Source organism: Blennius ocellaris (genome assembly GCF_963422515.1).
Source record: "Blennius ocellaris genome assembly, chromosome: 15".
In the NCBI taxonomy this organism is placed as follows: domain Eukaryota; kingdom Metazoa; phylum Chordata; class Actinopteri; order Blenniiformes; family Blenniidae; genus Blennius; species Blennius ocellaris.
Genome location: NC_137664.1, coordinates 24,167,112 through 24,239,200, shown reverse-complemented (window position 1 = coordinate 24,239,200; position 72,089 = coordinate 24,167,112).

Genomic DNA, 72,089 nt, shown 5'->3' with positions numbered 1-72,089 from the left:
CGTCCGGTCTCTTCAGCCGAAGAGGGAAGCGCCGTTGTCGTGTGGGATAGATGGTACCAGGTGTCCCCCTTTCCTTGGAGTCGGACTGCATGGGAGGTTCTTTCGGTGACAGCGAATGGTCCGGTCCAGCGAGGTTCAGACCACTTTCGTTTCAGGGATTTCAGGTACACCTGTCCTTTGGGCAGGGCTGGTTGTCCTGTGACGTCAGCGACTGCAGCCTCGTCTGGTTTCGGGTCACCTGGAAGATCAGAGAGTCTGCAGAATTGATTAGCAACTTCTCTCGCTTGTGCATTGATTTTTTCATTTGTGTACGTTACCAGTCGAGTCTGGGGACCTGGAAAAGGTCTACCCGTGCATGCCTCAAAAGGCGTCTGTGTCCTTGTCCCACTTAGGGACATTCTGACTGACATAAGTGCCAGTGGTAAAGCCTGCAGCCAGTTCATAGAGGTGGAGTGAACAATCTTTCCCAGTTTGTCCTTCAGAGTGCGGTTCATCCGTTCCACCAGTCCCTGAGACTGGGGATGATAAACCGATCCGAACCTATGTTTGAGTCCCAACATTTTCTCCACTAATTGAAGATGTTTGTTTTTGAAATGAGTTCCATTGTCTGATTGTATCACTCTGGGGAACCCGTGTTGCGGGATGTAATGGTTCACCAAACACTTAACCACTGTGCTGGCGTCTTCACGCCTGGCCGGATATGCCTCTGGCCACCCTGACCAGGCATCTGTTAGTACCAGAAGGTACCTTTGTCCATTAACTGGAATGAGCATGTCGGTGTAATCCATTACAACAAGTTGTCCTGGTTCTGTTACCTGGGTCTGAGCTCCTTTACCGGGCTCTGGTTTAGTCGTTGGTTTGGAATTGTACAGTGCACACGTCACACATTCAGACAACACATTTTGACATACTTGCAACATGTAGGGATGCCACCAACATTTTTCCAACCTCCTCCGAACTTCCTTCAGGTTTGAATGTGATGGACTGTGTGCTTCATGTATCAGTGTTATCAATGTGGATTGTGGGACTGCAATCTTTCCGTCTTTTCTCCATATGCCCTTCTCATCCTTTTTTGCACCTTTTGATATCCAGCCGGATAGTTCCTCCGGGGAAACCTGGTGCTGTTCCTGTTCAGGTTCTAATTCAGAAAGTGTTTCTGAGGTTCTTAGAACCATCTGGGTGTCAGCTGGTTGGTACCCGGCGGCCATTTTGGCTGCCTCATCAGCTGCACGGTTTCCTCGGGTAATGGGATCTATCCCATTTGTGTGTGCTTTACATTTAACAACAGCCACTTCTTTTGGTAGGTTTATCGCTCGTAGAAGTCGGTGTATGTCTGGGAGATGTCTCACCTGTTCACCTCCAGCTGTAACAAAATCATTTCTGATCCATTCTGTCAGGGTTACATGTATTATTGTACAAACGTAAGCTGAGTCTGTGAAAATATTTACAGTGCAACCTTCAGCTAGCTCCAATGCTTCGCACATTGCAACTACTTCTGCTCTTTGAGCCGATTGTTTCCCTTCAATCTTTTTGCTTACTTTTATGTACAAATAGCCAGTGTCTTGTTCCTGTTCTACCACTGCACATGCTGAAACTAGTTCGTTTACTGTAAGATCTCTGTGACAGCACCCGTCGGTGTAGAGTGTGAGGTCAGGGTTTGGGATGGGTGTCGTGTGCAGTCCGTCTCTGAGTTTGTTTTCTCGTAGAGTCAGTTCTGTACAGTTATGTGGTTTTCCTTCCAACACAGCGTCGGCCATATTGATTCCTTCATGTGTCCATGTGATGTGTGGTTGTGTCAGCGCTTTGTCAATGTCTGTTTGTCGTTTTGATGTCATTGTGAAAGCTTTGCTGTCCACTAACTGAACTAGCTCATGTGAGCAGTGTATAGTCAGTGGATGTTGCATAACAACATGAGCTGTTTTTTGTAGTAATCGAGTTGTTGCTGATGCCAGAGCTTCACACAGGGCGTGTCGTGCCTCATATTGTTCATATGGTGTGGAGATGTACATTAGGACCTTTCTCTCTCCCCCTTGCTTCTGGTGCAACACACCAGAAGCACTGTTTGTTTTTGCTGAAACATCAAGGTGAAAAGGAAGTGTATAGTCAGGGAGAGCAGCATCAGCAGCAGAAGAAAGAAGTTGTTTAAGCGAGACAAACGCTCGTTCAGTATGTATGTCCCAGTCCAGCTTAGCAGTAAGGTTTCTCATGCCTTTTTCGTTTACCAGGCGCCGCAAGATATGTGTGCGTTCCGCATAGTCTGGGACATGGAATCTGGAGAAGTTGCACAAACCCAAGAAAGAAAGCATTTGTTTGACATTTTCAGGTTTAGGATGGGAAAGAACAGCACAGCGGTGAGATGACAGCATGCCAGAGCCGTTACAGGAGACTTCTCGTCCAAGAAAAGTCACGCGTGTGCGAGCACATTGCAGTTTGTCACGGGAACATTTCAGACCTGAAACGTTAAGATGAAGTAGGAGATTGTGAGTTGCAGTTAGAGCAGATTCTTCAGTTGGTGCAGCCAGGAGGATGTCGTCCACATACTGGATGAGGAGGACACCCTCCGAGAGTGACAAAGGAGACAGAACCTTACGGAGAACCGCATTGAAAATGCCAGGAGACAGAACAAACCCTTGGGGCAGACGCGTGTAGGTGTACTGAACTCCCTCCCACGTGAATGCCACCATGGGCTGAACCTGCGAGGAGATAGGGACCGAAAAGAAAGCATTAGCAAGGTCAATGACAGTGAAAAATCTGTGTTCGGGGGTCAGTTGAGACAAGGCAGTAAATGGGTTAGGGGTTGGGAGAACAGGCGTGGTTACGTGCGCATTCACAGCTCGAAGGTCATGGACCATCCTGTACTTTCCTGGGCCTTTCTTTACTGGAAGCAATGGCGTGTTCCATGGAGAAGGCTCCGTCGTTGGTTGGAGTACGCCAGCCATCAAAAGGTTATCGATGGTACCTTGAATTGCTAACCTGGCTTCATTTGGGATCGGATACTGACGTTCCCACACCGGGGTGGGGTCGTGTTTCCAGGTCACCGGAGTAGTCTGGACATGTCCGACATCGTCTTTTCCTGTGGACCAAACAGATTCGGGCACGGAAGACAACAACGTTGCAGTGTGTTCGGAGTCAGTGGTTTCACGGCCATGTGATCGTGGGAGAAGATGATGTTCATAAATTACAGAGAATGTTGTGAGATGTGGGGGAACGGGGATGCGATAAGCCTGCAAGGATTTAGAATACATAAGGTCCAATCTGGTGGTTGTACACCAGTCTGTGGCCTTTTCACAGTCTGCTGCAAAAGGCCCTAGATCTTTGGCGGTGTGTTTGGGGCTAATTAGCAGTGTGACGTGTGGTGCACAGGGTACCATGGGTGGGGGTGGTGTCCGCATCATATACCACTCCCGTTGTTCTGTTGTGAGCGAGATGGATAAACATGCACCCGGCGGACCTACTACCAGGTAGGTCGGGGTCATGGAGTCCATCGAGTCTGCAAGAGATTTGTCAAATGCATCCAAATAACAAGTGTCATCACATCTGTCATAGTACATAGTGCAATGCAGAGGGTCAGGAGGAGGTCTCAGGGGAGAGAGAGTCATCATCCATGGCGTCCAGCTGTTGACAAAATCATTGACAGACCTCCAGTTTGGTGCGGTGATCTGCACAGCAGCCCAGTAGATGTCAGCAACTTGAGTCGAGTTACTGGTTTCCCACAACGGGAGCATAAGGGCAGCCACATCATCTGAGCAGTTCAATACAGTTCCATCAGGCAATGTCATTTGAATGCCAGCAGAATGGCATTTCAGCAAAGGTGTGAACACGGCCAGCAGGTCTCTTCCCAGGAGGTTTACTGGACACTGAGGAGCATATACAAAAGAACAGGAGTGTGTCTGTGCACCCAACTTTGTGAGGAGGGGTTTTGTGAATTTGCAGGAAGTTGATTGACCCTCAAAACCAGTGAGTTCAATAGATCTTTTGGAGAGAGCAGCCTGGCGTGGCAGTTCGTTCAGAGTGGATGTTCCAGCACCTGTGTCTACCATAAAAGAAAATTGTTGTTCACCGACTGTCATAAGAACTCTGGGTTCCTGCAACCCAGGTTCCAAAACTGGTTCCGGGCCCCGTCATTGTGGATAACTGCCTCCTCGCGGCGGTTGCTGTTGCTGCGGGGGCATGTGTTGTTGGGCAGGAGCCTCCCATGTGCCTGTCGGCCATGACGGTTGTGGTGGCATGAAATGAGGTTGCATCACCTGATTCTGACCAGCAGGTGGCGGCATCCGTGGAGGACCTCTCCAGCCAGATGCACGGCCTCTCCCCCTTTGCTGGTTGTTTTGCGGGCAGTTCCGGGAGATGTGGCCAACCTGACCACATACCCAGCAGACGGCGGTGCTGTAATCAACACCTCCAGGTGTCATCTGTCGTTGTGGCGCCGGATAACGACCTCCTCCCCGTCCACCAAAACCTCCGCGACCCTGAAACATCACACTAGACATCACAGGTATTATTGAAGCACTTGAATCGTCAATTTGGGTCGGAGGGGATTCTTTAGGCCTAACTGGAGCCTGTACTTTCTGTTCCTTTTTTAGCTGCATGTGAAGCAATTTTTTCTGAAGGATTTCAGTTTCCTTGCCTTCCTTGCGGTTTTGATCTACATATCTTTTTAAGTGATGTGTGACGTGCAGCTTCCATGTTTTCAACGGACGGGCGTTGTGTTCGGGGTCGTCTTGTAGCTTAGTAAGAACCTGTAACGGGAGTCCCTTCTCTACTCCTAGTTTATACATTAGTCCGGTGGTTGCATCCTTTGAGGGGTGTGAACCTGTTTTACTAATAAATTCACTCTCCGTTCGTTGTATAAACTCATCAGCAGACTCATTGTTTTTTAGTTCAAAAGTGAGATCCTCCACTGAACAGGGAGGAACAGGGAAGACGTCCTCGAGGGCTGCTGTAAGGGAAGTGAAGAATGTTGTGGTCAACTGAGTATCGAGAGACAGACTTCCTAAGCCTGAGCGGCTAACCACTGCTTCAAACTGTGTCTGAGTGCAAGCTCTGCCTATGGCTCCTTTCATGTCCCCCCATGCAAGTGTCATGCCGGTGCAATGTTTCAGTACCCCATTCAACCAGCGGAGGCCCCCCTCCGCGATGGGAGGCAGGGCATCCACTATGCCCTGTACTTCTAAGAAAGTCCAGGCCTTGTACGTGCTCACCTGACCATTGGGTCCCATTTTTGTGAACAGCGGAAATTGACTACCTTTGTCGCCTGCAGGTTGTTTTTTTCTGAGACTCATGTCATGTCGCCGTGGTGTGCGTGATGTAGATTGGGAATCGTCTCCCCATTCTGTGCTTTGTTCGTCATTGTCGCTATCTGCGTCAGTCTCCGGCTGCTTCATCCTAACCCGTCGTTGCCGCAATGACTGCTGTAATGAAGCAAGGAGTCCCTGTGAGTCTGGTCGATTACGTGGAGTCTCAGTCTGGGATTGTGATGGTGTGAGCGCTGGGGTCAGAGGTGGTTGTAGTCGGCGGGGGTTGTCAGAGGGAGTCAGGGGACGGGAGGAATGCGCGGGGAGGGGGCACGGGGGGAGGTCAGGAATGCTGTCAAAAGACGCTGTCGGGGCCAAAAAGTGGTCAAGAGGATAGGAGGTCTGGGGAGAAGTCAGGGTTGATGGTTTTCTGTCTCGTGTTTTGGGTTTGGCATCTGGGGTCGGTGCCAGTAGGTATGGGTAAATTGGATCGGCTGAAAGCTTTGATCTTGGCTGAACTGGTGGCTTTTCAATCACGTATCTACCCGTGGGAGCCCCTTTGTCATGAAGTTCTCCTTTTAACACTCCACTCGTAATTTCAAATGTGGGCATGCAGGTGGTTCGGAATGGATTGAACGGATTGGGTGGAATGTCTGACTGTGGTAATTCGTACTGAGGTGGAGGATCTATGTTGACGTGTGGTGCAGGTAATGTGGGGTACAGTCCAGAGGAGGAAGGCATTGCATCAACATTAAAAGCAGGAATCTCACTGAGACAGACAGCCGGCGCGCTGAGGGGACCCCCCCCTCCTTTCTCACTCCGTCTCTTTTCCTCTCCCCCTGAGTCTTCAATTTTTTTCACTTCTGCATCTGACTTTCTCTTATAATTTTTTTCACACACCAGTGCAGTCATGTATAAATTCCTCACAATGCCCTTCCACTCATTGATCTTACTATGCGATACTCTCCTTTTTCTCGCACCCCGAGAGAATCCGACCAGTCCCTTTTCTTCCAAAGATTTCAGCTTTTTCAAGTAACATTGTTCAGCTTTACCGCATATTCCCATCAAACATTTACTTGAACTCTTCCGAGATATCCAACCTCCTTTACCCATCTCCTCAAACCAATCTTCTGCATTTTTTCTAACCTTATCTCGTTCTCTCTTGGTATAATTACCCACATATATATTCACCGCATTCTTGAATTGTGTTTCAAGATTCTGTCCATTTTCGTTTTCTGCAACATCATATATGTCGAACCAGTCCTCTTCCCTGTCAAATTCACCTTCCATCTTATCTCTCTTTTTTTTTTTTTTTTTTTTACTTCACGAGACCCAGCCGTCACGTAACTTCAAGCCCAAATTTCTACACGAATACAATTATTTTGAGTCTGACCGTGACTCGCAACACGGATATCTTTTCCTGCCCTCCGCGTACGGGCCGGTCATACAATAATCTGGTCAAGATCTGCAGTTATTATTCCGCCCACTGCTGGGCGACCCATAATACAAATTATTTCACACAATAATCTGGTCAAGATCTACAGTAATTATTTCCTGCCCACTGCTGGGCGACCCATAATACAAATTATTTCCCAATTTCCCATTCAAACAGACAACAGTATTTTATCAAAATTACAGATTACTTATCTCAACACACTGGAAGAGGACCTTGAATTTTTGAAGGATAATACCTTCTTACCTTTTATTCAGGTGGCCGGCCCAAGATCGTCTATCAGTGTGAAGAAGATTTTCATCCGAAGTATTTACCTCTTCATCACGTCGGGGTCACCAAATTGTTGGAATTATCATCAATTCCGCGCGTCCGTTTGGTTATGAAGAAGAGTCAAACCGTTGTCTGGATGAATTGCAGGAGTCTTTATTGTACTGAATGCATTCAGGGCAACCATACATGCACTACAAGAGTACAGAATAGAAGCCTCGTACTTTGACGGAGCATAAGATTTATACAGTTGAACCTGACCTCTTGACCTCGGCGGACCCCTTATTTGGTCTCAGAAGGTATTTCATGCTTGTGATTGGTCACAGTCAGATAGTGGTCTCTACATGAGTCAATGCATACGTCATGGCAAAGGTAAAGTTTTTGGGGTAAACAAGAGCTGGTTTGAGCCGGTTCTTCAAACCGAAAGTACCTGAGGTGAATGTGAGGACAGAGGTTAATAAGAGGACAGGGCTCTGATTATAAGAGGTAATACTGTGTTATAACCCTTTCAAAATTCATGTCGGTGGAAGTTTTTGAAAGACCTTTCATGTTCGATAAGTGCTGCGTCATTCACACCGTGCACCGCCGACAAAGGCCGGGCCTCCTAGGCCCGGCACTCCACCAGGTCACTCAATCGTCCCACACTGACCGCTGTAGGAGGCTTGGCCTGAGGCCCTCATATGTATGTCGGTGGAAGTTTTTGAAAAACCTTTATTGTTCCATAAGTGCAGTGTCATTCACACTACAATTGAAGTAAGACCAGATTCAGGATCGGGGCCATCTGAGGAGTACCCAACAGACATTTTCAGGCAGCTCGGCTAGCTTGCGGCTTAGCATGCCTGTTAGCATGCGAGCAAGCATTGTCCGATTGAGCCGAAATTTGGTAGGTAGCCTAATGGGGGTGCTGCAATCACAAATCACTAGCTAATTAGCTGGTTTTGACGCCGTTTTTTCAAAATAAAAGTACAAATTTTTTTTTTTTTTTTTTTTGCTTAAATAATATTTTTTTTAATTAACCGTTCATAGCCACCCCCCCGACGGGCAATCTCGAGGTCCCGACCAATGCTGCTTGCAGCTTTAATTAGGGACCTCGCCAACGGCTGGGCCCTAGGCCCAGCCAACGGCAGGTCTCTTTTGGATTTCGTCGTCGCCAAAAGTGTGGGGCCTCCGCAGGAGGCCCCACACTCATCCAGGACACTCTCATGACCCTGTCAGAGTGGCCGGGGCCCCCGAAGGGGGTCCCGGCCACTCTGACGTGGTGGCGAAATTGTATATTGTTTTTCGAATGTTTTTAGGGACCTCGCCAACGGCTGGGCCCCTAGGCCCAGCCAACGGCAGGTCTCTTTTGGATTTCGTCGTCGCCAAAAGTGTGGGGCCTCCGCAGGAGGCCCCACACTCATCCAGAACTCTCCTGACCCCCTCAGAGTGGCCGCGCCCCCGAAGGGGGCGCGGCCACTACCTGGTGGCGAAATTATATATTGTATTTCGAATGTTTCTTCTTCTTATTAGGGACCTCGCCAACGGGTGGGCCCTAGGCCCAGCCAACGGCAGGTCTCTTTTGGATTTCGTCGTCGCCAAAAGTGCGGGCCCTCCGAAGGAGGGCCCGCACTCATCCGGTTACTCTCCTGACCCTCTCAGAGTGGCCGCGCCCCCTTCGGGGGCGCGGCCACTACCTGGTGGCGAAATTATATATTGTATTTCGAATGTTTTTTCTTTTTCTTATTATTTTTCCGCTTTCTTTTCCGTTGCGCTCATATTTGACCCCCTAAACACGCTCAAAAACTCACCGAATTTGGATGGCTCGTGAAAAATCGCATAGAGCCGGTGACCATGTCAAAACATTCCATGAAAATCCAAAAATGGCTCTCTAGCGCCACCTAGAAATTGCAATCGCCCGCCACGGTCCGTAGGAATGTCGTAGAGAAATATCGCGAATACGAAACTTCTTCGTCTACTCGAGCCCTACGACTCACGCGCTCTAACTTTTGACCTAACTCCAACAGGAAGCCGGCTATTTGCCTTTCAAAGTAAGGTGTTCGCCCAAAAAAGGGAGAAAAAGGCCGAAACGGAAAATCTAAACCATCATAGGGCGAAGGTCGTATCGGTTAAATTGAGATATACAAAAATAGAGGAGATTGTTTACTACAATAATTTAGAGGGAATTTTTCTTACCTAGTCCAGTTTAATTTTTATTAGCCGTCCAAGCTCCCCACCCCCTAATCGCCTTTTTGGCTCCTGTCATCCATTAACATGGGGAAACGGACAATTCTCGCCGAAAATCAACGATTTTAAACTCCCCGAACTACTCTTAACTGTTTGCAAACCGTGACTCTCAGCCACAAACCGAGGGCATCGCCACTACCGCGAGACCCTGCCGAACAAGAGGATGTAACATATGTGGGGAAAATTCCAAAACAAGTCCCCAGAATGACGAGTTAAAGCGACACAGTAACATTTTCTTCGTTCTACATTTTTACATTGAATCCTGATGGGAGATATCCGGCGTTGTCGCCAAACAGCGCACCCTGGTGTCCAAAGTTTACCTCCGACTGCTTCCAAACCCATACATTCTGAAAGAGGACAAAAATCCCTACAAAAGTATGGTATTTTTATCCACATACACCCCCGATAAGTATAGATTAAGAGCAGTTGTTCGCAAAATCTTTGAATATAATCCTCTCTGGCTCACTCTGCCGTCAGAGTGTCCGCGCTCGGCGCAGCTGTGAAATTCTCCACTGTGATTGGTCAGTGCATCACTCCATATATGGGCAGCTTCCTGTAGCTTCAGGCTCATCACTGCTGTGTGATTGACAGCCTGTCATGTCCTGCAGTTTGACCTGAGAGTGACCTCAGCAGTCATTCTCAGGTCAGGTTACTCTCATGTGACCTGACCTCACTCTCATGTCTCATGTTCTCCTGTCATGAGGACATGCAAAACCTGTATGAGACCTGGCCTGAGGCCCTCAAATTCATGTCGGTGGAAGTTTTTGAAAGACCTTTCATGTTCGATAAGTGCTGCGTCATTCACACCGTGCACCGCCGACAAAGGCCGGGCCTCCTAGGCCCGGCACTCCACCAGGTCACTCAATCGTCCCACACTGACCGCTGTAGGAGGCTTGGCCTGAGGCCCTCATATGTATGTCGGTGGAAGTTTTTGAAAAACCTTTATTGTTCCATAAGTGCAGTGTCATTCACACTACAATTGAAGTAAGACCAGATTCAGGATCGGGGCCATCTGAGGAGTACCCAACAGACATTTTCAGGCAGCTCGGCTAGCTTGCGGCTTAGCATGCCTGTTAGCATGCGAGCAAGCATTGTCCGATTGAGCCGAAATTTGGTAGGTAGCCTAATGGGGGTGCTGCAATCACAAATCACTAGCTAATTAGCTGGTTTTGACGCCGTTTTTTCAAAATAAAAGTACTAATTTTTTTTTTTTTTTTTTTTTTTGCTTAAATAATATTTTTTTTAATTAACTGTTCATAGCCACCCCCCCGACGGGCAATCTCGAGGTCCCGACCAATGCTGCTTGTTATATATTTAGGGACCTCGCCAACGGGTGGGCCCTAGGCCCAGCCAACGGCAGGTCTCTTTTGGATTTCGTCGTCGCCAAAAGTGCGGGCCCTCCGAACCCCCTAAACACGCTCAAAAACTCACCAAATTTGGGAGACTCGTCAAAAGTGTGGCACTCCACAATCTCACGTCAAAAAATTCCCCAAAAATCCAAAAATGGCTCTCTAGCGCCACCTAGAAAATTGCAATCACCCGCCACGGTCCGTAAGAATGTCGTAGAGAAAAACAGCGAATACGAAACTTCTTCGTCTACTCGACCCCTACGACTCACACGCTCTAACTTTTGACCTAACTCCAACAGGAAGCCGGCTATTTGCCTTTCAATGTAAGGTATTCGCCCAAAAAAGGGAAAAAAAGGCAGAAACGGAAAATTTAACTCCTCATAGGGCGAAGGTCGCATCGGTTAAATTGAGATATACAAAAATAGAGGAGATTGTTTACTACTGAACTCTAGAGGGAAATTTTCTTACCTAGTCCAGTTTAATTTTTATTAGCCGTCCAAGCTCCCCACCCCCTAATCGGCATTTTGGCTCCTGTCATCCATTAACATGGGGAAACGGAAAATTCTCGCCGAAAATCAACGATTTACAACTCCCCGAACTACTCTTAACTGTTTGCAAACCGTGACTCTCAGCCACAAACCGAGGGCATCGCCACGTACACGAGACCCTGCCGAACAAGAGGATGTAACATATGTGGGGAAAATTCCAAAACAAGTCCCCAGAATGACGAGTTAAAGCGACACAGTAACATTTTTTTCGTTCTACATTTTTACATTGAATCCTGATGGGAGATATCCGGCGTTGTCGCCAAACAGCGCACCCTGGTGTCCAAAGTTTACCTCCGACTGCTTCCAAACCCATACATTCTGAAAGAGGACAAAAATCCCTACAAAAGTATGGTATTTTTATCCACATACTCCCCCGATAAGTATAGATTAAGAGCAGTTGTTCGCAAAATCTTTGAATATAATCCTCTCTGGCTCACTCTGCCGTCAGAGTGTCCGCGCTCGGCGCAGCTGTGAAATTCTCCACTGTGATTGGTCAGTGCATCACTCCATATATGGGCAGCTTCCTGTAGCTTCAGGCTCATCACTGCTGTGTGATTGACAGCCTGTCATATCCTGCAGTTTGACCTGAGAGTGACCTCAGCAGTCATTCTCAGGTCAGGTTACTCTCATGTGACCTGACCTCACTCTCATGTCTCATGTTCTCCTGTCATGAGGACATGCAAAACCTGTACGAGGTCTGGCCTGAGACGTGTAATTCATGTCGGTGGAAGTTTGTGAAAAACCTTTATTGCATCATTCACACCTTCGCACACTGCCGACAAAGGCCGGGCCTCCTAGGCCCGGCACTCCACCAGGTCACTCTCATGTCACACACTGACCTCCGTAGGAGGCCTGGCCTGAGGCCATATAATTCATGTAGGTGGAAGTTTTTGAAAAACCTTTATTGTGCCATAAGTGCTGTGTCTTTTACACTAGAATTGAAGTAAGACCAGATTCAGGATCGGGGCCATCTGGGGAGCACCCAACAGACATTTTTAGGCAGCTCGGCTAGCTTGCGGCTTAGCATGCCTGTTAGCATGCAAGGAAACATTGTCTGATTGAGCCGAAATTTGGTAGGTAGCCTAATGGGCTTGCTGCGATCACAAATCACTAGCTAATTAGCTGGTTTTGATGCAGTTTTTTCAAAATAAAAGTCATACAAATTTTTTTTTTTTTTTTTTTAATATGTAAGCAAATATTCTGAACCGTTCATAGCCACCCCCCCGACGGGCAGTCTCGAGGTCCCGACCAATGCTGCTTGTTCTTATTAGGGACCTCGCCAACGGCTGGGCCCTAGGCCCAGCCAACGGCAGGTCTCTTTTGGATTTCGTCGTCGCCAAAAGTGCGGGCCCTCCGAAGGAGGGCCCGCACTCATCCAGGCCCTCTCCTGACCCTCCCAGAGTGGCCGGGGCCCCCGAAGGGGGTCCCGGCCACTCTGATGTGGTGGCGAAATTGTATATTGTATTTCGAATGTTTCTTATTATTAGGGACCTCGCCAACGGGTGGGCCCTAGGCCCAGCCAACGGCAGGTCTCTTTTGGATTTCGTCGTCGCCAAAAGTGTGGGGCCTCCGCAGGAGGCCCCACACTCATCCAGAACTCTCCTGACCCCCTCAGAGTGGCCGTGCCCCCGAAGGGGGCGCGGCCACTACCTGGTGGCGAAGTTCTATATTGTATTTCGAATGTTTTTTCTTATTCTTCTGCTTTTTTTACGCTTTCACTCATATTGGACCCCCTATCCACGCTCAAAAACTCACCAAATTTGGCAGGCTCGTGAAAAATCGCATAGAGCCGGTGACCATGTCAAAACATTCCATGAAAGTCTAGAAATGGCTCTCTAGCGCCACCTACAAAATTTAAATCGCCCGCCACGGTCCGTAGGAATGTCGTAGAGAAATGTCGCGAATACGAAACTTGTTCGTCTACTCGAGCCCTACGACTCACGCACTCTAACTTTTGACCTAACTCCAACAGGAAGCCGGCTATTTGCCTTTCAAAGTAAGGTGTTCGCCCAAAAAAGGCAAAAAAAGGCCGAAACGGAAAATCTAAACCATCATAGGGCGAAGGTCGTATCGGTTAAATTGAGATATACAAAAATAGAGGAGATTGTTTACTACAATAATTTAGAGGGAATTTTTCTTACCTAGTCCAGTTTAATTTTTATTAGCCGTCCAAGCTCCCCACCCCCTACTCGCCTTTTTGGCTCCTGTCATCCATTAACATGGGGAAACGGAAAATTCTCCCCCAAAATCAACGATTTTAAACTCCCCGAACTACTCTTAACTGTTTGCAAACCGTGACTCTCAGCCACAAACCGAGGGCATCGCCACGCGCACGAGACCCTGCCGAACAAGAGGATGTAACATATGTGGGGAAAATTCCAAAACAAGTCCCCAGAATGACGAGTTAAAGCGACAGAGTAACATTTTTTTCGTTCTACATTTTTACATTGAATCCTGATGGGAGATATCCGGCGTTGTCGCCAAACAGCGCACCCTGGTGTCCAAAGTTTACCTCTGACTGCTTCCAAACCCACACAGTATTAAAGACGACAAAAATTCCTACAAAAGTATGGTATTTTTATCCACATACTCCCCCGATAAGTATAGATTAAGAGCAGTTGTTCGCAAAATCTTCTAATATAATCCTCTCTGGCTCACTCTGACGTCAGAGTGTCCGCGCTCGGCGCAGCTGTGAAATTCTCCACTGTGATTGGTCAGTGCATCACTCCATATATGGGCAGCTTCCTATAGCTTCAGGCTCATCACTGCTGTGTGATTGACAGCCTGTCATATCCTGCAGTTTGACCTGAGAGTGACCTCAGCAGTCATTCTCAGGTCAGGTTACTCTCATGTGACCTGACCTCACTCTCATGTCTCATGTTCTCCTGTCATGAGGACATGCAAAACCTGTACGAGGTCTGGCCTGAGACATGTAATTCATGTCGGTGGAAGTTTGTGAAAAACCTTTATTGCATCATTCACACCTTCGCACACTGCCGACAAAGGCCGGGCCTCCTAGGCCCGGCACTCCACCAGGTCACTCTCATGTCACACACTGACCTCCGTAGGAGGCCTGGCCTGAGGCCATATAATTCATGTAGGTGGAAGTTTTTGAAAAACCTTTATGGCATCATTCACACCTTCGCACACCGCCGACAAAGGCCGGGCCTCCTAGGCCCGGCACTCCACCAGGTCACTCTCATGTCACACACTGACCTCCGTAGGAGGCCTGGCCTGAGGCCATATAATTCATGTCGGTGGAAGTTTTTGAAAAACCTTCATTGTGCCATAAGTGCTGTGTCTTTTACACTAGAATTGAAGTAAGACCACATTCAGGATCGGGGCCATCTGGGGAGTACCCAAGAGACATTTTCAGGCAGCTCGGCTAGCTTGCGGCTTAGCATGCCTGTTAGCATGCGAGCAAACATTGTCTGATTGAGCCGAAATTTGGTAGGTAGCCTAATGGGGTTGCTGCGATCACAAATCATTAGCTAATTAGCTGGTTTTGATGCAGTTTTTTCAAAATAAAAGTCATACAAATTTTTTTTTTTTTTTTTTTTATATTTAAGCAAATATTTTGAACCGTTCATAGCCACCCCCCCGACGGGCAGTCTCGAGGTCCCGACCAATGCTGCTTGCAGCTTTAATTATTCTTCCGCTTTTTTTTCACTTTCACTCATATTTGACCCCCTAAACACGCTCAAAAACTCACCAAATTTGGATGGCTCGTGAAAAGTTGCAGCCTTCAGAAGATCATGTCAAAACATTCCATGAATGTCCAAAAATGGCTCTCTAGCGCCACCTAGAAAATTTAAATCGCCCGCCACGGTCCGTAGGAATGTCGTACAGAAATGTCGCGAATACGAAATTTGTTCGTCTACTCGCGCCCTACGACTCACGCGCTCTAACTTTTCCCCTAGCTCCAACAGGAAGCCCGCTATTTGCCTTTCAAAGTAAGGTGTTCACCCAAAAAAGGCAAAAAAAGGCCGAAACGGAAAATCTAAACCATCATAGGGCGAAGGTCGTATCGGTTAAATTGAGATATACAAAAATAGAGGAGATTGTTTACTACAATAATTTAGAGGGAATTTTTCTTACCTAGTCCAGTTTAATTTTTATTAGCCGTCCAAGCTCCCCACCCCCTAATCGCCTTTTTGGCTCCTGTCATCCATTAACATGGGGAAACCGAAAATTCTCCCCCAAAATCCACGATTTTAAACTCCCCGAACTACTCTTAACTGTTTGCAAACCGTGACTCTCAGCCACAAACCGAGGGCATCGCCACTACCGCGAGACCCTGCCGAACAAGAGGATGTAACATATGTGGGGAAAATTCCACAACAAGTCCCCAGAATGATGAGTTAAAGCGACACAGTAACATTTTTTTCATTCTACATTTTTACATTGAATCCTGATGGGAGATATCCGGCGTTGTCGCCAAACAGCGCCCCCTGGTGTCCAAAGTTTACCTCCGACTGCTTCCAAGCGTACACCGTCTTAAAGAGGACAAAAATTCCTACAAAAGTATGGTATTTTTATCCACATACTACCCCGATAAGTATAGATTAAGAGCACTTGTTCGCAAAATCTTTGAATATAATCCTCCCTGTCTCACTCTGACGTCAGAGTGTCCGCGCTCGGTGCAGCTGTGAAATTCTCCACTGTGATTGGTCAGTGCATCACTCCATATATGGGCAGCTTCCTGTAGCTTCAGGCTCATCACTGCTGTGTGATTGACAGCCTGTCATGTCCTGCAGTTTGACCTGAGAGTGACCTCACCAGTCATTCTCAGGTCAGGTTACTCTCATGTGACCTGACCTCACTCTCATGTCTCATGTTCTCCTGTCATGAGGACATGCAAAACCTGTACGAGGTCTGGCCTGAGACATGTAATTCATGTCGGTGAGAGTTTGTGAAAAACCTTTATTGCTGGATCAATCACACCTTCGTTTACGCCGACAAAGGCCGGGCCTCCTAGGCCCGGCACTCCACCAGGTCACTCCATCGTCCCACATTGACCTCCGTAGGAGGCCTGGCCTGAGGCCATATAATTCATGTCGGTGGAAGTTTTTGAAAAACCTTTATTGTTCCATAAGTGCAGTGTCATTCACACTAGAATTGAAGTAAGACCAGATTCGGGATCGGGGCAACCTGGGGAGTACCACACTGAGCTTTTCAGGTGTATCCGCTAGCTTGCGGCATAGCATGCACATTAGCATGCTACCAAACATTGTCCGATTGAGCTGAAATTTGGTAGGTGGCCTAATGGGAGCGCTGCGGTCACAAACCACTAACTAATTACCTGGTTTTGACCCCGCATTTTCAAAATAAAAGTACTAATTTTTTTTTTTTTTTTTTTTTGCTTAAATAAAATTTTTTTTAATTAACCGTTCATAGCCACCCCCCCGACGGGCAATCTCGAGGTCCCGACCAATGCTGCTTGCAGCTTTAATTTTTTTCTTTTCCGTTGCGCTCATATTTGACCCCCTAGCCACGCTCAAAAACTCACCAAATTTGGAAGACTCGTAAAAAATCGCATAGAGCTGGTGACCATGTCAAAACATTCCAGGAAAGTCCAAAAATGGCTCTCTAGCGCCACCTAGAAAATTGCAATCGCCCACCACGGTCCGTAAGAATGTCGTAGAGAAATGTCGCGAATACGAAACTTCTTCGTCTACTCGAGCCCTACGACTCACGCGCTCTAACTTTTGACCTAACTCCAACAGGAAGCCGGCTATTTGCCTTTCAAAGTAAGGTGTTCGCCCAAAAAAGGCAAAAAAAGGCCGAAACGGAAAATCTAAACCATCATAGGGCGAAGGTCGTATCGGTTAAATTGAGATATACAAAAATAAAGGAGATTGTTTACTACAAATATTTAGAGGGAATTTTTCTTACCTAGTCCAGTTTAATTTTTATTAGCCGTCCAAGCTCCCCACCCCCTAAACGCCTTTTTGGCTCCTGTCATCCATTAACATGGGGAAACCGAAAATTCTCGCCGAAAATCAACGATTTTAAACTCCCCGAACTACTCTTAACTGTTTGCAAACCGTGACTCTCAGCCACAAACCGAGGGCATCGCCACGCCAACGAGACCCTGCCGAACAAGAGGATGTAACATATGTGGGGAAAATTCCACAACAAGTCCCCAGAATGATGAGTTAAAGCGACACAGTAACATTTTCTTCGTTCTACATTTTTACATTGAATCCTGATGGGAGATGTCCGGCGTTGTCGCCAAACAGCGCACCCTGGTGTCCAAAGTTTACCTCCGACTGCTTCCAAACGTACACAATCTTAAAGAGGACAAAAATTCCTACAAAAGTATGGTATTTTTATCCACATACTCCCCCGATAAGTATAGATTAAGAGCAGTTGTTCGCAAAATCTTCTAATATAATCCTCTCTGGCTCACTCTGCCGTCAGAGTGTCCGCGCTCGGCGCAGCTGTGAAATTCTCCACTGTGATTGGTCAGTGCATCACTCCATATATGGGCAGCTTCCTGTAGCTTCAGGCTCATCACTGCTGTGTGATTGACAGCCTGTCATATCCTGCAGTTTGACCTGAGAGTGACCTCACCAATCATTCTCAGGTCAGGTTACTCTCATGTGACCTGACCTCACTCTCATGTCTCATGTTCTCCTGTCATGAGGACATGCAAAACCTGTACGAGACCTGGCCTGAGGCCCTCACATTCATGTCGGTGGAAGTTTGTGAAAAACCTTTATGGCATCATTCACACCTTCGCACACCGCCGACAAAGGCCGGGCCTCCTAGGCCCGGCACTCCACCAGGTCACTCTCATGTCACACACTGACCTCCGTAGGAGGCCTGGCCTGAGGCCATATAATTCATGTCGGTGGAAGTTTTTGAAAAACCTTTATTGTTCCATTAGTGCAGTGTCATTCACACTAGAATTGAAGTAAGACCAGATTTGGGATCGGGGCAACCTGGGGAGTACCACACTGAGATTTTCCGGTGTATCCGCTAGCTTGCGGCATAGCATGCCCGTTAGCATGCTTGTAAACATTGTTCGATTGAGCTGAAATTTGGTAGGTGGCCTAATGGGGGTGCTGCGGTCACAAATCACTAGCTAATTAGCTGGTTCCGACGCCGTTTTTTCAAAATAAAAGTACAATTTTTTTTTTTTTTTTTTTTTTACTTAAAAAATTGTTTTTTTTTATTAACCGTTCATAGCCACCCCCCCGACGGGCAATCTCGAGGTCCCGACCAACGCTGCTTGCAGCTTTAATTATTTTTTGGCACTCCTGACTTGGCTATTGCCTCAAATTTGACCCCCTAAACATGCTCAAAAACTCACCAAATTTGACACACTCATCAAAACTGGCGAAAAATTTTATAAAATCTAAAAAAATCCCCCAAAAGTCCAAAAATGGCTCTCTAGCGCCACCTAGACACATTTAATCGCCCGCCACGGTCCGTAGGAATGTCGTACAGAAATGTCGCGAATACGAAACTTCTTCGTCTACTCGAGCCCTACGACTCACGCGCTCTAACTTTTCACCTAACTCCAACAGGAAGCCGGCTATTTGCCTTTCAAGGTAAGGTGTTCGCCCAAAAAAGGGAGAAAAAGGCCGAAACGGAAAATCTAAACCATCATAGGGCGAAGGTCGTATCGGTTAAATTGAGATATACAAAAATAGAGGAGATTGTTTACTACTGAACTCTAGAGGGAATTTTTCTTACCTAGTCCAGTTTAATTTTTATTAGCCGTCCAAGCTCCCCACCCCCTAATCGCCTTTTTGGCTCCTGTCATCCATTAACATGGGGAAACCGAAAATTGTCCCCCAAAATCAACGATTTTAAACTCCCCGAACTACTCTTAACTGTTTGCAAACCGTGACTCTCAGCCACAAACCGAGGGCATCGCCACGACCGCGAGACCCTGCCGAACAAGAGGATGTAACATATGTGGGGAAAATTCCAAAACAAGTCCCCAGAATGACGAGTTAAAGCGACACAGTAACATTTTTCTCGTCCGAAATCTTAACACTATAGCGGATGGAGCCAAATCTGCCGTTCCTGCCAAACAGCGCACCCTGGTGTCCAAAGTTTACCTCCGACTGCTTCCAAGCGTACACAATCTTAAAGAGGACAAACATTCCTACAAAAGTATGGTGTTTTTATCCACATACTCCCCCGATAAGTATAGATTAAGAGCACTTGTTCGCAAAATCTTCTAATATAATCCTCTCTGGCTCACTCTGACGTCAGAGTGTCCGCGCTCGGCGCAGCTGTGAAATTCTCCACTGTGATTGGTCAGTGCATCACTCCATATATGGGCAGCTTCCTGTAGCTTCAGGCTCATCACTGCTGTGTGATTGACAGCCTGTCATATCCTGCAGTTTGACCTGAGAGTGACCTCAGCAGTTATTCTCAGGTCAGGTTACTCTCATGTGACCTGACCTCACTCTCATGTCTCATGTTCTCCTGTCATGAGGACATGCAAAACCTGTATGAGACCTGGCCTGAGGCCCTCAAATTCATGTCGGTGGAAGTTTTTGAAAGACCTTTCATGTTCGATAAGTGCTGCGTCATTCACACCGTGCACCGCCGACAAAGGCCGGGCCTCCTAGGCCCGGCACTCCACCAGGTCACTCAATCGTCCCACACTGACCGCTGTAGGAGGCTTGGCCTGAGGCCCTCATATGTATGTCGGTGGAAGTTTTTGAAAAACCTTTATTGTTCCATAAGTGCAGTGTCATTCACACTACAATTGAAGTAAGACCAGATTCAGGATCGGGGCCATCTGAGGAGTACCCAACAGACATTTTCAGGCAGCTCGGCTAGCTTGCGGCTTAGCATGCCTGTTAGCATGCGAGCAAGCATTGTCCGATTGAGCCGAAATTTGGTAGGTAGCCTAATGGGGGTGCTGCAATCACAAATCACTAGCTAATTAGCTGGTTTTGACGCCATTTTTTCAAAATAAAAGTACTAATTTTTTTTTTTTTTTTTTTTTGCTTAAATAATATTTTTTTTAAGTAACCGTTCATAGCCACCCCCCCGACGGGCAATCTCGAGGTCCCGACCAATGCTGCTTGCAGCTTTAATTAGGGACCTCGCCAACGGCTGGGCCCTAGGCCCAGCCAACGGCAGGTCTCTTTTGGATTTCGTCGTCGCCAAAAGTGCGGGCCCTCCTTCGGAGGGCCCGCACTCATCCAGGACCTCCCCTGACCCTCTCAGAGTGGCCGACGCCCCCGAAGGGGGCGTCGGCCACTACCTGGTGGCGAAATTCTATATTGTATTTCGAATGTTTCTTTTTCTTATTATTATTATTTGTTCGTTTTTCTTTCGCGCATAAATCCCTCAATTTGACCCCCTAAACACGCTCAAAAACTCACCAAATTTGGGAGACTCATCAAAAGTGTGGCACTCCATAATCTCATGTCAAAAAATTCTGAGAAAATCCAAAAATTGCTCTCTAGCGCCACCTAGACACGTTTAATCGTCCGCCACGGTCCGTACGAATGTCGTACAGAAATGTCGCGAATACGAAATTTGTTCGTCTACTCGACCCCTACAACTCACGCGCTCTAACTTTTGACCTAGCTCCAACAGGAAGCCCGCTATTTTCCTGTCAAAGTAAGGTGTTCGCCCAAAAAAGGCAAAAAAAGGCCGAAACGGAAAATCTAAACCATCATAGGGCGAAGGTCGTATCGGTTAAATTGAGATATACAAAAATAGAGGAGATTGTTTACTACAAATATTTAGAGGGAATTTTTCTTACCTAGTCCAGTTTAATTTTTATTAGCCGTCCAATCTCCCCACCCCCTAATCGCCTTTTTGGCTCCTGTCATCCATTAACATGGGGAAACGGACAATTCTCGCCGAAAATCAACGATTTTAAACTCCCCGAACTACTCTTAACTGTTTGCAAACCGTGACTCTCAGCCACAAACCGAGGGCATCGCCACGTACACGAGACCCTGCCGAACAAGAGGATGTAACATATGTGGGGAAAATTCCAAAACAAGTCCCCAGAATGACGAGTTAAAGCGACACAGTAACATTTTTCTCGTCCGAAATCTTAACACTATAGCGGATGAAGCCAAATCTGCCGTTCCTGCCAAACAGCGCCCCCTGGTGTCCAAAGTTTACCTCTGACTGCTTCCAAACCCAGACAGTATTAAAGAGGACAAAAATTCCTACAAAAGTATGGTATTTTTGTCCACATACTCCCCCGATAAGTATAGATTAAGAGCAGTTGTTCGCAAAATCTTCTAATATAATCCTCCCTGTCTCACACTCTGACGTCAGAGTGTCCGCGCTCGGCGCAGCTGTGAAATTCTCCACTGTGATTGGTCAGTGCATCACTCCATATATGGGCAGCTTCCTGTAGCTTCAGGCTCATCACTGCTGTGTGATTGACAGCCTGTCATATCCTGCAGTTTGACCTAAGAGTGACCTCACCAGTCATTCTCAGGTCAGGTTACTCTCATGTGACCTGACCTCACTCTCATGTCTCATTTTCTCCTGTCATGAGGACATGCAAAACCTGTACGAGGTCTGGCCTGAGACATGTAATTCATGTCGGTGAGAGTTTGTGAAAAACCTTTATTGCTGGATCAATCACACCTTCGTTTACGCCGACAAAGGCCGGGCCTCCTAGGCCCGGCACTCCACCAGGTGACTCCATCGTCCCACATTGACCTCCGTAGGAGGCCTGGCCTGAGGCCATATAATTCATGTCGGTGGAAGTTTTTGAAAAACCTTTATTGTTCCATAAGTGCAGTGTCATTCACACTAGAATTGAAGTAAGACCAGATTCGGGATCGGGGCAACCTGGGGAGTACCACACTGAGCTTTTCAGGTGTATCCGCTAGCTTGCGGCATAGCATGCACATTAGCATGCTACCAAACATTGTCCGATTGAGCTGAAATTTGGTAGGTGGCCTAATGGGAGCGCTACAGTCACAAACCACTAGCTAATTAGCTGGTTTTGACCCCGCATTTTCAAAATAAAAGTACAAATTTTTTTTTTTTTTTTTTTTTTTACTTAAATAATATAATTTTTTATTAACCGTTCATAGCCACCACCCCCCGACGGGCAGTCTCGAGGTCCCGACCAATGCTGCTTGCAGCTTTAATTTATTAGGGACCTCGCCAACGGGTGGGCCCTAGGCCCAGCCAACGGCAGGTCTCTTTTGGATTTCGTCGTCGCCAAAAGTGCGGGCCCTCCGAAGGAGGGCCCGCACTCATCCAGGACCTCCCCTGACCCTCTCAGAGTGGCCGCGCCCCCAAAGGGGGCGCGGCCACTACTTGGTGGCGAAGTTGTAATTGTTTTTCGAATGTTTTTTCTTTTTCTTATTATTATTATATTTTTTTTCACGGATAAATCCCTCATTTTGACCCCCTAGACACGCTCAAAAACTCACCAAATTTGGAAGACTCGTCAAAAGTGTGGCAATCTATATTATCACGTCAATAAATTCCATGAAATTCCAAAAATGGCTCTCTAGCGCCACCTAGACACTTTTCATCGCCCACCACGGTCCGCACGAATGTCGTAGAGAAATGTCGCAAATACGAAACTTCTTCGTCTACTCGAGCCCTACGACTCACGCGCTCTAACTTTTGACCTAACTCCAACAGGAAGGCCGCTATTTGCCTTTCAAAGTAAGGTGTTCACCCAAAAAAGGCAAAAAAAGGCAGAAACGGAAAATCTAAACCATCATAGGGCGAAGGTCGTATCGGTTAAATTGAGATATACAAAAATAGAGGAGATTGTTTACTACAAATATTTAGAGGGAATTTTTCTTACCTAGTCCAGTTTAATTTTTATTAGCCGTCCAAGCTCCCCACCCCCTAATCGCCTTTTTGGCTCCTGTCATCCATTAACATGGGGAAACCGAAAATTCTCCCTCAAAATCTACGATTTTAAACTCCCCGAACTACTCTTAACTGTTTGCAAACCGTGACTCTCAGCCACAAACCGAGGGCATCGCCACTACCGCGAGACCCTGCCGAACAAGAGGATGTAACATATGTGGGGAAAATTCCACAACAAGTCCCCAGAATGATGGGTTAAAGCGGCACAGTAACATTTTTTTCATTCTACATTTTTACATTGAATCCTGATGGGAGATATCCGGCGTTGTCGCCAAACAGCGCACCCTGGTGTCCAAAGTTTACCTCCGACTGCTTCCAAACGTACACAATCTTAAAGACGACAAAAATTCCTACAAAAGTATGGTATTTTTATCCACATACTCCCCCGATAAGTATAGATTATGAGCAGTTGTTCGCAAAATCTTCTAATATAATCCTCTCTGTCTCACTCTGCCGTCAGAGTGTCCGCGCTCGGCGCAGCTGTGAAATTCTCCACTGTGATTGGTCAGTGCATCACTCCATATATGGGCAGCTTCCTGTAGCTTCAGGCTCATCACTGCTGTGTGATTGACAGCCTGTCATATCCTGCAGTTTGACCTGAGAGTGACCTCACCAGTCATTCTCAGGTCAGGTTACTCTCATGTGACCTGACCTCACTCTCATGTCTCATGTTCTCCTGTCATGAGGACATGCAAAACCTGTATGAGACCTGGCCTGAGACATGTAATTCATGTCGGTGAGAGTTTGTGAAAAACCTTTATTGCTGGATCAATCACACCTTCGTTTACGCCGACAAAGGCCGGGCCTCCTAGGCCCGGCACTCCACCAGGTCACTCCATCGTCCCACACTGACCTTTGTACGATGGAAGTCGGTGGAAGTTTTTGAAAAAGCTTTAATGCTGCATCATTCACACCTTCGTTCACGCCGACAAAGGCCGGGCCTCCTAGGCCCGGCACTCCACCAGGTCACTCCATTGTCCCACACTGACCTTTGTACGATGGAAGTCGGTGGAAGTTTTTGAAAAACCGTTAATGTGCCATAAGTGCTGTGTCTTTTACACTAGAATTGAAGTAAGACCACATTCAGGATCGGAGCCATCTGGGGAGTACCCAAGAGACATTTTCAGGCAGCTCGGCTAGCTTGCGGCTTAGCATGCCTGTTAGCATGCGAGCAAACATTGTCTGATTGAGCCAAAATTTGGTAGGTAGCCTAATGGGGTTGCTGCGATCACAAATCACTAGCTAATTAGCTGGTTTTGACGCAGTTTTTTCAAAATACAAGTCATACAAATTTTTTTTTTTTTTTTTTTTAATATTTAAGCAAATATTTTGAACCGTTCATAGCCACCCCCCCGACGGGCAGTCTCGAGGTCCCGACCAATGCTGCTTGCAGCTTTAATTAGGGACCTCGCCAACGGGTGGGCCCTAGGCCCAGCCAACGGCAGGTCTCTTTTGGATTTCGTCGTCGCCAAAAGTGCGGGCCCTCCGAACCCCCTAAACACGCTCAAAAACTCACCAAATTTGGGAGACTCGTCAAAAGTGTGGCATTCCACAATCTCACGTCAAAAAATTCCCAAAAAATCCAAAAATGGCTCTCTAGCGCCACCTAGAAAATTGCAATCGCCCGCCACGGTCCGTAGGAATGTCGTAGAGAAATGTCGCGAATACAAAACTTCTTCGTCTACTCGAGCCCTACGACTCACGCGCTCTAACTTTTGACCTAGCTCCAACAGGAAGGCCGCTATTTGCCTTTCAAAGTAAGGTGTTCGCCCAAAAAAGGGAAAAAAAGGCAGAAACGGAAAATTTAACTCCTCATAGGGCGAAGATCGCATCGGTTAAATTGAGATATACAAAAATAGAGGAGATTGTTTACTACTGAACTCTAGAGGGAAATTTTCTTACCTAGTCCAGTTTAATTTTTATTAGCCGTCCAAGCTCCCCACCCCCTAATCGCCTTTTTGGCTCCTGTCATCCATTAACATGGGGAAACCGAAATTTCTCCCCCAAAATCAACGATTTTTAACTCCCCGAACTACTCTTAACTGTTTGCAAACCGTGACTCTCAGCCACAAACCGAGGGCATCGCCACGACCGCGAGACCCTGCCGAACAAGAGGATGTAACATATGTGGGGAAAATTCCAAAACAAGTCCCCGGAATGACGAGTTAAAGCGACACAGTAACATTTTTCTCGTCCGAAATCTTAACACTATAGCGGATGGAGCCAAATCTGCCGTTCCTGCCAAACAGCGCCCCCTGGTGTCCAAAGTTTACCTCTGACTGCTTCCAAACCCACACAGTATTAAAGAGGACAAAAATTCCTACAAAAGTATGGTATTTTTATCCACATACTCCCCCGATAAGTATAGATTAAGAGCAGTTGTTCGCAAAATCTTCTAATATAATCCTCTCTGGCTCACTCTGACGTCAGAGTGTCCGCGCTCGGCGCAGCTGTGAAATTCTCCACTGTGATTGGTCAGTGCATCACTCCATATATGGGCAGCTTCCTGTAGCTTCAGGCTCATCACTGCTGTGTGATTGACAGCCTGTCATATCCTGCAGTTTGACCTGAGAGTGACCTCAGCAGTCATTCTCAGGTCAGGTTACTCTCATGTGACCTGACCTCACTCTCATGTCTCATGTTGTCCTGTCATGAGGACAGCCAAAACCTGTACGAGGTCTGGCCTGAGACATGTAATTCATGTCGGTGGAAGTTTGTGAAAAACCTTTATTACAGCATTCACACCTTCGCACACCGCCGACAAAGGCCGGGCCTCCTAGGCCCGGCACTCCACCAGGTCACTCTCATGTCACACACTGACCTCCGTAGGAGGCCTGGCCTGAGGCCATATAATTCATGTCGGTGGAAGTTTTTGAAAAACCTTTATTGTTCCATAAGTGCAGTGTCATTATCACTAGAATTGAAGTAAGACCAGATTTGGGATCGGGGCAACCTGGGGAGTACCACACTGAGATTTTCAGGTGTATCCGCTAGCTTGCGGCATAGCATGCCCGTTAGCATGCTAGTAAACATTGTTCGATTGAGCTGAAATTTGGTAGGTGGCCTAATGGGGGTGCTGCGGTCACACATCACTAGCTAATTAGCTGGTTCCGACGCCGTTTTTTCAAAATAAAAGTACTAATTTTTTTTTTTTTTTTTTTTTTGCTTAAATAATTTTTTTTTTAATTAACCGTTCATAGCCACCCCCCCGACGGGCAATCTCGAGGTCCCGACCAATGCTGCTTGCAGCTTTAATTAGGGACCTCGCCAACGGCTGGGCCCTAAGCCCAGCCAACGGCAGGTCTCTTTTGGAATTCGTCGTCGCCAAAAGTGTGGGGCCTCCACAGGAGGCCCCACACTCATCCAGAACTCTCCTGACCCTCCCAGAGTGGCCGCGCCCCCGAAGGGGGCGCGGCCACTACCTGGTGGCGAAATTATATATTGTATTTCGAATGTTTCTTATTATTATTTTTTGGTTCGTTTTTCTTTCGCGCCGGGATCCCAAATTTGACCCCCTAAACACGCTCAAAAACTCACCAAATTTGGAACGCTCGCCAAAAGTGTGGCACGCCACAATCTTTTGAAAAAAAATTCCAGGAAAATCCAAAAATGGCTCTCTAGCGCCACCTAGACACGTTTAATCGTCCGCCACGGTCCGTACGAATGTCGTACAGAAATGTCGTGAATACGAAACTTCTTCGTCTACTCGAGCCCTACGACTCACGCGCTCTAACTTTTGACCTAGCTCCAACAGGAAGCCGGCTATTTGCCTTTCAAAGTAAGGTGTTCGCCTAAAAAAGGGAGAAAAAGGCCGAAACGGAAAATCTAAACCATCATAGGGCGAAGGTCGTATCGGTTAAATTGAGATATACAAAAATAGAGGAGATTGTTTACTACAAATATTTAGAGGGAATTTTTCTTACCTAGTCCAGTTTAATTTTTATTAGCCGTCCAAGCTCCCCACCCCGAAATCGGCTTTTTGGCTCCTGTCATCCGAATACATGGGGAAATGGAAAATTGTCCTCCAAAATCACTGATATAAAGCACCCCGAACTACTCTTAACTGTTTGCAAACCGTGACTCTCAGCCACAAACCGAGGGCATCGCCACGACCGCGAGACCCTGCCGAACAAGAGAATGTAACATATGTGGGGAAAATTCCAAAACAAATCCCCAGAATGACGAGTTAAAGCGACAGAGTAACATTTTTTTCGTTCTACATTTTTACATTGAATCCTGATGGGAGATATCCGGCGTTGTCGCCAAACAGCGCACCCTGGTGTCCAAAGTTTACCTCTGACTGCTTCCAAACCCACACAGTATTAAAGACGACAAAAATTCCTACAAAAGTATGGTATTTTTATCCACATACTCCCCCGATAAGTATAGATTAAGAGCAGTTGTTCGCAAAATCTTCTAATATAATCCTCCCTGTCTCACACTCTGACGACAGAGTGTCCGCGCTCGGCGCAGCTGTGAAATTCTCCACTGTGATTGGTCAGTGCATCACTCCATATATGGGCAGCTTCCTGTAGCTTCAGGCTCATCACTGCTGTGTGATTGACAGCATGGAGAGCCAGGGACATTACAGTGCTGCTCTATGGGCTGACCTGCTGGCTTATGCAGCAGTTTGTTAAAGGCCAGGTTCCTTTTGTAATCCGTACACAACTGACAAAGGCCCTCAAATTCATGTCGGTGGAAGTTTTTGAAAAACCTTTCATGTTTCATAAGTGCTGTGTCATTCACACTACAATTGAAGTAACACCAGATTCAGGATCGGGGCCATCTGGGGAGTACCCAACACACATTTTCAGGTAGCTCAGCTAGCTTGCGGATTAGCATGCCTGTTAGCATGGTCGCAAACATTGTCTGATTGAGCTGAAATTTGGTAGGTAGCCTAATGGGGGTGCTGCGATCACAAATCACTAGCTAATTAGCTGGTTTTGACGCAGTTTTTTCAAAATAAAAGTCTTTTTTTTTTTCTTTTTTTTATTTTTTACTTAAAAAATTGTCTTTTTTATTAACCGTTCATAGCCACCCCCCCGACGGGCAGTCTCGAGGTCCCGACCAATGCTGCTTGCAGCTTTAATTATTATTAGGGACCTCGCCAACGGCATGGGCCCTAGGCCCATGCCAACGGCAGGTCTCTTTTGGATTTCGTCGTCGCCAAAAGTGCGGGCCCTCCGAAGGAGGGCCTGCACTCATCCGGTTACTCCCCTGACCCTCCCAGAGTGGCCGACGCCCCCGAAGGGGGCGTCGGCCACTACCTGGTGGCGAAATTATATATTGTTTTTCGAATGTTTATTCTTTTTTTATTTTTCTTTTTCTTTCACGGACTAAATCCCATATTTGACCCCCTAAACACGCTCAAAAACTCACCAAATTTGGAAGACTCGTCAAAAGTGTGGCAATCTATATTATCACGTCAATAAATTCCATTAAATTCCAAAAATGGCTCTCTAGCGCCACCTAGACACATTTAATCGCCCGCCACGGTCCGTAGGAATGTCGTACAGAAATGTCGCGAATACGAAACTTCTTCGTCTACTCGAGCCCTACGACTCACGCGCTCTAACTTTTGACCTAGCTCCAACAGGAAGCCGGCTATTTGCCTTTCAAAGTAAGGTGTTCGCCCAAAAAAGGCAAAAAAAGGCCGAAACGGAAAATCTAAACCATCATAGGGCGAAGGTCGTATGGGTTAAATTGAGATATACAAAAATAGAGGAGATTGTTTACTACAAATATTTAGAGGGAATTTTTCTTACCTAGTCCAGTTTAATTTTTATTAGCCGTCCAAGCTCCCCACCCCCTAATCGCCTTTTTGGCTCCTGTCATCCATTAACATGGGGAAACGGAAAATTCTCGCCGAAAATCAACGATTTTAAACTCCCCGAACTACTCTTAACTGTTTGCAAACCGTGACTCTCAGCCACAAACCGAGGGCATCGCCATGCCCGCGAGACCCTGCCGAACAAGAGGATGTAACATATGTGGGGAAAATTCCAAAACAAGTCCCCAGAATGACGAGTTAAAGCGACAGAGTAACATTTTTTTCGTTCTACATTTTTACATTGAATCCTGATGGGAGATATCCGGCGTTGTCGCCAAACAGCGCACCCTGGTGTCCAAAGTTTACCTCCGACTTCTTCCAAGCGTACACAATCTTAAAGAGGACAAAAATTCCTACAAAAGTATGGTATTTTTATCCACATACTCCCCCGATAAGTATAGATTAAGAGCACTTGTTCGAAAAATCTTCTAATATAATCCTCTCTGTCTCACTCTGCCGTCAGAGTGTCCGCGCTCGGTGCAGCTGTGAAATTCTCCACTGTGATTGGTCAGTGCATCACTCCATATATGGGCAGCTTCCTGTAGCTTCAGGCTCATCACTGCTGTGTGATTGACAGCCTGTCATATCCTGCAGTTTGACCTGAGAGTGACCTCAGCAGTCATTCTCAGGTCAGGTTACTCTCATGTGACCTGACCTCACTCTCATGTCTCATGTTCTCCTGTCATGAGGACATGCAAAACCTGTATGAGACCTGGCCTGAGGCCCTCAAATTCATGTCGGTGGAAGTTTTTGAAAGACCTTTATTGCAGCATTCACACCTTCGCACACCGCCGACAAAGGCCGGGCCTCCTAGGCCCGGCACTCCACCAGGTCACTGTCATGTATCGCACTGACCTTTGTTGGAGGCCTGACCTGAGACATGTAATTCATGTCGGTGGAAGTTTGTGAAAAACCTTTATGGCATCATTCACACCTTCGCACACCGCCGACAAAGGCCGGGCCTCCTAGGCCCGGCACTCCACCAGGTCACTCTCATGTCACACACTGACCTCCGTAGGAGGCCTGGCCTGAGGCCATATAATTCATGTCGGTGGAAGTTTTTGAAAAACCTTTATTGTTCCATAAGTGCAGTGTCATTCATACTAGAATTGAAGTAAGACCAGATTTGGGATCGGGGCAACCTGGGGAGTAGCACACTGAGATTTTCAGGTGTATCCGCTAGCTTGCGGCATAGCATGCCCGTTAGCATGCTAGTAAACATTGTTCGATTGAGCTGAAATTTGGTAGGTGGCCTAATGGGGGTGCTGCGGTCACAAATCACTAGCTAATTAGCTGTTTCCGACTCCGTTTTTTCAAAATAAAAGTCCTAATTTTTTTTTTTTTTTTTTTTTGCTTAAATAATTTTTTTTTTTATTAACCGTTCATAGCCACCCCCCCGACGGGCAATCTCGAGGTCCCGACCAATGCTGCTTGCAGCTTTAATTATTATTTATTTCACGGATAAATCCCTCAATTTGACCCCCTAAACACGCTCAAAAACTCACCAAATTTGGAAGACTCGTCAAAAGTGTGGCACTCCACAATCTCATGTCAACAAATTTCCAGAAAATCCAAAAGTGGCTCTCTAGCGCCACCTAGACACTTTCAATCGCCCGCCACGGTCCGTAGGAATGTCGTAGAGAAATGTGGCAAATACGAAACTTCTTCGTCTACTCGAGCCCTACGACTCACGCGCTCTAACTTTTGACCTAACTCCAACAGGAAGCCCACTATTTGCCTTTCAAAGTAAGGTGTTCACCCTAAAAAGGCAAAAAAAGGCCGAAACGGAAAATCTAAACCATCATAGGGCGAAGGTCGTATCCGTGAAATTGAGATATACAAAAATAGAGGAGATTGTTTACTACAAATATTTAGAGGGAATTTTTCTTACCTAGTCCAGTTTAATTTTTATTAGCCGTCCAAGCTCCCCACCCCCTAATCGCCTTTTTGGCTCCTGTCATCCATTAACATGGGGAAACGGAAAATTCTCGCCGAAAATCAACGATTTTAAACTCCCCGAACTACTCTTAACTGTTTGCAAACCGTGACTCTCAGCCACAAACCGAGGGCATCGCCACGACCGCGAGACCCTGCCGAACAAGAGGATGTAACATATGTGGGGAAAATTCCAAAACAAGTCCCCAGAATGACGAGTTAAAACGACACAGTAACATTTTTTTCATTCTACATTTTTACATTGAATCCTGATGGGAGATATCCGGCGTTGTCGCCAAACAGCGCACCCTGGTGTCCAAAGTTTACCTCTGACTGCTTCCAAACCCACACAGTATTAAAGACGACAAAAATTCCTACAAAAGTATGGTATTTTTATCCACATACTCCCCCGATAAGTATAGATTAAGAGCAGTTGTTTGCAAAATCTTCTAATATAATCCTCTCTGGCTCACTCTGACGTCAGAGTGTCCGCGCTCGGTGCAGCTGTGAAATTCTCCACTGTGATTGGTCAGTGCATCACTCCATATATGGGCAGCTTCCTGTAGCTTCAGGCTCATCACTGCTGTGTGATTGACAGCCTGTCATATCCTGCAGTTTGACCTGAGAGTGACCTCACCAGTCATTCTCAGGTCAGGTTACTCTCATGTGACCTGACCTCACTCTCATGTCTCATGTTCTCCTGTCATGAGGACATGCAAAACCTGTACGAGGTCTGGCCTGAGACATGTAATTCATGTCGGTGGAAGTTTGTGAAAAACCTTCATTGATGCATCATTCACACCTTCGTTCACGCCGACAAAGGCCGGGCCTCCTAGGCCCGGCACTCCACCAGGTCAGTCTCATGTCACACACTGACCTCCGTAGGAGGCCTGGCCTGAGGCCATATAATTCATGTCGGTGGAAGTTTTTGAAAAACCTTCATTGTGCCATAAGTGCTGTGTCTTTTACACTAGAATTGAAGTAAGACCACATTCAGGATCGGGGCCATCTGGGGAGTACCCAAGAGACATTTTCAGGCAGCTCGGCTAGCTTGCGGCTTAGCATGCCTGTTAGCATGCGAGCAAACATTGTCTGATTGAGCCGAAATTTGGTAGGTAGCCTAATGGGGTTGCTGCGATCACAAATCACTAGCTAATTAGCTGGTTTTGACGCAGTTTTTTCAAAATAAAAGTCATACAAATTTTTTTTTTTTTTTTTTTTTTTATATTTAAGCAAATATTTTGAACCGTTCATAGCCACCCCCCCGACGGGCAATCTCGAGGTCCCGACCAATGCTGCTTGCAGCTTTAATTAGGGACCTCGCCAACGGGTGGGCCCTAGGCCCAGCCAACGGCAGGTCTCTTTTGGATTTCGTCGTCGCCAAAAGTGTGGGGCCTCCGCAGGAGGCCCCACACTCATCCAGAACTCTCCTGACCCCCTCAGAGTGGCCGCGCCCCCGAAGGGGGCGCGGCCACTACCTGGTGGCGAAATTATATATTGTTTTTCGAATGTTTCTTATTATTAGGGACCTCGCCAACGGCTGGGCCCTAGGCCCAGCCAACGGCAGGTCTCTTTTGGATTTCGTCGTCGCCAAAAGTGCGGGCCCTCCTTCGGAGGGCCCGCACTCATCCAGGACCTCCCCTGACCCTCTCAGAGTGGCCGACGCCCCCGAAGGGGGCGTCGGCCACTACCTGGTGGCGAAATTCTATATTGTATTTCGAATGTTTCTTTTTCTTATTATTAGGGACCTCGCCAACGGCTGGGCCCTAGGCCCAGCCAACGGCAGGTCTCTTTTGGATTTCGTCGTCGCCAAAAGTGTGGGGCCTCCGCAGGAGGCCCCACACTCATCCAGGACCTCCCCTGACCCTCTCAGAGTGGCCGCGCCCCCGAAGGGGGCGCGGCCACTACCTGGTGGCGAAATTCTATATTGTATTTCGAATGTTTTTTTTTTTTTTTCACTATTATTATTATTAGGGACCTCGCCAACGGGTGGGCCCTAGGCCCAGCCAACGGCAGGTCTCTTTTGGATTTCGTCGTCGCCAAAAGTGCGGGCCCTCCGAAGGAGGGCCCGCACTCATTCGGACAGTCTCATGACCCTGTCAGAGTGGCCGGGACCCCCGAAGGGGGTCCCGGCCACTCTGACGTGGTGGCGAAATTGTATATTGTTTTTCGAATGTTTTTTATTAGGGACCTCGCCAACGGGTGGGCCCTAGGCCCAGCCAACGGCAGGTCTCTTTTGGATTTCGTCGTCGACAAAAGTGCGGGCCCTCCGAAGGAGGGCCCGCACTCATCCAGGCCCTCTCCTGACCCTCCCGGAGTGGCCGACGCCCCCGAAGGGGGCGTCGGCCACTACCTGGTGGCGAAATTCTATATTGTATTTCGAATGTTTCTTATTATTAGGGACCTCGCCAACGGCTGGGCCCTGTGCCCAGCCAACGGCAGGTCTCTTTTGGATTTCGTCGTCGCCAAAAGTGCGGGCCCTCCGAAGGAGGGCCCGCACTCATCCAGGACCTCCCCTGACCCTCTCAGAGTGGCCGCGCCCCCGAAGGGGGCGCGGCCACTACCTGGTGGCGAAATTATATATTGTATTTCGAATGTTTCTTATTATTATATTTTTTTCGCCATTACGCTCATATTTCACCCCCTAAACACGCTCAAAAACTCACCGAATTTGGATGGCTCGTGAAAAATCGCATAGAGCCGGTGACCATGTCAAAACATTCCATGAAAATCCAAAAATGGCTCTCTAGCGCCACCTACAAAATTGCAATCGCCCGCCACGGTCCGTAGGAATGTCGTAGAGAAATGTCGCGAATACGAAACTTCTTCGTCTACTCGAGCCCTACGACTCACGCGCTCTAACTTTTGACCTAACTCCAACAGGAAGCCGGCTATTTGCCTTTCAAAGTAAGGTGTTCACCCAAAAAAGGCAAAAAAAGGCCGAAACGGAAAATCTAAACCATCATAGGGCGAAGGTCGTATCGGTTAAATTGAGATATACAAAAATAGAGGAGATTGTTTACTACAAATATTTAGAGGGAATTTTTCTTACCTAGTCCAGTTTAATTTTTATTAGCCGTCCAAGCTCCCCACCCCCTAAACGCCTTTTTGGCTCCTGTCATCCATTAACATGGGGAAACCGAAAATTCTCCCTCAAAATCTACGATTTTAAACTCCCCGAACTACTCTTAACTGTTTGCAAACCGTGACTCTCAGCCACAAACCGAGGGCATCGCCACTACCGCGAGACCCTGCCGAACAAGAGGATGTAACATATGTGGGGAAAATTCCACAACAAGTCCCCAGAATGATGAGTTAAAGCGACACAGTAACATTTTTTTCATTCTACATTTTTACATTGAATCCTGATGGGAGATATCCGGCGTTGTCGCCAAACAGCGCACCCTGGTGTCCAAAGTTTACCTCCGACTGCTTCCAAACGTACACAATCTTAAATAGGACAAAAATTCCTACAAAAGTATGGTATTTTTATCCACATACTCCCCCGATAAGTATAGATTATGAGCAGTTGTTCGCAAAATCTTCTAATATAATCCTCTCTGGCTCACTCTGCCGTCAGAGTGTCCGCGCTCGGTGCAGCTGTGAAATTCTCCACTGTGATTGGTCAGTGCATCACTCCATATATGGGCAGCTTCCTGTAGCTTCAGGCTAATCACTGCTGTGTGATTGACAGCCTGTCATGTCCTGCAGTTTGACCTGAGAGTGACCTCACCAGTCATTCTCAGGTCAGGTTACTCTCATGTGACCTGACCTCACTCTCATGTCTCATGTTCTCCTGTCATGAGGACATGCAAAACCTGTATGAGACCTGGCCTGAGACATGTAATTCATGTCGGTGGAAGTTTGTGAAAAACCTTCATTGCTGCATCATTCACACCTTCGTTCACGCCGACAAAGGCCGGGCATCCTAGGCCCGGCACTCCACCAGGTCACTCTCATGTCCCACACTGACCTCTGTAGGAGGCTTGGCCTGAGGCCATGTAATTCATGTCGGTGGAAGTTTTTGAAAAACCTTTATTGTGCCATAAGTGCTGTGTCTTTTACACTACAATTGAAGTAAGACCAGATTCAGGATCGGGGCCATCTGGGGAGTACCCAAGAGACATTTTCAGGCAGCTCGGCTAGCTTGCGGCTTAGCATGCCTGTTAGCATGGTCGCAAACATTGTCTGATTGAGCCGAAATTTGGTAGGTAGCCTAATGGGGTTGCCGCGATCACAAATCACTAGCTAATTAGCTGATTTTGACGCAGTTTTTTCAAAATAAAAGTCATACAAAATTTTTTTTTTTTTTTTTTAATATTTAAGAAAATATTTTGAACCGTTCATAGCCACCCCCCCGACGGGCAATCTCGAGGTCCCGACCAATGCTGCTTGCAGCTTTAATTCTTCTATATTTTTTCGCGCAAAAAAAATTCGTCTATTATCGCTAATTTGACCCCCTAAACACGCTCAAAAACTCACCAAATTTGGCACGATCGTAGAGAACCGCGAAAAATTAATTAAAATGTAAAAACCTACCCACATGGTGCAAAAATGGCTCTCTAGCGCCCCCTAGAAAAACTAAATTGCCCGCCACGGTCCGTAGGAATATCGTACACATATGCAATGAACACGAAATTTGTTCGTCTACTCGAGGCCTACAACTCACGCACTCTAACTTTTGACCTATCTCCAACAGGAAACCCGCTATTTGCCTTTCAAAGTAAGGTGTTCGCCCAAAAAAGGGAGAAAAAGGCCGAAACGGAAAATTTAACTCCTCATAGGGCGAAGGTCGCATCGGTTAAATTGAGATATACAAAAATAGAGGAGATTGTTTACTACTGAACACTAGAGGGAAATTTTCTTACCTAGTCCAGTTTAATTTTTATTAGCCGTCCAAGCTCCCCACCCCCTAATCGCCTTTTTGGCTCCTGTCATCCATTAACATGGGGAAACCGAAAATTCTCCCACAAAATCAACGATTTTAAACTCCCCGAACTACTCTTAACTGCTTGCAAACCGTGACTCTCAGCCACAAACCGAGGGCATCGCCACGCTCACGAGACCCTGCCGAACAAGAGGATGTAACATATGTGGGGAAAATTCCAAAACAAGTCCCCAGAATGACGAGTTAAAGCGACACAGTAACATTTTTCTCGTCCGAAATCTTAACACTATAGCGGATGGAGCCAAATCTGCCGTTCCTGCCAAACAGCGCCCCCTGGTGTCCAAAGTTTACCTCCGACTGCTTCCAAGCGTACACCGTCTTAAAGAGGACAAAAATTCCTACAAAAGTATGGTATTTTTATCCACATACTCCCCCGATAAGTATAGATTAAGAGCACTTGTTCGCAAAATCTTCTAATATAATCCTCCCTGTCTCACTCTGACGTCAGAGTGTCCGCGCTCGGTGCAGCTGTGAAATTCTCCACTGTGATTGGTCAGTGCATCACTCCATATATGGGCAGCTTCCTGTAGCTTCAGGCTCATCACTGCTGTGTGATTGACAGCCTGTCATATCCTGCAGTTTGACCTGAGAGTGACCTCAGCAGTCATTCTCAGGTCAGGTTACTCTCATGTGACCTGACCTCACTCTCATGTCTCATGTTCTCCTGTCATGAGGACATGCAAAACCTGTACGAGGTCTGGCCTGAGACATGTAATTCATGTCGGTGGAAGTTTGTGAAAAACCTTTATTGCTGGATCAATCACACCTTCGTTTACGCCGACAAAGGCCGGGCCTCCTAGGCCCGGCACTCCACCAGGTCAGTCTCATGTCACACACTGACCTCCGTAGGAGGCCTGGCCTGAGGCCATATAATTCATGTCGGTGGAAGTTTTTGAAAAACATTTATTGTTCCATAAGTGCAGTGTCATTCACACTAGAATTGAAGTAAGACCAGATTCGGGATCGGGGCAACCTGGGGAGTACCACACTGAGCTTTTCAGGTGTATCCGCTAGCTTGCGGCATAGCATGCACATTAGCATGCTACCAAACATTGTCCGATTGAGCTGAAATTTGGTAGGTGGCCTAATGGGAGCGCTGCGGTCCCAAACCACTAGCTAATTAGCTGGTTTTGACCCCGCATTTTCAAAATAAAAGTCCAAATTTTTTTTTTTTTTTTTTTTTACTTAAATCATATAATTTTTTATTAACCGTTCATAGCCACCCCCCCGACGGGCAGTCTCGAGGTCCCGACCAATGCTGCTTGCAGCTTTAATTATTTTTTGGGACTCCTTACGTGTCAATCGCCTCAAATTTGACCCCCTAAACACGCTCAAAAACTCACCAAATTTGGCACACTCGTCAAAACTGGCGAAAAATTTAATAAAATCTAAAAAAATCCCCAAAAACTCAAAAAATGGCTCTCTAGCGCCACCTAGAAAATTGCAATCGCCCGCCACGGTCCGTAGGAATGTCGTAGAGAAATGTCGCGAATATGAAATTTGTTCGTCTACTCGAGCCCTACGACGCACGCGCTCTAACTTTTCACCTAGCTCCAACAGGAAGCCCGCTATTTGCCTTTCAAAGTAAGGTGTTCACCCAAAAAAGGCAAAAAAAGGCAGAAACGGAAAATCTAAACCATCATAGGGCGAAGGTCGTATCGGTTAAATTGAGATATACAAAAACAGAGGAGATTGTTTACTACAAATATTTAGAGGGAATTTTTCTTACCTAGTCCAGTTTAATTTTTATTAGCCGTCCAAGCTCCCCACCCCCTAAACGCCTTTTTGGCTCCTGTCATCCATTAACATGGGGAAACCGAAAATTCTCCCTCAAAATCTACGATTTTAAACTCCCCGAACTACTCTTAACTGTTTGCAAACCGTGACTCTCAGCCACAAACCGAGGGCATCGCCACTACCGCGAGACCCTGCCGAACAAGAGGATGTAACATATGTGGGGAAAATTCCACAACAAGTCCCCAGAATGATGAGTTAAAGCGACACAGTAACATTTTTTTCATTCTACATTTTTACATTGAATCCTGATGGGAGATATCCGGCGTTGTCGCCAAACAGCGCACCCTGGTGTCCAAAGTTTACCTCCGACTGCTTCCAAACGTACACAATCTTAAAGAGGACAAAAATTCCTACAAAAGTATGGTATTTTTATCCACATACTCCCCCGATAAGTATAGATTATGAGCAGTTGTTCGCAAAATCTTCTAATATAATCCTCTCTGGCTCACTCTGACGTCAGAGTGTCCGCGCTCGGCGCAGCTGTGAAATTCTCCACTGTGATTGGTCAGTGCATCACTCCATATATGGGCAGCTTCCTGTAGCTTCAGGCTCATCACTGCTGTGTGATTGACAGCCTGTCATATCCTGCAGTTTGACCTGAGAGTGACCTCACCAGTCATTCTCAGGTCAGGTTACTCTCATGTGACCTGACCTCACTCTCATGTCTCCTGTTCTCCTGTCATGAGGACATGCAAAACCTGTACGAGGTCTGGCCTGAGACATGTAATTCATGTCGGTGGAAGTTTGTGAAAAACCTTCACTGCTGCATCATTCACACCTTCGCACACCGCCGACAAAGGCCGGGCCTCCTAGGCCCGGCACTCCACCAGGTCAGTCTCATGTCCCACACTGACCTTTGTTGGAGGCTTGGCCTGAGACATGTAATTCATGTCGGTGGAAGTTTGTGAAAAACCTTCATTGCTGCATCATTCACACCTTCGTTCACGCCGACAAAGGCCGGGCCTCCTAGGCCCGGCACTCCACCAGGTGACTCCATCGTCCCACACTGACCTCTGTAGGAGGCTTGGCCTGAGGCCATGTAATTCATGTTGGTGGAAGTTTTTGAAAAACCTTTATTGTGCCATAAGTGCTGTGTCTTTTACACTAGAATTGAAGTAAGACCAGATTCAGGATCGGGGCCATCTGGGGAGTACCCAAGAGACATTTTCAGGCAGCTCGGCTAGCTTGCGGCTTAGCATGCCTGTTAGCATGCGAGCAAACATTGTCTGATTGAGCCGAAATTTGGTAGGTAGCCTAATGGGCTTGCTGCGATCACAAATCACTAGCTAATTAGCTGGTTTTGATGCAGTTTTTTCAAAATAAAAGTCATACAAATTTTTTTTTTTTTTTTTTTTAATATTTAAGCAAATATTTTGAACCGTTCATAGCCACCCCCCCGACGGGCAGTCTCGAGGTCCCGACCAATGCTGCTTGCAGCTTTAATTATTATTTATTTCACGGATAAATCCCTCAATTTGACCCCCTAAACACGCTCAAAAACTCACCAAATTTGGAAGACTCGTCAAAAGTGTGGCACTCCACAATCTCATGTCAACAAATTTCCAGAAAATCCAAAAGTGGCTCTCTAGCGCCACCTAGACACTTTCAATCGCCCGCCACGGTCCGTAGGAATGTCGTAGAGAAAAACAGCGAATACGAAACTTCTTCGTCTACTCGAGCCCTACGACTCACGCGCTCTAACTTTTGCCCTAACTCCAACAGGAAGGCCGCTATTTGCCTTTCAAAGTAAGGTGTTCGCCCAAAAAAGGCAAAAAAAGGCAGAAACGGAAAATCTAAACCATCATAGGGCGAAGGTCGTATCGGTTAAACTGAGATATACAAAAATAGAGGAGATTGTTTACTACAAATATTTAGAGGGAATTTTTCTTACCTAGTCCAGTTTAATTTTTATTAGCCGTCCAAGCTCCCCACCCCCTAATCGCCTTTTTGGCTCCTGTCATCCATTAACATGGGGAGATGGAAAATTCTCGCCGAAAATCAACGATTTTAAACTCCCCGAACTACTCTTAACTGTTTGCAAACCGTGACTCTCAGCCACAAACCGAGGGCATCGCCACGACCGCAAGACCCTGCCGAACAAGAGGATGTAACATATGTGGGGAAAATTCCAAAACAAGTCCCCAGAATGACGAGTTAAAGCGACAGAGTAACATTTTTTTCGTTCTACATTTTTACATTGAATCCTGATGGGAGATATCCGGCGTTGTCGCCAAACAGCGCACCCTGGTGTCCAAAGTTTACCTCCGACTGCTTCCAAGCGTACACAATCTTAAAGAGGACAAAAATTCCTACAAAAGTATGGTATTTTTATCCACATACTCCCCCGATAAGTATAGATTAAGAGCACTTGTTTGCAAAATCTTCTAATATAATCCTCTCTGGCTCACTCTGCCGTCAGAGTGTCCGCGCTCGGTGCAGCTGTGAAATTCTCCACTGTGATTGGTCAGTGCATCACTCCATATATGGGCAGCTTCCTGTAGCTTCAGGCTCATCACTGCTGTGTGATTGACAGCATGGAGAGCCAGGGACATTACAGTGCTGCTCTATGGGCTGACCTGCTGGCTTATGCAGCAGTTTGTTAAAGGCCAGGTTCCTTTTGTAATCCGTACAAAACTGACAAAGGCCCTCAAATTCATGTCGGTGGAAGTTTTTGAAAAAACTTTCATGTTTCATAAGTGCTTCGTCATTCACACCTTTCTACACCGCCGACAAAGGCCGGGCCTCCTAGGCCCGGCACTCCACCAGGTCACTCCATCGTCCCACATTGACCTCCGTAGGAGGCCTGGCCTGAGGCCATATAATTCATGTCGGTGGAAGTTTTTGAAAAACCTTTATTGTTCCATAAGTGCAGTGTCATTCACACTAGAATTGAATTAAGACCAGATTTGGGATCGGGGCAACCTGGGGAGTACCACACTGAGATTTTCAGGTGCATCCGCTAGCTTGCGGCATAGCATGCCCGTTAGCATGCTAGTAAACATTGTTCGATTGAGCTGAAATTTGGTAGGTTGCCTAATGGGGGTGCTGCGGTCACACATCACTAGCTAATTAGCTGGTTCCGACGCCGTTTTTTCAAAATAAAAGTACTAATTTTTTTTTTTTTTTTTTTTACTTAAAAAATTGTCTTTTTTATTAACCGTTCATAGCCACCCCCCCGACGGGCAGTCTCGAGGTCCCGACCAATGCTGCTTGCAGCTTTAATTAGGGACCTCGCCAACGGGTGGGCCCTAGGCCCAGCCAACGGCAGGTCTCTTTTGGATTTCGTCGTCGCCAAAAGTGCGGGCCCTCCGAAGGAGGGCCCGCACTCATCCAGGCCCTCTCCTGACCCTCCCAGAGTGGCCGACGCCCCCGAAGGGGGCGTCGGCCACTACCTGGTGGCGAAATTATATATTGTTTTTCGAATGTTTATTATTATATATTTTTTTTTGCGCTTAGCCTCATTTTTCACCCCCTAACCACGCTCGAAAACTCACCAAATTTGGCAGACTCGTCATGTCTGCGCTCCATTCGAGGTTTATTTAAAAAAATCCCCAAAAAGTCCAAAAATGGCTCTCTAGCGCCACCTAGAAGATTTTAATCGCCCACCACGGTCCGTAGGAATGTCGTACAGAAATGTCGCGAATACGAAATTTGTTCGTCTACTCGAGCCCTACGACTCACGCGCTCTAACTTTTGACCTAACTCCAACAGGAAGGCCGCTATTTGCGTTTCAAAGTAAGGTGTTCATCCAAAAAAGGCAAAAAAAGGCCGAAACGGAAAATCTAAACCATCATAGGGCGAAGGTCGTATCGGTTAAATTGAGATATACAAAAATAGAGGAGATTGTTTACTACAATAATTTAGAGGGAATTTTTCTTACCTAGTCCAGTTTAATTTTTATTAGCCGTCCAAGCTCCCCACCCCCTAATCGCCTTTTTGGCTCCTGTCATCCATTAACATGGGGAAACCGAAAATTCTCCCACAAAATCAACGATTTTAAACTCCCCGAACTACTCTTAACTGCTTGCAAACCGTGACTCTCAGCCACAAACCGAGGGCATCGCCACGCTCACGAGACCCTGCTGAACAAGAGGATGTAACATATGTGGGGAAAATTCCAAAACAAGTCCCCAGAATGACGAGTTAAAGCGACACAGTAACATTTTTCTCGTCCGAAATCTTAACACTATAGCGGATGGAGCCAAATCTGCCGTTCCTGCCAAACAGCGCCCCCTGGTGTCCAAAGTTTACCTCTGACTGCTTCCAAACCCAGACAGTATTAAAGAGGACAAAAATTCCTACAAAAGTATGGTATTTTTGTCCACATACTCCCCCGATAAGTATAGATTAAGAGCAGTTGTTCGCAAAATCTTCTAATATAATCCTCCCTGTCTCACACTCTGACGTCAGAGTGTCCGCGCTCGGCGCAGCTGTGAAATTCTCCACTGTGATTGGTCAGTGCATCACTCCATATATGGGCAGCTTCCTGTAGCTTCAGGCTCATCACTGCTGTGTGATTGACAGCCTGTCATATCCTGCAGTTTGACCTGAGAGTGACCTCACCAGTCATTCTCAGGTCAGGTTACTCTCATGTGACCTGACCTCACTCTCGTGTCTCATGTTCTCCTGTCATGAGGACATGCAAAACCTGTACGAGGTCTGGCCTGAGACATGTAATTCATGTCGGTGAGAGTTTGTGAAAAACCTTTATTGCTGGATCAATCACACCTTCGTTTACGCCGACAAAGGCCGGGCCTCCTAGGCCCGGCACTCCACCAGGTCACTCCATCGTCCCACATTGACCTCCGTAGGAGGCCTGGCCTGAGGCCATATAATTCATGTCGGTGGAAGTTTTTGAAAAACCTTTATTGTTCCATAAGTGCAGCGTCATTCACACTAGAATTGAAGTAAGACCAGATTTGGGATCGGGGCATCCTGGGTAGTACCACACTGAGATTTTCAGGTGTATCCGCTAGCTTGCGGCATAGCATGCCCGTTAGCATGCTAGTAAATATTGTTCGATTGAGCTGAAATTTGGTAGGTGGCCTAATGGGGGTGCTGCGGTCACAAATCACTAGCTAGTTAGCTGGTTCCGACGCCGTTTTTTCAAAATAAAAGTACAAATTTTTTTTTTTTTTTTTTTTTGCTTAAATAATAGATTTTTTAATTAACCGTTCATAGCCACCCCCCCGACGGGCAATCTCGAGGTCCCGACCAATGCTGCTTGCAGCTTTAATTAGGGACCTCGCCAACGGGTGGGCCCTAGGCCCAGCCAACGGCAGGTCTCTTTTGGATTTCGTCGTCGCCAAAAGTGCGGGCCCTCCGAACCCCCTAAACACGCTCAAAAACTCACCAAATTTGGGAGACTCGTCAAAAGTGTGGCACTCCACAATCTCACGTCAAAAAATTCCCAAAAAATCCAAAAATGGCTCTCTAGCGCCACCTAGAAAATTGCAATCACCCGCCATGGTCCGTAGGAATGTCGTAGAGAAATGTCGTGAATATGAAATTTGTTCGTCTACTCGAGCCCTACGACTCACGCGCTCTAACTTTTGCCCTAACTCCAACAGGAAGCCGGCTATTTGCCTTTCAATGTAAGGTATTCGCCCAAAAAAGGGAAAAAAAGGCAGAAACGGAAAATTTAACTCCTCATAGGGCGAAGGTCGCATCGGTTAAATTGAGATATACAAAAATAGAGGAGATTGTTTACTACTGAACTCTAGAGGGAAATTTTCTTACCTAGTCCAGTTTAATTTTTATTAGCCGTCCAATCTCCCCACCCCCTAATCGCCTTTTTGGCTCCTGTCATCCATTAACATGGGGAAACGGAAAATTCTCGCCGAAAATCAACGATTTAAAACTCCCCGAACTACTCTTAACTGTTTGCAAACCGTGACTCTCAGCCACAAACCGAGGGCATCGCCACGTACACGAGACCCTGCCGAACAAGAGGATGTAACATATGTGGGGAAAATTCCAAAACAAGTCCCCAGAATGACGAGTTAAAGCGACACAGTAAAATTTTTCTCGTCCGAAATCTTAACACTATAGCGGATGGAGCCAAATCTGCCGTTCCTGCCAAACAGCGCCCCCTGGTGTCCAAACTTTACCTCTGACTGCTTCCAAACCCACACAGTATTAAAGACGACAAAAATTCCTACAAAAGTATGGTACTTTTATCCACATACTCCCCCGATAAGTATAGATTAAGAGCAGTTGTTCGCAAAATCTTCTAATATAATCCTCTCTGCCTCACTCTGACGTCAGAGTGTCCGCGCTCGGTGCAGCTGTGAAATTCTCCACTGTGATTGGTCAGTGCATCACTCCATATATGTGCAGCTTCCTGTAGCTTCAGGCTCATCACTGCTGTGTGATTGACAGCCTGTCATATCCTGCAGTTTGACCTGAGAGTGACCTCAGCAGTCATTCTCAGGTCAGGTTACTCTCATGTGACCTGACCTCACTCTCATGTCTCATGTTCTCCTGTCATGAGGACATGCAAAACCTGTACGAGACCTGGCCTGAGGCCCTCACATTCATGTCGGTGGAAGTTTGTGAAAAACCTTTATGGCATCATTCACACCTTCGCACACCGCCGACACTCCACCAGGTCACTCTCATGTCCCACACTGACCTCCGTAGGAGGCCTGGCCTGAGGCCATATAATTCATGTCGGTGGAAGTTTTTGAAAAACCTTTATTGTTCCATAAGTGCAGTGTCATTCACACTAGAATTGAAGTAAGACCAGATTTGGGATCGGGGCAACCTGGGGAGTACCACACTGAGATTTTCAGGTGTATCCGCTAGCTTGCGGCATAGCATGCCCGTTAGCATGCTAGTAAACATTGTTCGATTGAGCTGAAATTTGGTAGGTGGCCTAATGGGGGTGCTGCGGTCACACATCACTAGCTAATTAGCTGGTTCCGACGCCGTTTTTTCAAAATAAAAGTACTAATTTTTTTTTTTTTTTTTTTTTGCTTAAATAATATTTTTTTTAATTAACCGTTCATAGCCACCCCCCCGACGGGCAATCTCGAGGTCCCGACCAATGCTGCTTGCAGCTTTAATTAGGGACCTCGCCAACGGGTGGGCCCTAGGCCCAGCCAACGGCAGGTCTCTTTTGGATTTCGTCGTCGCCAAAAGTGTGGGGCCTCCGTAGGAGGCCCCACACTCATCCGGTTACTCTCCTGACCCTCTCAGACCAATAGTAGTGGCCGGGCCGCCGCAGGCGGCCCGGCCACTACCTGGTGGCGAAGTTCTTATTGTTTTTCGAATGTTTATTATATTTTTATAATTTTTCTTTTCACTTACGCTCATATTTGACCCCCTAGCCACGCTCAAAAACTCACCAAATTTGGATGGCTCGTGAAAAGTCGCAGCCTTCAGAAGATCATGTCAAAACATTCCATGAAAGTCCAAAAATGGCTCTCTAGCGCCACCTAGAAAATTTAAATCGCCCGCCACGGTCCGTAGGAATGTCGTACAGAAATGTCGCGAATACGAAATTTGTTCGTCTACTCGAGCCCTACGACTCACGCGCTCTAACTTTTCACCTAGCTCCAACAGGAAGCCCGCTATTTGCCTTTCAAAGTAAGGTGTTCACCCAAAAAAGGCAAAAAAAGGCCGAAACGGAAAATCTAAACCATCATAGGGCGAAGGTCGTATCGGTTAAATTGAGATATACAAAAATAGAGGAGATTGTTTACTACAATAATTTAGAGGGAATTTTTCTTACCTAGTCCAGTTTAATTTTTATTAGCCGTCCAAGCTCCCCACCCCCTAATCGCCTTTTTGGCTCCTGTCATCCATTAACATGGGGAAACGGAAAATTCTCGCCGAAAATCAACGATTTTAAACTCCCCGAACTACTCTTAACTGTTTGCAAACCGTGACTCTCAGCCACAAACCGAGGGCATCGCCACACCCACGAGACCCTGCCGAACAAGAGGATGTAACATATGTGGGGAAAATTCCAAAACAAGTCCCCAGAATGACGAGTTAAAGTGATAGAGTAACATTCTTTTCGCCCCAGAATTTAATACTGTAGCGGATGGAGCCCAATCTGCCGTTAGTGCCAAACAGCGCCCCCTGGTGTCCACAGTTTACCTCTGACTGCTTCCACACCCACACAGTGTGAAAGAGGACAAAAATTCCTACAAAAGTATGGTATTTTTATCCACATACTCCCCCGATAACTATGGATTCAGAGCAGTTGTTTGCGACATCTTGGAATTATGAAAATATCTCTCCCACTCTAGCTCTCACACTTAATGATCAAAGTGACGTGCAGCTGCTGTGAAAATCTACAGCAGAATTGCGCAATCCTGCTCCGGGGACCGGGGGAGGGGGAGGGGGAGCATCTCAGTGACATTTTCAGGATCTCATAGGCCTAGCAAGCCCGTTAGCATTTTAACAAACATTATCCGATTGAGCTGAAATTTGGTAGGTGGCCTAATGAGGCCGCTGCGGTCATGAATCACTACATAATTAGCTGGTTTTGAGCCGTTTTTTTCAAAATAAAAGTAATTAAAAAAATACTATTTTTTTTTAAAGATAAAAAATGATCATTAACTGGTCTAGAGTATCGTGGCCACCCCGATGGGCTTGAGCCACAGTTTACGAAAGGCCAGGCCGCAGGCCTGGCCAATGCCAGCTTCCTTTTGTAATCCGTACACAACTGACAAAGGCCCTCAAATTCATGTCGGTGGAAGTTTTTGAAAAACCTTTCCTGTTCCATAAGTGCTGCGTCATTCACACCTTCGTACACCGCCGACAAAGGCCGGGCCTCCTAGGCCCGGCACTCCACCAGGTCAGTCTCATGTCAAACACTGACCTCCGTAGGAGGCCTGGCCTGAGGCCATATAATTCATGTCGGTGGAAGTTTTTGAAAAACCTTTATTGTTCCATAAGTGCAGCGTCATTCACACTAGAATTGAAGTAAGACCAGATTTGGGATCGGGGCATCCTGGGGAGTACCACACTGAGATTTTCAGGTGTATCCGCTAGCTTGCGGCATAGCATGCCCGTTAGCATGCTAGTAAATATTGTTCGATTGAGCTGAAATTTGGTAGGTGGCCTAATGGGGGTGCTGCGGTCACAAATCACTAGCTAGTTAGCTGGTTCCGACGCCGTTTTTTCAAAATAAAAGTACTAATTTTTTTTTTTTTTTTTTTTTGCTTAAATAATCTTTTTTTTAATTAACCGTTCATAGCCACCCCCCCGACGGGCAATCTCGAGGTCCCGACCAATGCTGCTTGCAGCTTTAATTCTTTCTTGGGACTCCTGACGCCTCTTTGAGCTCTAATTTGACCCCCTAAACACGCTCAAAAACTCACCAAATTTGGCAGGATCGTCAGAAGTGGCGAAAAATTTTATAAAATAAAAAAAAATCCCCACAAAGTCCAAAAATGGCTCTCTAGCGCCACCTAGAAAATTGCAATCGCCCGCCACGGTCCGTAGGAATGTCGTAGAGAAATGTCGCGAACACGAAATTTGTTCGTCTACTCGAGCCCTACGACTCACGCGCTCTAACTTTTGCCCTAACTCCAACAGGAAGCCGGCTATTTGCCTTTCAATGTAAGGTATTCGCCCAAAAAAGGGAAAAAAAGGCAGAAACGGAAAATTTAACTCCTCATAGGGCGAAGGTCGCATCGGTTAAATTGAGATATACAAAAATAGAGGAGATTGTTTACTACTGAACTCTAGAGGGAAATTTTCTTACCTAGTCCAGTTTAATTTTTATTAGCCGTCAAAGCTCCCCACCCCCTAATCGCCTTTTTGGCTCCTGTCATCCATTAACATGGGGAAACCGAAAATTCTCCCTCAAAATCAACGATTTTAAACTCCCCGAACTACTCCTAACTGTTTGCAAACCGTGACTCTCAGCCACAAACCGAGGGCATCGCCACGACTACGAGAGCCTGCCGAACAAGAGGATGTAACATATGTGGGGAAAATTCCAAAACAAGTCCCCAGAATGACGAGTTAAAGCGACACAGTAACATTTTTCTCGTCCGAAATCTTAACACTATAGCGGATGGAGCCAAATCTGCCGTTCCTGCCAAACAGCGCCCCCTGGTGTCCAAAGTTTACCTCTGACTGCTTCCAAGCGTACACAATCTTAAAGAGGACAAAAATTCCTACAAAAGTATGGTATTTTTGTCCACATACTCCCCCGATAAGTATAGATTAAGAGCAGTTGTTCGCAAAATCTTCTAATATAATCCTCCCTGTCTCACACTCTGACGTCAGAGTGTCCGCGCTCGGCGCAGCTGTGAAATTCTCCACTGTGATTGGTCAGTGCATCACTCCATATATGGGCAGCTTCCTGTAGCTTCAGGCTCATCACTGCTGTGTGATTGACAGCCTGTCATATCCTGCAGTTTGACCTGAGAGTGACCTCACCAGTCATTCTCAGGTCAGGTTACTCTCATGTGACCTGACCTCACTCTCGTGTCTCATGTTCTCCTGTCATGAGGACATGCAAAACCTGTACGAGGTCTGGCCTGAGACATGTAATTCATGTCGGTGAGAGTTTGTGAAAAACCTTTATTGCTGGATCAATCACACCTTCGTTTACGCCGACAAAGGCCGGGCCTCCTAGGCCCGGCACTCCACCAGGTCACTCTCATGTCACACACTGACCTCCGTAGGAGGCCTGGCCTGAGGCCATATAATTCATGTCGGTGGAAGTTTTTGAAAAACCTTTATTGTTCCATAAGTGCAGTGTCATTCACACTAGAATTGAAGTAAGACCAGATTCGGGATCGGGGCAAACTGGGGAGTACCACACTGAGCTTTTCATGTGTATCCGCTAGCTTGCGGCATAGCATGCACATTAGCATGCTACCAAACATTGTCCGATTGAGCTGAAATTTGGTAGGTGGCCTAATGGGAGCGCTGCGGTCACAAACCACTAACTAATTACCTGGTTTTGACCCCGCATTTTCAAAATAAAAGTACTAATTTTTTTTTTTTTTTTTTTTTTGCTTAAATAATATTTTTTTAAATTAACCGTTCATAGCCACCCCCCCGACGGGCAATCTCGAGGTCCCGACCAATGCTGCTTGCAGCTTTAATTAGGGACCTCGCCAACGGGTGGGCCCTAGGCCCAGCCAACGGCAGGTCTCTTTTGGAATTCGTCGTCGCCAAAAGTGTGGGGCCTCCGCAGGAGGCCCCACACTCATCCAGAACTCTCCTGACCCCCTCAGAGTGGCCGCGCCCCCGAAGGGGGCGCGGCCACTACCTGGTGGCGAAATTATATATTGTTTTTCGAATGTTTATTATTATTATTATATTTTTTTCGCCGTTACGCTCATATTTGACCCCCTAGACACGCTCAAAAACTCACCGAATTTGGAAGGCTCGTGAAAAATCGCATAGAGCCGGTGACCATGTCAAAACATTCCATGAAAATCCAAAAATGGCTCTCTAGCGCCACCTAGAAAATTGCAATCGCCCGCCACGGTCCGTAGGAATGTCGTAGAGAAATGTCGCGAATACGAAACTTCTTCGTCTACTCGAGCCCTACGACTCACGCGCTCTAACTTTTGACCTAACTCCAACAGGAAGCCGGCTATTTGCCTTTCAAAGTAAGGTGTTCACCCAAAAAAGGCAAAAAAAGGCCGAAACGGAAAATCTAACTCCTCATAGGGCGAAGGTCGTATCGGTTAAATTGAGATATACAAAAATAGAGGAGATTGTTTACTACAATAATTTAGAGGGAATTTTTCTTACCTAGTCCAGTTTAATTTTTATTAGCCGTCCAAGCTCCCCACCCCCTAATCGCCTTTTTGGCTCCTGTCATCCATTAACATGGGGAAACGGAAAATTCTCGCCGAAAATCAACGATTTTAAACTCCCCGAACTACTCTTAACTGTTTGCAAACCGTGACTCTCAGCCACAAACCGAGGGCATCGCCACGTACACGAGACCCTGCCGAACAAGAGGATGTAACATATGTGGGGAAAATTCCAAAACAAGTCCCCAGAATGACGAGTTAAAGCGACACAGTAACATTTTTCTCGTCCGAAATCTTAACACTATAGCGGATGGAGCCAAATCTGCCGTTCCTGCCAAACAGCGCCCCCTGGTGTCCAAAGTTTACCTCTGACTGCTTCCAAACCCAGACAGTATTAAAGAGGACAAAAATTCCTACAAAAGTATGGTATTTTTATCCACATACTCCCCCGATAAGTATAGATTAAGAGCACTTGTTCGCAAAATCTTTAAATATAATCCTCCCTGTCTCACACTCTGACGTCAGAGTGTCCGCGCTCGGCGCAGCTGTGAAATTCTCCACTGTGATTGGTCAGTGCATCACTCCATATATGGGCAGCTTCCTGTAGCTTCAGGCTCATCACTGCTGTGTGATTGACAGCCTGTCATATCCTGCAGTTTGACCTGAGAGTGACCTCAGCAGTCATTCTCAGGTCAGGTTACTCTCATGTGACCTGACCTCACTCTCATGTCTCATGTTCTCCTGTCATGAGGACATGCAAAACCTGTACGAGGTCTGTCCTGAGACATGTAATTCATGTCGGTGGAAGTTTGTGAAAAACCTTTATTGCATCATTCACACCTTCGCACACTGCCGACAAAGGCCGGGCCTCCTAGGCCCGGCACTCCACCAGGTCACTCTCATGTCACACACTGACCTCCGTAGGAGGCCTGGCCTGAGGCCATATAATTCATGTAGGTGGAAGTTTTTGAAAAACCTTTATTGTGCCATAAGTGCTGTGTCTTTTACACTAGAATTGAAGTAAGACCAGATTCAGGATCGGGGCCATCTGGGGAGCACCCAACAGACATTTTTAGGCAGCTCGGCTAGCTTGCGGCTTAGCATGCCTGTTAGCATGCGAGGAAACATTGTCTGATTGAGCCGAAATTTGGTAGGTAGCCTAATGGGGTTGCTGCGATCACAAATCACTAGCTAATTAGCTGGTTTGGACGCAGTTTTTTCAAAATAAAAGTCATACATTTTTTTATTTTTTTATTTTTTTAATATTTAAGCAAATATTTTGAACCGTTCATAGCCACCCCCCCGACGGGCAGTCTCGAGGTCCCGACCAATGCTGCTTGCAGCTTTAATTATATATTTTTCTTTTTCGTTACGCTCATATTTGACCCCCTAGCCACGCTCAAAAACTCACCAAATTTGGAAGGCTCATGAAAAATCGCATAGAGCCGGTGACCATGTCAAAACATTCCATGAAAATCCAAAAATGGCTCTCTAGCGCCACCTAGAAAATTGCAATCGCCCGCCACGGTCCGTAGGAATGTCGTAGAGAAATGTCGCGAATGCGAAACTTATTCGTCTACTCGAGCCCTACGACTCACGCGCTCTAACTTTTGACCTAACTCCAACAGGAAGCCGGCTATTTGCCTTTCAAAGTAAGGTGTTCGGCCAAAAAAGGGAAAAAAAGCCCGAAACGGAAAATCTAAACCATCATAGGGCGAAGGTCGTATCGGTTAAATTGAGATATACAAAAATAAAGGAGATTGTTTACTACAAATATTTAGAGGGAATTTTTCTTACCTAGTCCAGTTTAATTTTTATTAGCCGTCCAAGCTCCCCACCCCCTAATCGCCTTTTTGGCTCCTGTCATCCATTAACATGGGGAAACCGAAAATTCTCGCCGAAAATCAACGATTTTAAACTCCCCGAACTACTCTTAACTGTTTGCAAACCGTGACTCTCAGCCACAAACCGAGGGCATCGCCACTACCGCGAGACCCTGCCGAACAAGAGGATGTAACATATGTGGGGAAAATTCCAAAACAAGTCCCCAGAATGACGAGTTAAAGCGACACAGTAACATTTTTCTCGTCCGAAATCTTAACACTATAGCGGATGGAGCCAAATCTGCCGTTCCTGCCAAACAGCGCCCCCTGGTGTCCAAACGTTACCTCTGACTGCTTCCAAACCCACACAGTATTAAAGACGACAAAAATTCCTACAAAAGTATGGTACTTTTATCCACATACTCCCCCGATAAGTATAGATTAAGAGCAGTTGTTCGCAAAATCTTCTAATATAATCCTCTCTGCCTCACTCTGACGTCAGAGTGTCCGCGCTCGGCGCAGCTGTGAAATTCTCCACTGTGATTGGTCAGTGCATCACTCCATATATGGGCAGCTTCCTGTAGCTTCAGGCTCATCACTGCTGTGTGATTGACAGCCTGTCATATCCTGCAGTTTGACCTGAGAGTGACCTCACCAGTCATTCTCAGGTCAGGTTACTCTCATGTGACCTGACCTCACTCTCATGTCTCATGTTCTCCTGTTATGAGGACATGCAAAACCTGTACGAGACCTGGCCTGAGGCCCTCACATTCATGTCGGTGGAAGTTTGTGAAAAACCTTTATGGCATCATTCACACCTTCGCACACCGCCGACAAAGGCCGGGCCTCCTAGGCCCGGCACTCCACCAGGTCACTCTCATGTCACACACTGACCTCCGTAGGAGGCCTGGCCTGAGGCCATATAATTCATGTCGGTGGAAGTTTTTGAAAAACCTTTATTGTTCCATTAGTGCAGTGTCATTCACACTAGAATTGAAGTAAGACCAGATTTGGGATCGGGGCAACCTGGGGAGTACCACACTGAGAGTTTCCGGTGTATCCGCTAGCTTGCGGCATAGCATGCCCGTTAGCATGCTTGTAAACATTGTTCGATTGAGCTGAAATTTGGTAGGTGGCCTAATGGGGGTGCTGCGGTCACAAATCACTAGCTAATTAGCTGGTTCCGACGCCGTTTTTTCAAAATAAAAGTAAAATTTTTTTTTTTTTTTTTTTTTTGCTTAAATAATATTTTTTTTAATTAACCGTTCATAGCCACCCCCCCGACGGGCAATCTCGAGGTCCCGACCAATGCTGCTTGCAGCTTTAATTATTATTTGTTCGTTTTTCTTTCGCGCATAAATCCCTCAATTTGACCCCCTAAACACGCTCAAAAACTCACCAAATTTGGGAGACTCATCAAAAGTGTGGCACTCCATAATCTCATGTCAAAAAATTCTGAGAAAATCCAAAAATTGCTCTCTAGCGCCACCTAGACACGTTTAATCGTCCGCCACGGTCCGTACGAATGTCGTACAGAAATGTCGCGAATACGAAATTTGTTCGTCTACTCGACCCCTACAACTCACGCGCTCTAACTTTTGACCTAGCTCCAACAGGAAGCCCGCTATTTTCCTGTCAAAGTAAGGTGTTCGCCCAAAAAAGGCAAAAAAAGGCCGAAACGGAAAATCTAAACCATCATAGGGCGAAGGTCGTATCGGTTAAATTGAGATATACAAAAATAGAGGAGATTGTTTACTACAAATATTTAGAGGGAATTTTTCTTACCTAGTCCAGTTTAATTTTTATTAGCCGTCCAATCTCCCCACCCCCTAATCGCCTTTTTGGCTCCTGTCATCCATTAACATGGGGAAACGGACAATTCTCGCCGAAAATCAACGATTTTAAACTCCCCGAACTACTCTTAACTGTTTGCAAACCGTGACTCTCAGCCACAAACCGAGGGCATCGCCACGTACACGAGACCCTGCCGAACAAGAGGATGTAACATATGTGGGGAAAATTCCAAAACAAGTCCCCAGAATGACGAGTTAAAGCGACACAGTAACATTTTTCTCGTCCGAAATCTTAACACTATAGCGGATGAAGCCAAATCTGCCGTTCCTGCCAAACAGCGCCCCCTGGTGTCCAAAGTTTACCTCTGACTGCTTCCAAACCCAGACAGTATTAAAGAGGACAAAAATTCCTACAAAAGTATGGTATTTTTGTCCACATACTCCCCCGATAAGTATAGATTAAGAGCAGTTGTTCGCAAAATCTTCTAATATAATCCTCCCTGTCTCACACTCTGACGTCAGAGTGTCCGCGCTCGGCGCAGCTGTGAAATTCTCCACTGTGATTGGTCAGTGCATCACTCCATATATGGGCAGCTTCCTGTAGCTTCAGGCTCATCACTGCTGTGTGATTGACAGCCTGTCATATCCTGCAGTTTGACCTAAGAGTGACCTCACCAGTCATTCTCAGGTCAGGTTACTCTCATGTGACCTGACCTCACTCTCATGTCTCATTTTCTCCTGTCATGAGGACATGCAAAACCTGTACGAGGTCTGGCCTGAGACATGTAATTCATGTCGGTGAGAGTTTGTGAAAAACCTTTATTGCTGGATCAATCACACCTTCGTTTACGCCGACAAAGGCCGGGCCTCCTAGGCCCGGCACTCCACCAGGTGACTCCATCGTCCCACATTGACCTCCGTAGGAGGCCTGGCCTGAGGCCATATAATTCATGTCGGTGGAAGTTTTTGAAAAACCTTTATTGTTCCATAAGTGCAGTGTCATTCACACTAGAATTGAAGTAAGACCAGATTCGGGATCGGGGCAACCTGGGGAGTACCACACTGAGCTTTTCAGGTGTATCCGCTAGCTTGCGGCATAGCATGCACATTAGCATGCTACCAAACATTGTCCGATTGAGCTGAAATTTGGTAGGTGGCCTAATGGGAGCGCTACAGTCACAAACCACTAGCTAATTAGCTGGTTTTGACCCCGCATTTTCAAAATAAAAGTACAAATTTTTTTTTTTTTTTTTTTTTTTACTTAAATAATATAATTTTTTATTAACCGTTCATAGCCACCACCCCCCGACGGGCAGTCTCGAGGTCCCGACCAATGCTGCTTGCAGCTTTAATTATATATTTTTCTTTTTCGTTACGCTCATATTTGACCCCCTAGCCACGCTCAAAAACTCACCAAATTTGACAGGCTCGTGAAAAATCGCATAGAGCCGGTGACCATGTCAAAACATTCCAGGAAAATCCAAAAATGGCTCTCTAGCGCCACCTAGAAAATTTAAATCGCCCGCCACAGTCCGTAGGAATGTCGTAGAGAAATGTCGCGAATACGAAATGTCTTCGTCTACTCGAGCCCTAAGTCCCACGCGCTCTAACTTTTGACCTAACTCCAACAGGAAGCCGGCTATTTGCCTTTCAAAGTAAGGTGTTCACCCAAAAAAGGCAAAAAAAGGCCGAAACGGAAAATCTAAACCATCATAGGGCGAAGGTCGTATCGGTTAAATTGAGATATACAAAAATAGAGGAGATTGTTTACTACAATAATTTAGAGGGAATTTTTCTTACCTAGTCCAGTTTAATTTTTATTAGCCGTCCAAGCTCCCCACCCCCTAATCGCCTTTTTGGCTCCTGTCATCCATTAACATGGGGAAACGGAAAATTCTCGCCGAAAATCAACGATTTTAAACTCCCCGAACTACTCTTAACTGTTTGCAAACCGTGACTCTCAGCCACAAACCGAGGGCATCGCCACGCCCACGAGACCCTGCCGAACAAGAGGATGTAACATATGTGGGGAAAATTCCAAAACAAGTCCCCAGAATGACGAGTTAAAGTGATAGAGTAACATTCTTTTCGCCCCAGAATTTAATACTGTAGCGGATGGAGCCCAATCTGCCGTTAGTGCCAAACAGCGCCCCCTGGTGTCCACAGTTTACCTCTGACTGCTTCCACACCCACACCGTCTGAAAGAGGACAAAAATTCCTACAAAAGTATGGTATTTTTATCCACATACTCCCCCGATAACTATGGATTCAGAGCAGTTGTTCGCAAAGTTCTGGAATTCATCTTCACTCTCTCACACTCTAGGTCTCTCAGTTAACGATCAAAGTGACGTGCAGCTGCTGTGAAAATCTACAACAGGATTGCGCAATCCTGCTCCGGGGACCGGGGGAGGGGGAGGGGGAGCATCTCAGTGACATTTTCAGGATCACATAGGCCTAGCATGTCCGTTAGCATTTTAACAAACATTATCCGATTGAGCTGAAATTTGGTAGGTGGCCTAATGGGGCCGCTGCGGTCATGAATCACTACATAATTAGCTGGTTTTGAGGCCGTTTTTTTCAAAATAAAACTAATTAAAAAAGTACTGTTTTTTAAACGCTTAAAAAATGATCATTAACTGGTCTAGAGGATCGTGGCCACCCCAACGGGCTTGAGCCACAGTTTACGAAAGGCCAGGCCGCAGGCCTGGCCAACGGCAGCTCTCTTTTGTAATTTGTACACCGCCGACAAAGCCGGGCCTCCTAGGCCCGGCACTCCACCAGGTCACTCTCATGTCCCACACTGACCTCCGTAGGAGGCCTGGCCTGAGGCCATATAATTCATGTCGGTGGAAGTTTTTGAAAAACCGTTATTGTGCCATAAGTGCTGTGTCTTTTACACTAGAATTGAAGTAAGACCACATTCAGGATCGGGGCCATCTGGGGAGTACCCAAGAGACATTTTCAGGCAGCTCGGCTAGCTTGCGGCTTAGCATGCCTGTTACCATGCGAGCAAACATTGTCGGATTGAGCCGAAATTTGGTAGGTAGCCTAATGGGGTTGCCGCGATCACAAATCACTAGCTAATTAGCTGATTTTGACGCAGTTTTTTCAAAATAAAAGTCATACAAAATTTTTTTTTTTTTTTTTTTATATTTAAGCAAATATTTTGAACCGTTCATAGCCACCCCCCCGACGGGCAATCTCGAGGTCCCGACCAATGCTGCTTGCAGCTTTAATTAGGGACCTCGCCAACGGGTGGGCCCTAGGCCCAGCCAACGGCAGGTCTCTTTTGGAATTCGTCGTCGCCAAAAGTGTGGGGCCTCCGCAGGAGGCCCCACACCCATCCAGAACTCTCCTGACCCCCTCAGAGTGGCCGCGCCCCCGAAGGGGGCGCGGCCACTACCTGGTGGCGAAATTATATATTGTATTTCGAATGTTTTTTCTTTTTAGGGACCTCGCCAACGGGTGGGCCCTAGGCCCAGCCAACGGCAGGTCTCTTTTGGAATTCGTCGTCGCCAAAAGTGTGGGGCCTCCGCAGGAGGCCCCACACTCATCCAGAACTCTCCTGACCCCCTCAGAGTGGCCGCGCCCCCGAAGGGGGCGCGGCCACTACCTGGTGGCGAAATTATATATTGTTTTTCGAATGTTTCTTATTATTATATATTTTTCTTTTTCGTTACGCTCATATTTGACCCCCTAGCCACGCTCAAAAACTCACCAAATTTGACAGGCTCGTGAAAAATCGCATAGAGCCGGTGACCATGTCAAAACATTCCAGGAAAATCCAAAAATGGCTCTCTAGCGCCACCTAGAAAATTTAAATCGCCCGCCACAGTCCGTAGGAATGTCGTAGAGAAATGTCGCGAATACGAAATGTCTTCGTCTACTCGAGCCCTAAGTCCCACGCACTCTAACTTTTGACCTAACTCCAACAGGAAGCCGGCTATTTGCCTTTCAAAGTAAGGTGTTCACCCAAAAAAGGCAAAAAAAGGCCGAAACGGAAAATCTAAACCATCATAGGGCGAAGGTCGTATCGGTTAAATTGAGATATACAAAAATAGAGGAGATTGTTTACTACAATAATTTAGAGGGAATTTTTCTTACCTAGTCCAGTTGAATTTTTATTAGCCGTCCAAGCTCCCCACCCCCTAATCGCCTTTTTGGCTCCTGTCATCCATTAACATGGGGAAACCGAAAATTCTCGCCGAAAATCAACGATTTTAAACTCCCCGAACTACTCTTAACTGTTTGCAAACCGTGACTCTCAGCCACAAACCGAGGGCATCGCCACTACCGCGAGACCCTGCCGAACAAGAGGATGTAACATATGTGGGGAAAATTCCAAAACAAGTCCCCAGAATGACGAGTTAAAGCGACACAGTAACATTTTCTTCGTTCTACATTTTTACATTGAATCCTGATGGGAGATATCCGGCGTTGTCGCCAAACAGCGCACCCTGGTGTCCAAAGTTTACCTCCGACTGCTTCCAAACCCATACATTCTGAAAGAGGACAAAAATCCCTACAAAAGTATGGTATTTTTATCCACATACTCCCCCGATAAGTATAGATTAAGAGCAGTTGTTCGCAAAATCTTTGAATATAATCCTCTCTGGCTCACTCTGCCGTCAGAGTGTCCGCGCTCGGTGCAGCTGTGAAATTCTCCACTGTGATTGGTCAGTGCATCACTCCATATATGGGCAGCTTCCTGTAGCTTCAGGCTCATCACTGCTGTGTGATTGACAGCCTGTCATGTCCTGCAGTTTGACCTGAGAGTGACCTCACCAGTCATTCTCAGGTCAGGTTACTCTCATGTGACCTGACCTCACTCTCATGTCTCATGTTCTCCTGTCATGAGGACATGCAAAACCTGTACGAGGTCTGGCCTGAGACATGTAATTCATGTCGGTGGAAGTTTGTGAAAAACCTTCATTGCTGCATCATTCACACCTTCGTTCACGCCGACAAAGGCCGGGCCTCCTAGGCCCGGCACTCCACCAGGTCTCTCCATCGTCCCACACTGACCTCTGTAGGAGGCTTGGCCTGAGGCCATGTAATTCATGTCGGTGGAAGTTTTTGAAAAATCTTTATTGTGCCATAAGTGCTGTGTCTTTTACACTAGAATTGAAGTAAGACCAGATTCAGGATCGGGGCCATCAGGGGAGCACCCAACAGACATTTTTAGGCAGCTCGGCTAGCTTGCGGCTTAGCATGCCTGTTAGCATGCGAGGAAACATTGTCTGATTGAGCCGAAATTTGGTAGTTAGCCTAATGGGGTTGCCGCGATCACAAATCACTAGCTAATTAGCTGGTTTTGACGCAGTTTTTTCAAAATAAAAGTCATAATTTTTTTTTTTTTTTTTTTTTATATTTAAGCAAATATTTTGAACCGTTCATAGCCACACCCCCGACGGGCAATCTCGAGGTCCCGACCAATGCTGCTTGCAGCTTTAATTCTTATTATTCTTTCTTCGTTTTTTACGCTTTCACTCATATTTGACCCCCTAGCCACGCTCAAAAACTCACCAAATTTGGAAGGCTCGTGAAAAATCGCATAGAGCCGGTGACCATGTCAAAACATTCCAGGAAAGTCCAAAAATGGCTCTCTAGCGCCACCTAGAAAATTGCAATCGCCCGCCACGGTCCGTAGGAATGTCATAGAGAAATGTCGCGAATACGAAATTTGTTCGTCTACTCGAGCCCTACGACTCACGCGCTCTAACTTTTGACCTAACTCCAACAGGAAGGCCACTATTTGCCTTTCAAAGTAAGGTGTTCACCCAAAAAAGGCAAAAAAAGGCCGAAACGGAAAATCTAAACCATCATAGGGCGAAGGTCGTATCGGTTAAATTGAGATATACAAAAATAGAGGAGATTGTTTACTACAAATATTTAGAGGGAATTTTTCTTACCTAGTCCAGTTTAATTTTTATTAGCCGTCCAAGCTCCCCACCCCCTAATCGCCTTTTTGGCTCCTGTCATCCATTAACATGGGGAAACCGAAAATTCTCCCTCAAAATCTACGATTTTAAACTCCCCGAACTACTCTTAACTGTTTGCAAACCGTGACTCTCAGCCACAAACCGAGGGCATCGCCACTACCGCGAGACCCTGCCGAACAAGAGGATGTAACATATGTGGGGAAAATTCCACAACAAGTCCCCAGAATGATGAGTTAAAGCGACACAGTAACATTTTTTTCATTCTACATTTTTACATTGAATCCTGATGGGAGATATCCGGCGTTGTCGCCAAACAGCGCACCCTGGTGTCCAAAGTTTACCTCCGACTGCTTCCAAACGTACACAATCTTAAAGAGGACAAAAATTCCTACAAAAGTATGGTATTTTTATCCACATACTCCCCCGATAAGTATAGATTATGAGCAGTTGTTCGCAAAATCTTCTAATATAATCCTCTCTGCCTCACTCTGACGTCAGAGTGTCCGCGCTCGGCGCAGCTGTGAAATTCTCCACTGTGATTGGTCAGTGCATCACTCCATATATGGGCAGCTTCCTGTAGCTTCAGGCTCATCACTGCTGTGTGATTGACAGCCTGTCATATCCTGCAGTTTGACCTGAGAGTGACCTCAGCAGTCATTCTCAGGTCAGGTTACTCTCATGTGACCTGACCTCACTCTCATGTCTCATGTTGTCCTGTCATGAGGACATGCAAAACCTGTACGAGGTCTGGCCTGAGACATGTAATTCATGTCGGTGAAAGTTTGTGAAAAACCTTCATTGATGCATCATTCACACCTTCGTTCACGCCGACAAAGGCCGGGCCTCCTAGGCCCGGCACTCCACCAGGTCAGTCTCATGTCCCACACTGACCTCCGTAGGAGGCCTGGCCTGAGGCCATATAATTCATGTCGGTGGAAGTTTTTGAAAAACCTTTATTGTTCCATAAGTGCAGTGTCATTCACACTAGAATTGAAGTAAGACCAGATTTGGGATCGGGGCAACCTGGGGAGTACCACAATGAGATTTTCAGGTGTATCCGCTAGCTTGCGGCATAGCATGCCCGTTAGCATGCTAGTAAACATTGTTCGATTGAGCTGAAATTTGGTAGGTGGCCTAATGGGGGTGCTGCGGTCACACATCACTAGCTAATTAGCTGGTTCCGACGCCGTTTTTTCAAAATAAAAGTACTAATTTTTTTTTTATTTTTTTTTTGCTTAAATAATATTTTTTTTAATTAACCGTTCATAGCCACCCCCCCGACGGGCAATCTCGAGGTCCCGACCAATGCTGCTTGCAGCTTTAATTAGGGACCTCGCCAACGGGTGGGCCCTAGGCCCAGCCAACGGCAGGTCTCTTTTGGATTTCGTCGTCGCCAAAAGTGCGGGCCCTCCGAACCCCCTAAACACGCTCAAAAACTCACCAAATTTGGGAGACTCGTCAAAAGTGTGGCACTCCACAATCTCACGTCAAAAAATTCCCAAAAAATCCAAAAATGGCTCTCTAGCGCCACCTAGAAAATTGCAATCGCCCGCCACGGTCCGTAGGAATGTCGTAGAGAAATGTCGCGAATACAAAACTTCTTCGTCTACTCGAGCCATACGACTCACGCGCTCTAACTTTTGACCTAACTCCAACAGGAAGCCGGCTATTTGCCTTTCAATGTAAGGTGTTCGCCCAAAAAAGGGAAAAAAAGGCAGAAACGGAAAATTTAACTCCTCATAGGGCGAAGATCGCATCGGTTAAATTGAGATATACAAAAATAGAGGAGATTGTTTACTACTGAACTCTAGAGGGAAATTTTCTTACCTAGTCCAGTTTAATTTTTATTAGCCGTCCAAGCTCCCCACCCCCTAATCACCTTTTTGGCTCCTGTCTTCCATTAACATGGGGAAACCGAAATTTCTCCCCCAAAATCAACGATTTTTAACTCCCCGAACTACTCTTAACTGTTTGCAAACCGTGACTCTCAGCCACAAACCGAGGGCATCGCCACGCCCACGAGACCCTGCCGAACAAGAGGATGTAACATATGTGGGGAAAATTCCAAAACAAGTCCCCAGAATGACGAGTTAAAGCGACACAGTAACATTTTTCTCGTCCGAAATCTTAACACTATAGCGGATGAAGCCAAATCTGCCGTTCCTGCCAAACAGCGCCCCCTGGTGTCCAAAGTTTACCTCTGACTGCTTCCAAACCCAGACAGTATTAAAGAGGACAAAAATTCCTACAAAAGTATGGTATTTTTATCCACATACTCCCCCGATAAGTATAGATTAAGAGCAGTTGTTCGCAAAATCTTCTAATATAATCCTCCCTGTCTCACACTCTGACGTCAGAGTGTCCGCGCTCGGCGCAGCTGTGAAATTCTCCACTGTGATTGGTCAGTGCATCACTCCATATATGGGCAGCTTCCTGTAGCTTCAGGCTCATCACTGCTGTGTGATTGACAGCCTGTCATATCCTGCAGTTTGACCTGAGAGTGACCTCACCTGTCATTCTCAGGTCAGGTTACTCTCATGTGACCTGACCTCACTCTCATGTCTCATGTTCTCCTGTCATGAGGACATGCAAAACCTGTACGAGGTCTGGCCTGAGACATGTAATTCATGTCGGTGAGAGTTTGTGAAAAACCTTTATTGCTGGATCACTCACACCTTCGTTTACGCCGACAAAGGCCGGGCCTCCTAGGCCCGGCACTCCACCAGGTCACTCTCATGTCACACACTGACCTCCGTAGGAGGCCTGGCCTGAGGCCATATAATTCATGTCGGTGGAAGTTTTTGAAAAACCTTTATTGTTCCATAAGTGCAGCGTCATTCACACTAGAATTGAAGTAAGACCAGATTTGGGATCGGGGCATCCTGGGGAGTACCACACTGACATTTTCAGGTATATCTGCTAGCTTGCGGCATAGCATGCCCGTTAGCATGCTAGTAAACATTGTTCGATTGAGCTGAAATTTGGTAGGTGGCCTAATGGGGGTGCTGCGGTCACAAATCACTAGCTAGTTAGCTGGTTCCGACGCCGTTTTTTCAAAATAAAAGTACTAATTTTTTTTATTTTTTTTTTTGCTTAAATAATATTTTTTTTAATTAACCGTTCATAGCCACCCCCCCGACGGGCAATCTCGAGGTCCCGACCAATGCTGCTTGCAGCTTTAATTAGGGACCTCGCCAACGGGTGGGCCCTAGGCCCAGCCAACGGCAGGTCTCTTTTGGAATTCGTCGTCGCCAAAAGTGTGGGGCCTCCGCAGGAGGCCCCACACTCATCCAGAACTCTCCTGACCCCCTCAGAGTGGCCGCGCCCCCGAAGGGGGCGCGGCCACTACCTGGTGGCGAAATTATATATTGTTTTTCGAATGTTTCTTTTTCTTATTATTATTAGGGACCTCGCCAACGGCTGGGCCCTAAGCCCAGCCAACGGCAGGTCTCTTTTGGAATTCGTCGTCGCCAAAAGTGTGGGGCCTCCACAGGAGGCCCCACACTCATCCAGAACTCTCCTGACCCTCCCAGAGTGGCCGCGCCCCCGAAGGGGGCGCGGCCACTACCTGGTGGCGAAATTATATATTGTATTTCGAATGTTTCTTATTATTATTTTTTGGTTCGTTTTTCTTTCGCGCCGGGATCCCAAATTTGACCCCCTAAACACGCTCAAAAACTCACCAAATTTGGAACGCTCGCCAAAAGTGTGGCACGCCACAATCTTTTGAAAAAAAATTCCAGGAAAATCCAAAAATGGCTCTCTAGCGCCACCTAGACACGTTTAATCGTCCGCCACGGTCCGTACGAATGTCGTACAGAAATGTCGTGAATACGAAACTTCTTCGTCTACTCGAGCCCTACGACTCACGCGCTCTAACTTTTGACCTAACTCCAACAGGAAGCCGGCTATTTGCCTTTCAAAGTAAGGTGTTCGCCTAAAAAAGGGAGAAAAAGGCCGAAACGGAAAATCTAAACCATCATAGGGCGAAGGTCGTATCGGTTAAATTGAGATATACAAAAATAGAGGAGATTGTTTACTACAAATATTTAGAGGGAATTTTTCTTACCTAGTCCAGTTTAATTTTTATTAGCCGTCCAAGCTCCCCACCCCGAAATCGGCTTTTTGGCTCCTGTCATCCGAATACATGGGGAAATGGAAAATTGTCCTCCAAAATCACTGATATAAAGCACCCCGAACTACTCTTAACTGTTTGCAAACCGTGACTCTCAGCCACAAACCGAGGGCATCGCCACGACCGCGAGACCCTGCCGAACAAGAGAATGTAACATATGTGGGGAAAATTCCAAAACAAATCCCCAGAATGACGAGTTAAAGCGACAGAGTAACATTTTTTTCGTTCTACATTTTTACATTGAATCCTGATGGGAGATATCCGGCGTTGTCGCCAAACAGCGCACCCTGGTGTCCAAAGTTTACCTCTGACTGCTTCCAAACCCACACAGTATTAAAGACGACAAAAATTCCTACAAAAGTATGGTATTTTTATCCACATACTCCCCCGATAAGTATAGATTAAGAGCAGTTGTTCGCAAAATCTTCTAATATAATCCTCCCTGTCTCACACTCTGACGACAGAGTGTCCGCGCTCGGCGCAGCTGTGAAATTCTCCACTGTGATTGGTCAGTGCATCACTCCATATATGGGCAGCTTCCTGTAGCTTCAGGCTCATCACTGCTGTGTGATTGACAGCATGGAGAGCCAGGGACATTACAGTGCTGCTCTATGGGCTGACCTGCTGGCTTATGCAGCAGTTTGTTAAAGGCCAGGTTCCTTTTGTAATCCGTACACAACTGACAAAGGCCCTCAAATTCATGTCGGTGGAAGTTTTTGAAAAACCTTTCATGTTTCATAAGTGCTGTGTCATTCACACTACAATTGAAGTAACACCAGATTCAGGATCGGGGCCATCTGGGGAGTACCCAACACACATTTTCAGGTAGCTCAGCTAGCTTGCGGATTAGCATGCCTGTTAGCATGGTCGCAAACATTGTCTGATTGAGCTGAAATTTGGTAGGTAGCCTAATGGGGGTGCTGCGATCACAAATCACTAGCTAATTAGCTGGTTTTGACGCAGTTTTTTCAAAATAAAAGTCTTTTTTTTTTTCTTTTTTTTATTTTTTACTTAAAAAATTGTCTTTTTTATTAACCGTTCATAGCCACCCCCCCGACGGGCAGTCTCGAGGTCCCGACCAATGCTGCTTGCAGCTTTAATTATTATATATTTTTTGCGCTCTGACTCCTTTTTCACCCCCTAGACACGCTCGAAAACTCACCAAATTTGGGAGGCTCGTCACGTCTGCGCTCCATTCGAGGTTTTTGTAAAAAAATTCCAAGAAAGTCCAAAAATGGCTCTCTAGCGCCACCTAGACACATTTCATCGCCCGCCACGGTCCGCACGAATGTCGTAGAGAAATGTCGCAAATACGAAATTTGTTCGTCTACTCGAGCCCTACGACTCACGCGCTCTAACTTTTGACCTAACTCCAACAGGAAGGCCGCTATTTGCCTTTCAAAGTAAGGTGTTCACCCAAAAAAGGCAAAAAAAGGCCGAAACGGAAAATCTAAACCATCATAGGGCGAAGGTCGCATCGGTTAAATTGAGATATACAAAAATAGAGGAGATTGTTTACTACTGAACTCTAGAGGGAAATTTTCTTACCTAGTCCAGTTTAATTTTTATTAGCCGTCCAAGCTCCCCACCCCCTAATCGCCTTTTTGGCTCCTGTCATCCATTAACATGGGGAAACGGACAATTCTCACCGAAAATCAACGATTTTAAACTCCCCGAACTACTCTTAACTGTTTGCAAACCGTGACTCTCAGCCACAAACCGAGGGCATCGCCACGACCGCAAGACCCTGCCGAACAAGAGAATGTAACATATGTGGGGAAAATTCCAAAACAAATCCCCAGAATGACGAGTTAAAGCGACAGTAACATTTTTTTCGTTCTACATTTTTACATTGAATCCTGATGGGAGATATCCGGCAATGTCGCCAAACAGCGCACCCTGGTGTCCAAAGTTTACCTCCGACTGCTTCCAAACCCACACAGTGTGAAAGAAGACAAAAATTCCTACAAAAGTATGGTATTTTTATCCACATACTCCCCCGATAAGTATAGATTAAGAGCACTTGTTCGCAAAATCTTTGAATATAATCCTCCCTGTCTCACTCTGACGTCAGAGTGTCCGCGCTCGGTGCAGCTGTGAAATTCTCCACTGTGATTGGTCAGTGCATCACTCCATATATGGGCAGCTTCCTGTAGCTTCAGGCTCATCACTGCTGCGTGATTGACAGCCTGTCATATCCTGCAGTTTGACCTGAGAGTGACCTCACCAGTCATTCTCAGGTCAGGTTACTCTCATGTGACCTGACCTCACTCTCATGTCTCATGTTCTCCTGTCATGAGGACATGCAAAACCTGTATGAGACCTGGCCTGAGGCCCTCACATTCATGTCGGTGGAAGTTTGTGAAAAACCTTTATGGCATCATTCACACCTTCGCACACCGCCGACAAAGGCCGGGCCTCCTAGGCCCGGCACTCCACCAGGTCACTCTCATGTCACACACTGACCTCCGTAGGAGGCCTGGCCTGAGGCCATATAATTCATGTCGGTGGAAGTTTTTGAAAAACCTTTATTGTTCCATTAGTGCAGTGTCATTCACACTAGAATTGAAGTAAGACCAGATTTGGGATCGGGGCAACCTGGGGAGTACCACACTGAGATTTTCCGGTGTATCCGCTAGCTTGCGGCATAGCATGCCCGTTAGCATGCTTGTAAACATTGTTCGATTGAGCTGAAATTTGGTAGGTGGCCTAATGGGGGTGCTGCGGTCACAAATCACTAGCTAATTAGCTGGTTCCGACGCCGTTTTTTCAAAATAAAAGTACTAATTTTTTTTTTTTTTTTTTTTGCTTAAATAATATTTTTTTTAATTAACCGTTCATAGCCACCCCCCCGACGGGCAATCTCGAGGTCCCGACCAATGCTGCTTGCAGCTTTAATTAGGGACCTCGCCAACGGGTGGGCCCTAGGCCCAGCCAACGGCAGGTCTCTTTTGGATTTCGTCGTCGCCAAAAGTGCGGGCCCTCCGAACCCCCTAAACACGCTCAAAAACTCACCAAATTTGGGAGACTCGTCAAAAGTGTGGCACTCCACAATCTCACGTCAAAAAATTCCCAAAAAATCCAAAAATGGCTCTCTAGCGCCACCTAGAAAATTGCAATCACCCGCCATGGTCCGTAGGAATGTCGTAGAGAAATGTCGTGAATATGAAATTTGTTCGTCTACTCGAGCCCTACGACTCACGCGCTCTAACTTTTGCCCTAACTCCAACAGGAAGCCGGCTATTTGCCTTTCAATGTAAGGTATTCGCCCAAAAAAGGGAAAAAAAGGCAGAAACGGAAAATTTAACTCCTCATAGGGCGAAGGTCGCATCGGTTAAATTGAGATATACAAAAATAGAGGAGATTGTTTACTACTGAACTCTAGAGGGAAATTTTCTTACCTAGTCCAGTTTAATTTTTATTAGCCGTCCAATCTCCCCACCCCCTAATCGCCTTTTTGGCTCCTGTCATCCATTAACATGGGGAAACGGAAAATTCTCGCCGAAAATCAACGATTTAAAACTCCCCGAACTACTCTTAACTGTTTGCAAACCGTGACTCTCAGCCACAAACCGAGGGCATCGCCACGTACACGAGACCCTGCCGAACAAGAGGATGTAACATATGTGGGGAAAATTCCAAAACAAGTCCCCAGAATGACGAGTTAAAGCGACACAGTAAAATTTTTCTCGTCCGAAATCTTAACACTATAGCGGATGGAGCCAAATCTGCCGTTCCTGCCAAACAGCGCCCCCTGGTGTCCAAACTTTACCTCTGACTGCTTCCAAACCCACACAGTATTAAAGACGACAAAAATTCCTACAAAAGTATGGTACTTTTATCCACATACTCCCCCGATAAGTATAGATTAAGAGCAGTTGTTCGCAAAATCTTCTAATATAATCCTCTCTGCCTCACTCTGACGTCAGAGTGTCCGCGCTCGGTGCAGCTGTGAAATTCTCCACTGTGATTGGTCAGTGCATCACTCCATATATGTGCAGCTTCCTGTAGCTTCAGGCTCATCACTGCTGTGTGATTGACAGCCTGTCATATCCTGCAGTTTGACCTGAGAGTGACCTCAGCAGTCATTCTCAGGTCAGGTTACTCTCATGTGACCTGACCTCACTCTCATGTCTCATGTTCTCCTGTCATGAGGACATGCAAAACCTGTACGAGACCTGGCCTGAGGCCCTCACATTCATGTCGGTGGAAGTTTGTGAAAAACCTTTATGGCATCATTCACACCTTCGCACACCGCCGACACTCCACCAGGTCACTCTCATGTCCCACACTGACCTCCGTAGGAGGCCTGGCCTGAGGCCATATAATTCATGTCGGTGGAAGTTTTTGAAAAACCTTTATTGTTCCATAAGTGCAGTGTCATTCACACTAGAATTGAAGTAAGACCAGATTTGGGATCGGGGCAACCTGGGGAGTACCACACTGAGATTTTCAGGTGTATCCGCTAGCTTGCGGCATAGCATGCCCGTTAGCATGCTAGTAAACATTGTTCGATTGAGCTGAAATTTGGTAGGTGGCCTAATGGGGGTGCTGCGGTCACACATCACTAGCTAATTAGCTGGTTCCGACGCCGTTTTTTCAAAATAAAAGTACTAATTTTTTTTTTTTTTTTTTTTTGCTTAAATAATATTTTTTTTAATTAACCGTTCATAGCCACCCCCCCGACGGGCAATCTCGAGGTCCCGACCAATGCTGCTTGCAGCTTTAATTAGGGACCTCGCCAACGGGTGGGCCCTAGGCCCAGCCAACGGCAGGTCTCTTTTGGATTTCGTCGTCGCCAAAAGTGTGGGGCCTCCGTAGGAGGCCCCACACTCATCCGGTTACTCTCCTGACCCTCTCAGACCAATAGTAGTGGCCGGGCCGCCGCAGGCGGCCCGGCCACTACCTGGTGGCGAAGTTCTTATTGTTTTTCGAATGTTTATTATATTTTTATAATTTTTCTTTTCACTTACGCTCATATTTGACCCCCTAGCCACGCTCAAAAACTCACCAAATTTGGATGGCTCGTGAAAAGTCGCAGCCTTCAGAAGATCATGTCAAAACATTCCATGAAAGTCCAAAAATGGCTCTCTAGCGCCACCTAGAAAATTTAAATCGCCCGCCACGGTCCGTAGGAATGTCGTACAGAAATGTCGCGAATACGAAATTTGTTCGTCTACTCGAGCCCTACGACTCACGCGCTCTAACTTTTCACCTAGCTCCAACAGGAAGCCCGCTATTTGCCTTTCAAAGTAAGGTGTTCACCCAAAAAAGGCAAAAAAAGGCCGAAACGGAAAATCTAAACCATCATAGGGCGAAGGTCGTATCGGTTAAATTGAGATATACAAAAATAGAGGAGATTGTTTACTACAATAATTTAGAGGGAATTTTTCTTACCTAGTCCAGTTTAATTTTTATTAGCCGTCCAAGCTCCCCACCCCCTAATCGCCTTTTTGGCTCCTGTCATCCATTAACATGGGGAAACGGAAAATTCTCGCCGAAAATCAACGATTTTAAACTCCCCGAACTACTCTTAACTGTTTGCAAACCGTGACTCTCAGCCACAAACCGAGGGCATCGCCACACCCACGAGACCCTGCCGAACAAGAGGATGTAACATATGTGGGGAAAATTCCAAAACAAGTCCCCAGAATGACGAGTTAAAGTGATAGAGTAACATTCTTTTCGCCCCAGAATTTAATACTGTAGCGGATGGAGCCCAATCTGCCGTTAGTGCCAAACAGCGCCCCCTGGTGTCCACAGTTTACCTCTGACTGCTTCCACACCCACACAGTGTGAAAGAGGACAAAAATTCCTACAAAAGTATGGTATTTTTATCCACATACTCCCCCGATAACTATGGATTCAGAGCAGTTGTTTGCGACATCTTGGAATTATGAAAATATCTCTCCCACTCTAGCTCTCACACTTAATGATCAAAGTGACGTGCAGCTGCTGTGAAAATCTACAGCAGAATTGCGCAATCCTGCTCCGGGGACCGGGGGAGGGGGAGGGGGAGCATCTCAGTGACATTTTCAGGATCTCATAGGCCTAGCAAGCCCGTTAGCATTTTAACAAACATTATCCGATTGAGCTGAAATTTGGTAGGTGGCCTAATGAGGCCGCTGCGGTCATGAATCACTACATAATTAGCTGGTTTTGAGCCGTTTTTTTCAAAATAAAAGTAATTAAAAAAATACTATTTTTTTTTAAAGATAAAAAATGATCATTAACTGGTCTAGAGTATCGTGGCCACCCCGATGGGCTTGAGCCACAGTTTACGAAAGGCCAGGCCGCAGGCCTGGCCAATGCCAGCTTCCTTTTGTAATCCGTACACAACTGACAAAGGCCCTCAAATTCATGTCGGTGGAAGTTTTTGAAAAACCTTTCCTGTTCCATAAGTGCTGCGTCATTCACACCTTCGTACACCGCCGACAAAGGCCGGGCCTCCTAGGCCCGGCACTCCACCAGGTCAGTCTCATGTCAAACACTGACCTCCGTAGGAGGCCTGGCCTGAGGCCATATAATTCATGTCGGTGGAAGTTTTTGAAAAACCTTTATTGTTCCATAAGTGCAGCGTCATTCACACTAGAATTGAAGTAAGACCAGATTTGGGATCGGGGCATCCTGGGGAGTACCACACTGAGATTTTCAGGTGTATCCGCTAGCTTGCGGCATAGCATGCCCGTTAGCATGCTAGTAAATATTGTTCGATTGAGCTGAAATTTGGTAGGTGGCCTAATGGGGGTGCTGCGGTCACAAATCACTAGCTAGTTAGCTGGTTCCGACGCCGTTTTTTCAAAATAAAAGTACTAATTTTTTTTTTTTTTTTTTTTTGCTTAAATAATCTTTTTTTTAATTAACCGTTCATAGCCACCCCCCCGACGGGCAATCTCGAGGTCCCGACCAATGCTGCTTGCAGCTTTAATTATTATTATATTTTTTTTCACGGATAAATCCCTCATTTTGACCCCCTAGACACGCTCAAAAACTCACCAAATTTGGAAGACTCGTCAAAAGTGTGGCAATCTATATTATCACGTCAATAAATTCCATGAAATTCCAAAAATGGCTCTCTAGCGCCACCTAGACACTTTTCATCGCCCACCACGGTCCGCACGAATGTCGTAGAGAAATGTCGCAAATACGAAACTTCTTCGTCTACTCGAGCCCTACGACTCACGTGCTCTAACTTTTGCCCTAACTCCAACAGGAAGGCCGCTATTTGCCTTTCAAAGTAAGGTGTTCACCCAAAAAAGGCAAAAAAAGGCCGAAACGGAAAATCTAAACCATCATAGGGCGAAGGTCGTATCGGTTAAATTGAGATATACAAAAATAGAGGAGATTGTTTACTACAAATATTTAGAGGGAATTTTTCTTACCTAGTCCAGTTTAATTTTTATTAGCCGTCCAAGCTCCCCACCCCCTAAACGCCTTTTTGGCTCCTGTCATCCATTAACATGGGGAAACCGAAAATTCTCCCCCAAAATCTACGATTTTAAACTCCCCGAACTACTCTTAACTGTTTGCAAACCGTGACTCTCAGCCACAAACCGAGGGCATCGCCACTACCGCGAGACCCTGCCGAACAAGAGGATGTAACATATGTGGGGAAAATTCCACAACAAGTCCCCAGAATGATGAGTTAAAGCGGCACAGTAACATTTTTTTCATTCTACATTTTTACATTGAATCCTGATGGGAGATATCCGGCGTTGTCGCCAAACAGCGCACCCTGGTGTCCAAAGTTTACCTCCGACTGCTTCCAAACGTACACAATCTTAAAGACGACAAAAATTCCTACAAAAGTATGGTATTTTTATCCACATACTCCCCCGATAAGTATAGATTATGAGCAGTTGTTCGCAAAATCTTCTAATATAATCCTCTCTGTCTCACTCTGACGTCAGAGTGTCCGCGCTCGGCGCAGCTGTGAAATTCTCCACTGTGATTGGTCAGTGCATCACTCCATATATGGGCAGCTTCCTGTAGCTTCAGGCTCATCACTGCTGTGTGATTGACAGCCTGTCATATCCTTCAGTTTGACCTGAGAGTGACCTCACCAGTCATTCTCAGGTTAGTTTACTCTCATGTGACCTGACCTCACTCTCATGTCTCATGTTCTCCTGTCATGAGGACATGCAAAACCTGTACGAGGTCGGGCCTGAGACATGTAATTCATGTCGGTGAAAGTTTGTGAAAAACCTTCATTGATGCATCATTCACACCTTCGTTCACGCCGACAAAGGCCGGGCCTCCTAGGCCCGGCACTCCACCAGGTCACTCCATCGTCCCACACTGACCTTTGTACTATGGAAGTCGGTGGAAGTTTTTGAAAAAGCTTTAATGCTGCATCATTCACACCTTCGTTCACGCCGACAAAGGCCGGGCCTCCTAGGCCCGGCACTCCACCAGGTCACTCTCATGTCCCACACTGACCTCTGTAGGAGGCTTGGCCTTAGGCCATGTAATTCATGTCGGTGGAAGTTTTTGAAAAACCTTTATTGTGCCATAAGTGCTGTGTCTTTTACACTACAATTGAAGTAAGACCAGATTCAGGATCGGGGCCATCTGGGGAGTACCCAACAGACATTTTCAGGCAGCTCGGCTAGCTTGCGGCTTAGCATGCCTGCTAGCATGGTCGCAAACATTGTCTGATTGAGCCGAAATTTGGTAGGTAGCCTAATGGGGTTGCTGCGATCACAAATCACTAGCTAATTAGCTGGTTTTGACGCCGTTTTTTCAAAATAAAAGTCTTTTTTTTTTTTTTTTTTTTTTTTTTACTTAAAAAATTGTCTTTTTTATTAACCGTTCATAGCCACCCCCCCGACGGGCAGTCTCGAGGTCCCGACCAATGCTGCTTGCAGCTTTAATGTATTTCGAATGTTTATTATTCTTATACTATTTTTAGGGACCTCGCCAATGGGTGGGCCCTAGGCCCAGCCAACGGCAGGTCTCTTTTGGATTTCGTCGTCGCCAAAAGTGCGGGCCCTCCGAACCCCCTAAACACGCTCAAAAACTCACCAAATTTGGGAGACTCGTCAAAAGTGTGGCACTCCACAATCTCACGTCAAAAAAATCCACAAGAGGTCCAAAAATGGCTCTCTAGCGCCACCTAGAAAATTTCAATCGCCTGCCACGGTCCGTAGGAATGTCGTACAGAAATGTTGCGAATACGAAATTTGTTCGTCTACTCGAGCCCTTCGACTCACGCGCTCTAACTT